Source organism: Rhinoderma darwinii, chromosome 5, assembly GCF_050947455.1.
Source record: "Rhinoderma darwinii isolate aRhiDar2 chromosome 5, aRhiDar2.hap1, whole genome shotgun sequence".
NCBI lineage: Eukaryota > Metazoa > Chordata > Amphibia > Anura > Rhinodermatidae > Rhinoderma > Rhinoderma darwinii.
The window spans coordinates 301,920,178-301,992,266 of NC_134691.1; the positions used below are offsets into that span (position 1 = coordinate 301,920,178).

A 72,089-nucleotide genomic window follows, 5' to 3' on the forward strand; every position below is an offset into this window, starting at 1 on the left:
TTGCCCTGTTATACTATGAGTCTTTTATATATGAAATGTTTTGATGGGGGAAGCAGCTTCATCATTAATAAAGTTCTAATGTACACATGCAAAAGTTCTTAGGGAAATTGTGTCACACTTTCCGATTCAAAATGACTTGGCCCGAAAATGGGACTGAAAATGGTTGCAGTAAAATACTGACTCCAGTAGAGTTATGCCAACAACGACTGAGGGGAAAATGACACTTTGTTTGTCTAATGGTGTGCCAATTTATATAAAACGTTATTAAACCATTGTCATTTCCTTCTCCAAGTCATTAACTCTTTTAGGTCCCAAACGAAGGACGTTTTCCTATAAAAAGATTACTAACAGCTCCATATTAATAAAAAAAACTAATTAAAAGGAAAAAGAAAATACTTTTCATTCCTGAAAACGGAACAGGCGAGTCTTAAAAGTCAACAGTAATTATTAGTGAAACTCTACATAGCTGAGAGCCACTCGGTGACAAGGAAGTAATTCGAAGCAGGATTAAACAGGTTTAACATGTTTTCCTAAAATTAAGTGGTATTAAAAACTGTGGTATTCTAACTAAAGGATAATAATTCCATTGAAATTAATAAAATGATGTAGTGGTTGAACGGATGCCGGACTCCCTTTCATTGCCTTGTTTGACTTGGCTTTGGTGAGTCTATGTTTCAATGATTAATGGAATATTAGAACGAGGAACATTTTGTCTTCTGTATATTTTTCATCTTCAGCCATAAACTGGGTGGTCATGATTTGTTCTGGATTGACCAGTCAATTTCTGTGTTGCTCTCAGGCACTGTGTACATTTTTCCCAGTTGCAGAAGGGGTTCTGATACTTGTAACACCTTGACCTTTTTTTTAAAATTTCATTTAGGACAGTGGTGAGGTTGTGGGAAAGGGAAGCCCAGTGGTGGATTATCATATTGGCGGTTCGGGCGGCCTCCCGGGGCCCAAGGCGGCCCATGGCCACACGAACCGCACATAATTTAAAAAATCACTTAAAGAGGCTCTGTCACCACATTATAAGTGCCCTATCTCTTACTTAATGAGAGCTAATGGCCGCTGATGAGAGGGAGGGAGGGGCAGACTGGAACGGAATAGAGCCACCAGCGCAATGCTGATAGGGTGGAGGGGAAGGAAAGTAATAGCAGGGCCTGGATAGCACACGCCCCTCTTTGACGCTGCACGTACCACCAGTGAGGAACAGAAGAGAAGGGCGGTTGTGGAGCGGTGACGAAGAAGGTTAGTCTGCTGTTCGCCTCCTGCCCCAAGCAACAATTGGCAGACGCTAAGGGGGCATTAATTGTACAGCAAGGGGGGAGATTTCCATCTAACTCACTGCAGAGGACTCTATAAAGGGGTGAATAATCCAACCCATCCCCCATATAGCCCTCAGTATTTCAGTATTTATTATACAGCAGGGGAGAGATTTCATAATTTCCTCCCATAGACACTCAGCAGTCAGTTACACGCTCAACCCCCCCCCCCCCGCTGTATAATAAATACTGAAATACTGAGAGCTCTATGGGGGATTATTCCCCCCTTTATAGAGTCCTCCGAAGCAACTTAGAAGGTTAGACCCCCCCATTCAGTATAATCCCCCTCTTCCCATAGAGCCCTCACTAGTTACTAATATATTGCAAGGGGAAGTCAAATTGTCTGACTGCTGGGGGCTCTATAGGGGTGTTTGAGCGACTAACTGCTGGGGGGTCTGAGCGGCGAGCTCTATGGGGGGGGGCTATCCCCCCCACAGAGATGTCAGAATCAGACACTGACATGTCAGAAGTTTGTTGAACATTTACTTACCCTTTAACCGGTTAAAGAGGCTCTGTCACCAGATTTTCAAACCCCTATCTCCTATTGCAGCAGATCGGCGCTGCAATGTAGATAACAGTAAAGTTTTGTTTTTTTTCAAAAACAAGCATTTTTGGCCAAGTTATGACCATTTTTATATTTATGCAAATGAGCCTTTCTTAAAGAGGCTCTGTCACCAGATTTTGCAACCCCTATCTGCTATTGCAGCAGATCGGCGCTGCAATGTAGATTACAGTAACGTTTTTATTTTTAAAAAACGAGCATTTTTGGCCAAGTTATGGCCATTTTTGTATTTATGCAAATGAGGCTTGCAAAAGTACAACTGGGCGTGTTGAAAAGTAAAAGTCCAACTGGGCGTGTATTATGTGCGTACATCGGGGCGTGTTTACTACTTTTACTAGCTGGGCGTTCTGATGAGAAGTATCATCCACTTCTCTTCAGAACGCCCAGCTTCTGGCAGTGCAGATCTGTGACGTCACTCACAGGTCCTGCATCGTGTCGGCACCAGAGGCTACAGATGATTCTGCAGCAGCATCAGCGTTTGCAGGTAAGTAGCTACATCGATTTACCTGCAAACGCCGATGCTGCTGCAGAATCATCTGTAGCCTCTGGTGCCGACACGATGCAGGACCTGTGAGTGACGACACAGCGTGATCTCTCGAGAACACGCTGTGTCTGCACTGCCAGAAGCTGGGCGTTCTGAAGAGAAGTGGATGATACTTCTCGTCAGAACGCCCAGCTAGTAAAAGTAGTAAACACGCCCCGATGTACGCACATAATACACGCCCACTTGGACTTCTACTTTTAAACACGCCCACTTGTACTTTTGCAAGCCTCATTTGCATAAATACAAAAATGGCCATAACTTGGCCAAAAATGCTCGTTTTTTAAAAATAAAAACGTTACTGTAATCTACATTGCAGCGCCTATCTGCTGCAATAGCAGATAGGGGTTGCAAAATCTGGTGACAGAGCCTCTTTAAGTACAACTGGGCATGTTTAAAGTTAAGTCCAAGTGGGCGTGTATTGTGTGTGTACATCTGGGCGTTTTTACTTGTTTTACTAGCTGGGCGTTGTGAATAGAAGTGTATGATGCTGACGAATCAGCATCATCCACTTCTCTTCGTTAACACCCAGCTTCTGGCAGTGCACAGACACACAGCGTGTCCTCGCGAGATCACGCTGTGACGTCACTTCCTGCCCCAGGTCCTGCATCGTGTCGGACGAGCGAGGACACATCGGCACCAAGCGACAGAGGCTACATCGACTTACCTGCAAACGCCGATGCTGCTGCAGAATCAACTGTAGCCTCTGTCGCCTGGTGCCGATGTGTCCTCGCTCGTCCGACACGATGCAGGACCTGGGGCAGGAAGTGACGTCACAGCGTGATCTCTGGAGAACACGCTGTGTGTCTGTGCACTGCCAGAAGCTGGGTGGTAACGAAGAGAAGTGGATGATGCTGATTCGTCAGCATCATACACTTCTATTCACAACGCCCAGCTAGTAAAACAAGTAAACACACCCAGATGTTACACACACAATACACGCCCACTTGGACATAACTTTAAACACGCCCAGTTGTACTTAAGAAAGGCTCATTTGCATAAATATAAAAATGGTCATAACTTGGCCAAAAATGCTCATTTAAAAAACAAAACAAAACGTTACTGTAATCTACGTTGCAGCGCCGATCTGCTGCAATACGAGATAGGGGTTTGAAAATCTGGTGACAGAGCCTCTTTAAGGACTAGGCTGTTTTACAGCTAAATGACCAGAGCAAATTTCACAATTTTGCTATGCGCTTCTTTAGATGACTATAACTCTGCAGGTGAATAAAGTTCATCTTTGAATTTTACACTCTTTTTAAAGGACAGATAGGGTTTTGTTTTAGTGGCATTTGTCAGTATATATCATTTTTTTTCTTTTCTCTAAAGTGGGCAAAATTGGAAAAAAATGCAAGAATTTAGCAATTGCGTCAGTTTATGCTAGCATTTTTCACACACAGTATGGACCACGGACAAAATTAATCTCCTTTCACATTCTTCCACTTCTCCCGTGCATGAGGATACCAAATATATGTGCCTTATTCACTGTGCGGGCATGTGCCAGGGCTTGGCATAAAAGGAGGCTTTTTGTCCTTTTCGGTCCAGGAATTTTGCATTTGATTTTATAGCACCATACTGTTTTCTGGGGGGCCTAATGCTGCTGAAACATTAGAAACACCCCATAAATGACTTCATTCACACAAGTAGACCCCACAAGGTTTCCTTCAAGGGGTTTATCATATTTTTAGACAGTCCAGTTTTATTCTGAAAGTTTCTTGAATAAGATGGAACAAAATAAAACCAGCGCTTTTTTAGCAAATGCGTCAGTTTAGGCTAGCATTTTTCACACACGGTATAGACCACAGACAAAATTCATCTCCTTTCACATTTTTCCACTTCTCCCGTGAATGGGGATACCAAATATGTGTGCCTTATTCACTGTGCGGGCATGTGCCAGGGCTTGGCATAAAAGGAGGCTTTTTGTCCTTTTCGGTCCAGGAATTTTGCATTTGATTTTATAGCACCATACTGTTTTCTGGGGGGCCTAATGCTGCTGAAACATTAGAAACACCCCATAAATGACTTCATTCACACAAGTAGACCCCACAAGGTTTCCTTCAAGGGGTTTATCATATTTTTAGACAGTCCAGTTTTCTTCTGAAAGTTTCTTGAATAAGATGGAACAAAATAAAATTAGCTTTTTTTTAGCAAATGCGTCAGTTTATGCTAGTATTTTTCACACACGGTATAGACCACGGACAAAATTCATCCAATTTCACATTCTTCCACTTCTCCTGTGCATGGGGATACCAAATATGTGGGCCTTATTATCACATAGAGAAGTAGGAGGGCGGACGATAGAAGAAGCTTATTTCACAAATTGCTTTTTTTCAAAGCTGGTTTTACAAAACTCAACAGAGTTTCTATAACACTTCCAAAATATCTGCTCTTGAAGCAGAAATCCCAAAATATTCATCTAGGGGTATAATGGGAATTTATTTTTTTGGGTTTTCTAAAATAAGAAATTGCAGGTTTATGCAAATGGAGCTCTCCAGCAGATGAACTTTAGAGAATATGCAAACATCCACCCCCCACCCATTCCCTCCCTCACCCTTGGAGTAAAATCATTGGAAAAATAAAAAAGTAATGTAGGGCAAATATATTTTCAACGAATGAACTAAAATCTAATAATGCAGAACAGTGTGGTATTTTTTAAAACATGGCTCAATGCACAGGCCTGGTTGTGAGGGACATGAGGGACAGAAATATCGGGAATCTTTGCGGTGCCCGTCTTTTCTGCAGACGCTGCACTTTTTCTGGGGGTTGCTTCTGGTTGCTGTTGGGGGAATCCGACTGATGAAGTGTCTTTCAGTCAGTCGCGTGACATCCTCAGACTGGGGGCATTCTCGGGTGTCCTGAACATCAAATATGAGGCCTTCAATAATTTTCTCCTGGAAATCCAGGTATGTGTCTCTGCCTCTGTTTTTTTTGTAGAGCACAAATGAATTGTGGATGGCCACCTGTAACAAATAAATGGCCACTTTTTTGTACCAGGTTTTTGTTTTTCGCTTTACTAAATAGGGCTGTAAAACCTGGTCGCCTAAATCCACCCCCCCCCCATGTACTTGTTATATTCGGACACGCTCACTGGTTTATGCTTGTCCGATGTTGACCCTCTTTCCCTCACTGCCACTGTTCCTGCGGTATGAATGCTGCTTAGCACATGCACGTCTTTGCGATCCCTGAACTTGACCGCCAGCAATTCCTCAGATGCGTAAGCACAGGAGTCCCCCTTTACCATGCGCTTCCCCACTAATTGCTGTGGAAAACCAATTCGATTTTTGCGCATGGTACCACATGCCCCAGTCCTTGCAGCATGCAAATGCCTAAACAGGGGCACACTAGAATAAAAATTGTTGCAGTACAGGTGGTACCCCTTGTGAAGCAGAGGCTGCATTATCTCCCACACAATTTTGCTGCTGGTGGAAAGATCAGGGGGGCATCCAGGAACATTTATTGTGCGGTCCCGCCCTTCATAAATCCTGAAGGCGGTGGTATATCCTGACCCACTTTCACACAGTCTATAGAGCTTAACGCCATATCTTGCCCTTTTGGAAGGTAGATATTGGCGAAAGCTAAGTCTGCCATGAAAGTTGAGGAGGGATTCGTCCACACTTACATTCTGCTCAGGGGTGTAGAGTTGCAGAAATAAATTATTCAGGGAATTTATCAGTGGTCTAATTTTGAACAACCGATCCCGGTTTGCATCGGTACTTGGGGGGGCCTGTGCGTTGTCGTTGAATTGGAGGAACCTCATTATTGTCTCATAACGAGACCTGGGCATTACTGCAGAATATACTGGGGTGGCTTGGGCGGGTCTTGTTGACCAGTAAGACCTAATGGAGGGCTTTTTGACAATACCCATATTTAGAGTGAGCCCCAAAAAAAAATTTAATTCCTGCAAATTGGTGGGCATCCAATCTCTGGCATGGGTGGATGAAGGTTTCTGCCTTATATACTGAGTGGCATATAAATTTGTTTCGTGGACAATCAGATTTAGGATGTCGTCCGTTATAAATAAATGGAAGTAATCCATTTGGACAAAATTTGTATTGTCCACGGTTATGCTAGGAGTGGCAGTAAATCCGTGGATTCTAGGCCCAAAAGATGGGGCAGGTGCCCATACAAGAGCCTGGACTGGAGGGACCAGGCTGTCCCGTGCTACAGCGCTACTTGGCCCTGCGCTTTCATGTTCTGCAGTTTCAACTGCATCAGGGACAACGTCCCCTGAAGATGAACCTGAAGTGACGCTGTCATCGTCACTGCCCAAAACAGGTTCCATCTCTGACGCCATCTCTGATGCGGTTTCCGACTCAGACCACAGCATGGCGTATGCCTCCTCGGCACTAAACAACTTCCTCGCCATAACGTCACTAACACTAACACTAACTAAACAATTTTTATTTTTTTTATAAAACACACAAACTAACTGGTATATATATCTACACTACCGCTAACAAAAAAATAAACCGCTATTGCTATATATATGTGGATATATATATAATTATATACTCCCTACCTGCCTATTCTAATAGAATAAAAGAAAGAAAGGTAGATAGAAAAAAAGATAGATGGATAGATAGATTGTATAGATAGATAGAAATCTATCTATACAGAGAATGTTTTAGAGTGTAACTGTATTTTTGTGTAACTGTAACTGTAATCTTCTGGCAGCAATTCTCTCGAGTCTCTTCTTCTCCTCAAACTGAAACAATGTTTGAGGAGAAGAAAAGAGGCAGGAGATTTGCTGCCAGAAAAGTCAAAATAAAACAAATATGGTCGCTGTGATAGGTTTTCACAGCGACCACATGTTCAGGGACCATCAGATTGGTCCCTGATACTTTGCCCAGTGCCCAGAGCTGTTGGTAACAGCGTGGGCACAGGGCTGTGAGCACGCGATCGCGTGCACACTGTTTTATACGTACAAATGCATGTGATCGCTGTGATTGGTTGTCACAGCGATCACATGTTCAGGGGCCAAAAGATTGGCCCCTGACATTCTGCCCAGTGCCCATGGCTGTTAGCAACAGCCAGGGCATAGAGCTGTGTGCACGCGATCGCGCGTGCACAGTCTCTGAAGTGCCGCCGTAATTAGTCTATACGGCGGACTTCAGAGACCCTGACCGGGAACCTGTTAAAAAGAGGTGTTACAATTTGTTTTTATTTAATGTGTTAAAGGCTATGTAAAACTTTCAAAAAGTTTTTTGTTTTTTTAAATAAAATAGTGTATGGTCTTTGGTGCAACCTTTCTAAATACTTATTCAAAATTCTTTGTACTTTTTGAGATACAGCTGCTTTATATCCTGAATACAGAGCAGCTGTATCTAGTGCTAAAACCTGTATCCGTCAGGTCAGTGGCACTGACGGGTACAGTGTCAGCGGGTTGGGGGGGGGGGGTTGAATTGCGTGTGAGGTGGAAGGAGGGGGCCCAAGTTGTGTCAACAGCCCAGGGCACACTTAATTCGCCACTGGGGAAGCCCATCAGTCTTTAATTAAACGGCATGTTTTAATTCATGAAAATATCAAATATTTTGCCTTATTGGCTCAGATTTGATACTTGTATAGCTTACATTTAAAATGGCTATACGCAGGCTTTCCTGGAAAAGTGATCTATTAACCCCTTATTGGCCAAGAATTATTTTTTGTTTTTTTCATCTTCGCGTTCCAAGAATCATAACTTTTTAATTTTCCCGTCCACATAGCCAAATGAGGGCTTGTTTTTTTCGGGACAAGTTGTGTTTTTCAATGGCACCACTTTTTAATGCATTTAGTATATTTATTAACTTTTTTTTGGGGAGGGTATTGAAAAAAAGATATTCCAGCCTTGTTTTTGCGTTTTATATTTATGGCGTTCACTATGCGGCATGAATAACGTTACCTTTATGCTATAGGTCAGGACGATTATGGCAATACCAAATATTTGGAGTTTTTTTTTTAACGTTTTACTATGTTTGCACAATAAAATCACTTTTAAACAAACATAATTAGTTTCTGCATTGCTGCTTTCCAAGAGCTGTAACTTTTTTATTTTTCCGTTGATGTAGCCATATGTGGGCTTGTTTTTGGCGGGACGAGGTATAGTTTTCATTGGTGTTATTTTGGAGTACATGGGACTTATTGATTAAACGCTATTATTTTTTTGGGGGGGGGGGGGGTTGAGAAAAAAAACAATTTCAGCGCTTTTTTTGTACAGCATTCACCATGCAGTTTAATTAATGTGTTAACTTTATTGTTTGGGTCGTTATGACTGCAGAGATACCATATATGTGTAGTTTGTTTGCATTTCTACTTCTACTAAATAAAACCACCTTTTATTGAAAAAAAATTGTTTTATATTTACTGTGCATTTTTTTTATTTGTTATTTTCTTAATAAACTTTGTTTACCATTTTATTTTTTTAGTCCCACTAGGGGACTTTACAATGCGATGTTTTTTGTAAATATCGTTTTATATAAAAAAAAATGAAAAATACAAAACACATCTTCTGAAACAACTTGAGCACAAGTCACGTAATCAGATGCAAATACATAATGAATGCATATAAAAATGACTAACAGAGAATTCCAATAACACATTTCTGAGACAGGATAGCAGAACATTGGAAAATGCAGGTGAAAAGCACACCTAATACAAAACAAGAACAGGTCATGAACCTAGTACTAGGGAGAACTCGAGGAGGAGACAGACGGTCTCTAATCTCAAGGTGAATCAGCCCAAAGAGAGTTGTTAGAGTCATCTTTACAGAAGTCGTACCATGGTTCCCAAAGGAGCATAAATTTGGGGTGGGAATGCAACTAAGTGCGACAGTTCCTCCATTCTTGCCAATTAGGAGATTTTTTTGTCAACCAATGACTAATGGAGGTGTTAAGGCTTAATATAGAGAGATGATGAATTTAGCCATGCTTAGGTGTGACAATAGTATTTTAGGAAAGCCCCGGGGAGTGGCGGTTAAAAAAATATAAAAAAGTATACTCTGAGTAAGTGGGACAGTACAGTATGTCTCGAAGAGAGATTGAATTTGTGGGCAAAAGGGAGCAATCTTCGCACAATCCCACCATATGTGGGATGTTTCCTAGTGAGCAATTGATGCCTGTTGAAAATCCAGGCTCTGGTAAGCATGTTATTATGGAGGAATGGTTTAGAACGTCACTGATCCAACCACAGCAAAGGGGTCATCGGGAGATCCACCATTGCCTCCTCCACAGGCACATAGAGCTTGGGGGATGAGATATCTAGCCAACCCAGAAGACAAGACAGCTGTATCGCCTGATAGTATGTCTGGGAGTCCCATCCCGCTATCCCCTTAAGTAATATTAGTGTGCTATAAGCTATCCTTGGTCTAGAGCTATTCCAAATAAATATAGTGAACATACATCTCAGAGACTAGAAGAAAATTTGTGGGAGCGAGATTGGAGAAGGTATAGAATTTACAATGGGATGTTCTGCCGTTTGCTCTATAATACAGCAATATTATTTTATTTAATTAGCAAACATAATTTTAACTGATTAATACTATTGGTGTTTATGGGAAAACAGATTAGGGCAATATATGGACACTATTATTACTATTATCTATTTATCTTTTTCTACAAAGTCTACAGGAACAGTAATAAGATATCCTTTATTCACCTGTATATTGACAATACAATGGGTACATTATCAGAAGCGAAATCTTTTAACTGAATGCTTCATTCATGCATAAGTACACATTATCGCCAAGCGGTTAATTTATTTTAATAATATTGATATTCTGTATGCCTGAACATTTTTAAAGGATAACTAAACATTCGACAAACTTTTGATTGGTGGGGGTCCGAGCACTGAGACCCCCACCAATCGCTAAAACGAAGCGGCAGAAGCGCTCGTGTGTACAGGCTCAATAGAAAGTCTATGAGTCCGTACTCCAATACATCGATTTCCGGAAAAAGCTGAACAGAAACTACGCTGCTGAGCGCACACACGAGCGCTTCTGCCACTTCATTTTAGCGTTTGGTGGAGATCTCCGTGCTCGGATTCCCACCAAAGCTTCTGACATGTCACTAACTATAACTTGTCAGAAGTTTGTCAAACGTTTATTTACCCTTTAACATCGGCCTTTATTCTATTGAATGTATACGGGAAATATCTACCTGCAAATAACTTGCTTACGCACTAATTGCTGTGAATGCTTTCGGCAGTGATGGTGCTACAGTGCCCCCTGTAGATAATGCCAGTGACCTTGTGGATAATGCCACAGATGTAGATAGTGCCCCATGCCACAACTAGCACACTCAAATCTCCCTGTTCTTACACCGTTCTCCAGCGATGCAAACCTAATCTCGTCTGACCAGGCCTGCACTAGCAGAATGATGCAGGCGGTGTGATGACGTCATTGCGCCGCCTGAATCACAAGAAAAGTGCTGAATGGCAAGGAAGGGAACTTATGGTTCACTTGCCTCGCCAGCGCTGTCAATTCTTTCCATGTCCTAAGGACGTATATACAAGAGTCCAGTTGTATGTGAGGGCCTCCCTCAGCAAACTGGAATCACCGGGTGACCCCCTTAACCAAGGAGATAGCAGGCCCTGGAGCTCCAATGATAATCCGGCCTTAATCACAGGGGGGTTTCCGGGCATCTGACCACGCGGCACATTCTATACTTTTTCTCCTTAATTTTTTCCACTTGTCAGTGCCATCTTCATCAAGGCCTATTAAGAAAACAACAGAGCTATCATCTGTCATTCCAATCCTTCACCTACTATTATGAGGTTATCTTGCAGCAGGTTTTACACTGATAATACAAACCTATTGGTACATTCAGGAAAGACCTGTCAAAATACATGTGAGATCAATATGTGGATCATGTATAGACAGGACAATGTGTACGCCAAGTAACCTTGGTGCATTGACCCTATGAGTAAACACAAAAACCTATAGGGTTGAGGGTTCAATTAACACATAACAATATGATGTAGAGAAAAGTACAAACTTTATTCACAAAAATTATAACACTGTAGATTAAAAGATGAGTCATGCAGAGCATAGACAAGGCGTCGCTCATTGCAGGAATGATATATACACAAACTATGTGAAGCATGGGTATAGATAAATAAATAAATAAATAAAGTAAATGATGCAAACTGTTCTATATCGGCAGTTGATCCCAGACTGAAGCGATTGCTGGTGACACATAAAATAAGGTAGCCGTGCCTGGAAACATTGTGCCTGGGAACATGAAAAATAGCTGTTTACATACCCATGTGGTAAAGCCTGCTGGAGAGAGACGCCAGACCCGACGCGCGTTTCGGCGGAAATGCCTTCGTCCGGGGGTGGCGTCTCTCCAATGGGAATCGACATTAAAAGAAACAAGCAGCCAATCGGATGTTAAAAGGGCGTTACCATCCATGGTCATGTGTGTACTGATAACAGCGTCACACGACAGGTGTGGATGTGGCCAGAGGCGTGTCTCCGGCCGAGCGTCATCGAGGAGGGCGGGGGTCAACGACGTCTGACATCGTCAACACACGCCCACCGAGATACAGACGCCCGAACCGCAACACAATCCAGCCACTCCCCCCGGCGTGAGCGCACAGTCACCATGCCTGAATATAAGGTACGCAAAGATGGAAATATGTCCGACAAATTGAATAGTGAGGAGAACTGTTTGGACCGAATGATATTCAAATACATATATATCTCGTAACAAATGCCATAGTTTTCTTTACATTCGTGTGCATATAAAAATATAATAAAAATAAAAATAATAATAAAAGTAAAAAATGAGAATCAATATAAAAGTAAAGGTAACAATGACGTGGCAAATAAATACATCAAATAAATATTAATAAATACAGTGATAAACTTATCCTGTGTGTGAAAAATGTAATATATTTAAAAAGAAATAAGTGAACAACACAATAGTGGAAGATATATGTATGCAAGTAATTCATGAATAAACGATGAAATAAAATAAATAGATAAATAGTTTCAAGTGACAAGTATGTGTGTGATGAACTAAGAGGCCAGCTCATGTGTGAATGAAAATAATAAAAAAGTGTATGTGAAACACAAAACAAATATGCCGTGACTTTCTTTTCAATGTGAGCATATAAAAATGTATAAAAAATATATAAAAAATAAAAAATAAATAAAAGATATATACGTGGTGTGTATATGCAAGTAAACATAAATGAGTGATAAAATAAATAAATAATTGATTTATGTGTATGTACTACTATGAGTACCAGCTCATGTGTGAATGGAAATGATGAAAAAATGTGTGTGTGACAATATATGTGATATAATAAATGGACCCGTATTAATAAATCCAAAATAAATCAAACCACGTGAAAAGTCATATTGATTCATCCCACCAAGATATCAACAAATAAATAATGAAAATAATAAATATAAAAAATACAATATAATGAAAAAGTGATGAAAATTGTATATAATCATATAACTAAATATGTGTATACAGAAGAAAATACATATAATATCTGGATCTCCATATGAAATGACGAACACATATAATATCTAGCAAGTCTCTCAGTATAAGTGCATATAATATGAAACAAAAACAAAAATAATACACATGTATATATACGAACACGATATACAGATCATAAACATGTGCGTCATGTACATACATCAAAAAATGTATATATGCCGCGAGTGCATGAATACACATGGCATAAATCTGAAAAATAATAAAAAGATGAAAAAAGAATAAAAAAATTTTTTTTTTATAACAAAAATATATATGCGAAGATAATAAAGGATGAGAGTAAAGACGATGGGCTCCGGACATTCCATATATTTTTCTTCTGAAATGGGGTTTCCATGTATTTGTCCAGAGTCATCTCTCCTCTACCGTCCATCATCTCCAGAGTCTCCATGTAGTACAAACACTACCATCTCTATATGGCTGCAGACAAGATAAAAATCGTTAAAAAACATGATTAACAATACCGAAAGTCTTAATCACGTACTATTAAAAAATGGCCCACTGGAGGTCAATAGTCAGAGGAATGGAGCGAAGCTCAAATTTTCATTTAACCCGAGAGGACGCATGGTCCCCAGAGTCCAGATCCATTTGGATTCGTGTTGCGCCAATTTTTTGGAAATATCCCCCTTTCTAATGTTGGGTTCGATACAGTCGATACCTCTCACCTTTAGCTTAGTCGGATCACATGCATGATAAATTTTAAAATGTCTGGCTATGGGTTTCAAATTTTCCAATGTATCTACCTCTACTGCTCCCAAAATATCCCTCATGTGTTCTCTGACCCGAACTTTCAACTCCCTTGTTGTTAGGCCAATGTATATTTTGGAACAATGGCAGGTGGCGTAATAAATTACGGCTTTTGTGGAGCATGAGATGGAATGTGTGATTGTAAAGGTTTTCAACCCTGCTGAGTCCACGAAAGAGGTCGCTCTTTCAATATTAGGGCATGCGACACAATGTCCGCATGCCCTACAGCCCCACTTAGGACCCTTGGTACCAAACGGGAATTTTGAACTTTTGTGTTGGTAATGGCTTTTGACCAAGAAATCTTTAAGATTTCGTGATCTTCGAGCAGAGATACTGGGGTATTTGGTTATGTATTTTCCAATCGTAGGGTCTGTTAATAAAATTGGCCAGAATTGTTTCAATATTACCCTCATGTGAGACCAACGTGAATGATAGTCAGTCGTAAATCTAACCTGTGATTCAGATTTAACTTTAGGTTTGGGAAAAAGAAGCTGCTCTCTTGGGGTATATTTAGCACGATGGTAAGCTTTCTTAATGGATCTTCGACTGTAACCCCGGGCTAAAAAGCGATTTGTAAGGTCATAGGCCTGCTTTTCAAAGACCTCAACAGATGAACAGATCCTTCTCATTCTTAAGAACTGACCCGTTGGTACTGCACGTATTGTCTGCATAGGGTGGGAGGAGGAGGCATGGAGAAATGAATTGACCGAGGTGGCCTTCCGGAATACATCGGTTTGCAGAAGACCATTCGGGTCCCTGGACAATTTGACATCGAGAAACTCAGCTTTAAATTTATCAAAATGATATGTGAGTTTGATGTTAAGGTTATTATTGTTAAGATCACTCATGAAAGTCACAAGTGATGCCGATGAACCCTTCCAGATGAGCAGGATGTCGTCAATGTACCTGGCCCAGAAAATGACCTGGTCAACCGACACATCCTGCCCACCCTGAAACAGATCCCTCTCCCACAGCCCCAGGAACAAATTAGCGTATGAGGGTGCACAGGCAGCCCCCATCGCTGTTCCCTGGAGCTGCAGGTAGAAGGACCCATTGAAAAGGAAGAAATTATGAGTGAGGGTGAATTCCAGTAAGGTAAGTATAAAGTTGGAAAAAGGAATTTCCATATTCCCTGTGTTTAAGAAAAAAGCGGTGGCTTTAAGTCCATCGGTGTGGCGAATGCTGGTATACAATGACTCAACGTCACAGGTCACCAACAGCATATCATCCTCCATGCTTAATCCATCCACCCTCTGCAGAAGGTCCGCCGTGTCACGTATATACGATGGTAGGCATTCTACAAACCCCTTCAAATTGTGGTCAATGAATTTACATGTTTTTTCCATCAGATTTCCCCTACCTGATATAATTGGTCTGCCAGGTGGAATTTTTGGATCTTTATGGACCTTGGGCAGTAGATAAAATGTTGGAATAGTGGGTTCAATAGGTAGAAGTGCCTCGTATAGTTCCTTAGTGATGGTATTATCCGACAAAGTATTCATCAGTATTTTTTGTAATTCACATCTAAAAGCTGAAAGAGGGTTATAGGTCAGTTTTTTATAACAACTTATGTCATGGAGTTGTCTATATGCCTCAGCTTCATACATGCTACACGGCCAGACAACGACGTTGCCGCCCTTGTCGGCCGCTTTAAATATGACATCATCTATTTTCTTTAGATTATTAAGACTTTGCCTTTGAAGCTTTGTCAAATTATCACATGAGATATTGTTAGGCATTTTTGCGAATTCAGAACTGACAGATTTAACAAATAAATCTACCGCTGGGCATAAAGACATGGCAGGAAATCGTTTCGATTTAGGTCTAATGGATAAAGGTATTTTACCTGAGGGATCGTGTTCTTGTTCCTTTAGTAGGTCTTCTAAATCAGAAAGGGTTTGTTTTTCTATAGCAGTTGTAAAGTTTTCATCAAAATCTGGCCTATGGAAGAATTTTTTATAGATTAATGATCTACCAAAAATATGAAGATCTTTAATCGCTGAGAAACTATCAAAACGGGCACATGGAGAAAATGTAAGCCCTTTCTCCAATACCTCCATTTCTGGAGTTGAAAAAGTATGTGTCGAAAGGTTGATTACCTTCAGATGATTAGAGGATTCACCGAAATCAGCTTTCCTTTTATTTGAAGTTGGTTTTTGTGTCATTTTTCTTTTTTGTCTCGTGCCATAAGAATGGTAGGGCCGTGACCGGGTCCCACCCTCTGATTCACTTTGTGAAGATAAGGAAGTCGTAGAGATAGAGCGATTGAATTTAGACGGAAAATTGTTTTTCCTCCATTTGTACACTTTTTTCTCAGCATTTACTTTATTTATTTATTTATTTATCTATACCCATGCTTCACATAGTTTGTGTATATATCATTCCTGCAATGAGCGACGCCTTGTCTATGCTCTGCATGACTCATCTTTTAATCTACAGTGTTATAATTTTTGTGAATAAAGTTTGTACTTTGCTTTACACTGATAATAGCCTGATTGCTGACTGCTTAGAGAAGTACAATATTTAATTGCATAGTACTGCCGAAATAAAAAATAAAAAGTTTTCCATGTTCATCGAATTAAAAAAAACCTACCCCCTTTCGGACAGAAAATGCTATGCGAGATGAGGTCTTTTTTTTTATAGAATTTTCATTAAACACAAACTTTAAAAAAAATAAAATAATCACCTCTATTCCTTTTTTTCACGTGTATTTTTAACAAATTATTTTTATTGACCTTTATTTATATCCCAGAAGGGGACTTTGCATTGGATGTGATTGCGTGGGTCTAACTACTAGCTTCCCGCCAAGGGATTAAAGTTGTGGTGCAGATTTGGAGAAGAAGAGCCTGATTCCCCCCCCGCCTCTCAGAAATAGCGCTACTCTTGTCCAATGTCTGTATCTAGTATTGCAGTTTAGTCACTTGAATAGGAATGTCCTGCAATACAGTACACAGCCCATGGAAAAGAGAAGCGCTGTTTCTGTAAAAAAAAAAAAAAAGCAGTCCCTTTAATAGAAGTAAATTGGAAAACAGCTGTCACTCATATGCTGCACAACTTTTTCCAATTCAATAAAGTGTTGCCGAACTTAAGTTGCATAATACAATGTTAGGCCTTATTCACACGGACGTGTCCATTTCGCGCACGCTAAAAACGCTGCGTTTTGCACGCGCAAAAGGTCCGTGTGGCATCAGCATATGGTGCGTGGCTGTGTGATTTTCGCGCAGCCGCCATCATTATGACACTCTGGTTTTATGTTTACAAACAGAAAAGCACGTGGTGCTTTTCTGTATTCATTCATTTAATTACTGTAGCGCGCATTATGCGCGGCACCCAGAAGTGCTTCTGTGTGCCTTGCACGATTTGCACGCACCCATTGACTTCAATGGGTGCGTGCTGCGCGAAACACGGGCAAGTATAGGACATGTCGTGAGTTTCACGCAGCGGACATACGCTGCGTGAAATTCACTGACAGTCTGAACGGCCCCATTCACTAACATAGGTCCGTTCGACGCGCATGAAAATCACGCGCGTAGCACGGACGAATAACACGTTTGTGTGAATAAGGCCTTAATGTGTGAATTGCCTGCAACTGGTGGTGTGCAACTGAAGTCGTACTGTAACCCTTAGCGTAGTATTGCATAACACAAAGCAAAATCTCCTATGTGTCTATATCAAATGACAAATACCGAACGACCTAGGAAGGAAAGAAAACCAAACCCAACAACAAAACCTTTATTAAATCAGATCAATACATTGATCAATTCCAAGACTTGTTTGGCTACACTGTAGATATTTCTTTATTTTTGAACAAGAAAAAAACCTCACAGATACTGTGAATATTTTTGTACAGAGAAATTCTAATTAAAGAGGACGTGTCACCTCTCCCGATATGTCTGTATTAGTGAATCCTTATATTCCTCATAAAATAAAAATTTTGGAGGATCTTTTCCCAGAACTATTCGTTGTGCTATTCCTGGATAATTCCTCCTAGAAATGTATGAATAAATTGACAGCTGGGTGGTACAAGTTGGGGGCGTGTGCTCACACATATTGACATTGTCCAATCAGTGCTGGCAGTGAGACTATGTAGGAACACACCCCTCTGACAAGGGGAATGGAAACACCCAGTTGTCAATTTATTTTTTAAAATTCTAGGAGGAATAACAGAGGAATGGCACAAAGTTCTAAGAAAATTTGTTACAGAATTGTTTTTTCACGAGGAATACAAGTATTTACTAAAACATACATGTCAGGAGAAGTGACAGCTCCTCTTTAAATATAGACCGTTCTGAGGATCATGTGATAAACTTTGCTCCAGCTTCAGTTATCACAAATGAGCGCCTGATGACATTTTTGCTCCTCAGGTGACAGGATGTAACAGAAAACGTCTTGATCTTACTCTCCTGTTTTTGTTCTTTTGAGAAAAATATCCTGTTTGTAGCGACATGCTGCCACAGTTTACATAGATAGGGTTTAAAGTCTACAATGGAAGAAAATGGAGTCTCCGAATGAGAAGCTTCACTGTTGTCTTTGTACATCTTCTGCATTATAGTTTGTGTGGAAGCAAAAAGTACCAGCTTGTATTCCTTTATTAATTTATCAAGCAGTTCTACGCATTTCCTAATGTTCGACTCCTGTCTAGAAATGGTTTCTCCTCCATTATTCCGGTCAATCCAGTAAAACGACGACAGGCTATCTATGAGTAATAGACACAGAGAAGGACGACTGCAGAACATGGTCTCTAGAGAGTAAAGTGTAAGGAGCAGCTGTGCACTAGTACTGCAGTAGACCAGGAAGAACCGGCTTAGACATTGCTTCACCGTCTCTTCATCACTTTGTGACAATCGGTGTTCGAGTATAGTGACCAGACGAAGCATGTCAAAGTGATAGTCTGTGTCTATATAGACCACCTCAACTTGCAAACCACCTTCGGAAACTGGCAAGATACATCGGGAGATAAGATGGCAAAACATTTCTGTCTTTCCAGAGCCTTCTGCGCCATGGAATTCAATGATATCCCCTGTGTGTGAAGAACCAAAAGAGTTTATTCCCGTCTATTCTTCTGATAGGAAACATTCACACGTAATCTGACATAACAGGCAGAAATCAAAAGATGAATCAGACAGATTGGCAAATGGGTTGTGATTTTTATATTTGGCGTCAAAAGATCTGGAGACAAACTTTCTAGATCTGTCATAGTCCAGAGGGTAGACGTTATAGATTCAGACTTCAAATTTTGTTGTATATCTATACACATGACAGGGCTGGGCAATTAATCGAAAAAATAATCGGAATTGAATTTCAGCGCAATTAATCGATGTCATCCTGCGAATTTCGGTTAATCAATTATTTTCTACGGGTTTAAACTGTATCTGCATCTTCAGGTCCCTGCTCCACCATTCACTATGTATCGCTGGACGTGAGGCAGTGACGTTATCGCGCCTATTTGCGCCGAGCCGCTCAGACCAGAGGGATCTCCTCCACTCGTCATTGGAACAGGGTTCGGTGAGTATGTATATTATTATTTTTTATCAGCCACTATTGGGGACAGCTGTGGGGGCATTATACAGCATGGGGCCAGCTATGGGGGACTTTATACTGTGTGGGGTGCAGCTATGGGGGCATAATACTGTGTGAGGGCAGCTATAGGGGCATAATACTGTGTGAGGGCAGCTATAGGGGCATTATACTGCGTGAAAGTCAGTTATGGGGCATTATACTATGTAGAGGCAGCTATGGGGACATTATACTGTGGGGAGAACAGTTATGGGGGCATTATACGTGTGGATAGCAGTTATTGGGGCATTATATGGTGTGGAGTACAGTTATGGGGGGCATTATATGGTGTGGTGGCAGCTATGTGGGGCATTATATGGTGTGGGGGCAGCTATGGGGCATTGTACTGTGTGGAGGGCAACTATAGGGGCATTATACTGTGTGGGGGCAGTGTCAGGGGTTATATTATATACAGCAGGCTCAGGGGATAAATATTAATGCAATGCAGTAGAATCCAAATCGAAGGCGTGGCATGCAAAAAGGGGTGTGGCCTAAATGATCGTTCATTAATCCAGCCCTAATACATGACATTTTCAATTTACGTTTAGGAATATAGGACTATAACGATATATCCGTTGCATAAAGTCAAACGTGGTAGCTGTTATTGTAGCCATGATCAATAAATAAACAGTACACCTTCTAAAATGGAAGAGTTTCAAATGCAGCACAACCAGGTCAAACTTCTAAAACATGTAGATAAATAGAAGTGATCGGCGCAAAACTGAGCTTGAAAAACCCAAACTATCAATACAGGTTAGACAGTGAATCTTCCGCCACACCAGCATTTGTAGGTAAAAGATGTCAAGCATCGGCTATTTGGTGATGTATGCAATTACAACCTGAGGATATGAATTGTAAGGTGCTCTATTACCTTAAAATACTAGTGCGATTGGAAAATTTGCCGTCTACCCTGGATTGATCGTTTGGGATCTTCAAGTTAAATAGTAGCCATGATACTTAGGGTATGTTCACACGCAGTGTTTTTAGGCCTCGAAAAACTCCTGAAAAAACAGAAGCTGAACGCCTACAAACATCTGCCCATTGAAATCAATGGGAAAAACAGCATTTAGTTCATATGGGGCATCTTTTTACGTCGCGTAAAAAGAAGTAGCATGTCACTTCCTGAGGCTTTTTTGGAACTGATTTTCCATTGAACACTATGAAAAACGCCTCAAAGAAGCACCAAATTGCATTGTAAACAGGGAGATGTGCTGCCGACATGATAGAAAAGTATGGTAGTAACGATCGCTCGTCCTCATACATTGCTGATCAGAGCTCCTCGTGAAAGGAGCAGATGAGTGCCATTGATCGGCGCTATTTTCATGGCCCATATTGGGAGAAACATGGAGGTACAGTATGAGCCTATGGAATACTTGGAGTGCTGTAATACAAATCCATAACACAGTCATGTATGTACAAGAGGCCTAAATGAGCTTTTACATTGTTTTGCTGGAAGTCGCGCTACATGGCACTTAAATGATGAGAAGAATCTCAATTATATTCATAAGTTAGTTATGGTTTTCATGTTGGCATGAAGAGAACCACATAAGAGTGCGGCAAAAACACACAAAACGGCACCTAAACAGTTTCTTAAGGAAGTTTTGGGCTACAGAAAAGAAGGAAGAAAGAGTTAAAAGCCTCCGAGGCTTCAGGTTGACAACTCAGACTACAAAATAAAATTGTAAGTTTAAATTCTCAATTATTTACCGTGCAAAGGACAATCGCCGCTGGCAAAAAGTAAAGGCTCAAGTTCCTTCAGAGACGCGCGTCCCTCCAGTCTCGCAAGTAGCTTAAAAACATTACAAACAAACGCCATTAAATAACCGCTGGCTAAAATGCTCACATCCGACTGCTTACTGGACAAGTGCACGAGAACAACATTTAATAATAACACTTCAAAAATACATCCATTTTTGCACGCAAGGTGTTCCTATCCGGTGCAAATTACATTCAGACTCATTCTCCCGTCTGGTTTGAAACGACCGGTGTCACAAATGACAACGATTTATTTAATTCTTTGTCCTATTGTGTTCAAGTTAAAAAAACAGAATAAGGGCCTGTTCACATTCGCGTCGGGCTTCCATCATGTTTTCCGTTCGACCTTTCGGTCGGAGGAAGCGATGTAATCACGCTGTGCTGTGGATAAAGCTGGGCTGGAATGAAGAAAAGTGTATGACGCTGATTGGTCACTGATTGGTCAGCGTCATACACTTTTCTTTACTACGCCCACTTGGTGAAAAGTAAAAACACGCCCAGTTGGGCATTAAGAACAAATTTGCATAAATCTTAAAATGTTCGTAACTTTAATCCTTCACTCTTTCTCACATTCAATGCTCCATATCATCTATGACCATGTGTACAGCTGGTCCAGATGCTGTCACGTGGTATAGTCATGTGACCACATCCTACCTGGGTTCAGGCTCTATAAGTCTGCACAAGATTGCTAAGCACAGATGCATTACAGGACCGCATTATGTGACGTCATATGGACGAGGGTCACATGATTATATCACATGACCGCATTATGTGACATCATATGGACGAGGGTCACATGATTATATCACATGACCGCATTATTTGACATCATATGGACGAGGGTCACATTGAAATATAAGTCAAATCAACGCTTCGTTTTTTATCAATAACAAAAGAAAGCCTTAACCCGGTCATTGCTGGGAAACCTTTCTAAAGGGACCTTGTCATATACAGTGTAGTGTAGAACAGCCGTGTACACAGTGACGGGTCATGACGACCACCTCCTCTCCGCCCACGACAGGCTGCACTGGGGATGTGACTATTACTGGGGTCCGTAGCAGAGGTACCTGGGTGCCAGACTCCGCTCTCCGGAAGTCATCTGTCATTGTCACCTAACACGGAAACAGTATCCGGAGTACAAGCAGGATCCTACCGAGAAGGACCTTTGATGATGTCACGACCACGTGATCAGTCACATGTAGGGGGAGGAAGGCCTCCAGGCCTGTCATGTGACGTGTCAGTGAGTGGGAAGAAGCAGCAGCTGTTTTACTTCATGATGATCACTGGTTCCGTGCAGTGTGCATGGTGGAACTCAGTGTGAACATAGCCTAAAACCGGCTCGCGGGAGAAAGAAGCGACATGCCCTATCTTCGGGCGTTTCCGCCAATGACCTCCCATTGAAATTATGGGAGGCAGAGAAAGCGTATTTCGCGACGTTTTATGCCCGCAGCGCCCAATGGCCGCGGGCGAAAAACGCCGCAGAAAACGGCGTGCAGGGAGAGGAAAATCAAACTTTCAAACGGAAGTTGAGTATTTTGAATGCAGAATTTCTGCCTCAGGTATGTTCACACGGCTTATTTACAGACGGAATTCGGGCGTTTTACGCCTCGAATTACGTCCGAAAATGCGCCTCGATAGCGTTGACAAACATCTGCCCATTGAAAGCAATGGGCTGACGTTTGTCTGTTCACACGAGTCGTATATTTACGCATCGCTGTCAAAAGACGGCGCGTAAATAGACGCCCGCGTCAAAGAAGTGTCATGTCACTTCTTCAGACGTAAATGGAGCCGTTTTCCATGGAAAACCAGCTCCAGTTACGTCCGTAATGGACGCGGGGTTCAAGCGCCTGCACATGCCGTTACGGCTGAAATGACGGGGCTGTTTTCTCCTGGAAACAGCCCCGTAATTTCGGCCGTTACAGACGCTGCCGTGTGAACATACCCACGGCTATGTTCACACGGAGTATTTTGCAGGCAGAATTTCTACCTCAAAATTCCGTTTGGAAGTTTGAGGCAGATTTTCCTCTCCCTGCACGCCATTTTTCGCCCGCGGCCATTGGGCGCTGCGGGCATAAACCGTCGCAAAATACGCTTTCTCTGCCTCCCATTGAAGTCAATGGGAGGTCAGAGGCGGAAACGCCCGAAGATAGGGCATGTCGCTTCTTTCTCCGGAGAAAACCGCCCCCGCCTCCCATTGAAATCGACGGGAGGCATTTTCGGGCCGTTTTTGACGAGCTTTTTGGCGCGGTTTCCGCGTTAAAAAACTCGTCAAAATACTCTGTGTGAACTGGGTTCACATGACCTATTTTCAGATGTAATGGAGCCGTTTTATGCCTCGATTTACGTCTGAAAAAACGCCTCCAATACGTCGGCAAACATCTGCCCATTACTTTCAATGGGTCTTACGATGTTCTGTGCCGACGACCTGTCATTTTACGCGTCGCGTCGCTGTCTAAAGACGGCGCGTAAAATAAGGGTATGTGCACACGATAACTACAATTACGTCTGAAATTACGGAGCTGTTTTCAGGAGAAAACAGCTCCTGAATATCAGACGTAATTGCTCGTACTCGCGTTTTGCGGGGCGTCCATTACGGCCGGAATTTGGAGCTGTTCTTCATTGGATTCAATGAAAAACGGCTCCAATTACGTCCCAAGAAGTGTCCTGCACTTCTTTGACGAGGCTGTTATTTTACGCGCCGTCTTTTGACAGCGACACGTAAAATGACAGGTCGTCGGCACAGTACATCGTAAGACCCATTGAAAGTAATGGGCAGATGTTTGCCGACGTATTGGAGCCGTGTTTTCAGGCGTAATTCGAGGCGTAAAACGCCTCCATTACGCCTGAAAATAGGTAGTGTGAACCCAGCCTAACAGCCTCGTCAAAGAAGTGCAGGACACTTCTTGGGATGTAATTGGATCCGTTTTTCATTGACTTCAATGAAGAACAGCTCCAAATTACGTCCGTAAAAGACGCCCCGCAAAAACATTACGAAATACGCTTTCTCTGCCTCCCATTGATGTCAATGGGAGGTCAGAGACGGAAACGCCCGAAGATAGGGCATGTCCCTTCTTTCTCCCGCGAGACGGTTTTACCGCTCGCGGGAAAAATACGCCTCCGCCTCCCATTGAAATCAATGGGAGACATTTTCGGCTGTTTTTTTATGTTTTGCGGCGCGGTTTCCGCGTCAAAAAACTCAGTGTGAACATACCCTATGAAAAACAGCTCCAAAAACGTCCCAAGAAGTGACATGCACTTTTTTTACGCGGCCGTTTTTCATTAGGATATGTTCACACGCTAGACTAAAAACTTCTGAAAATACGGAGCTGTTTTCAAGGGAAAACCGCTCCTGATTTTCAGACGTTTTTGAAGCCACTCGTGATTTTCGCTGCGTTCTTTTATGGCCGTTTTTGGAGCTGTTTTCTATATGCGGTCCCTGCTACGGCTGCTACAGCGGTAGTTACGCCACTGGTTTAGCCCTTTCAGGACCAAGGGTCATCGATGCCTCAATGACTAGGCCTAAATGTAAAGTTTTGGCATACATTCTTTTACACTGTTAGGCTGGGTTCACACGACCTATTTTCAGACGTATACGAGGCGTTTTTTGCCTCGTTTTACGTCTGAAAATACGTCTCAAATACGTTGTCAAACATCTGCCCATTACTTTCTATGGGTATAACGCTGTATTCCCACGACGCGTAATTTTACGCGTCGTACGGCAATTACGACGCGTAAAATTACGCCTCGTAAAAAGAAGTGCAGGACACTTCTTTGGACGTTTTTGGAGCTGTTTTCTCATAGACTCCAATGAAAACAGCTCCAAAAATGGAAGTAAAAAACGCAGCGAAAACGCAGCGAAAAATGCAGCGAAAAACGCGAGTTGCTCAAAAAACGTCTGAAAAGCAGGGGCTGTTTTCCCTTGAAAACAGCTCTGTATTTTCAGACGTTTTTGGTCACTACGTGTGCACATACCCTTAGGGCTTATTCAGACAAACGGGATATACGTCCGTGCAACGCGCGTGATTTTCACGCACCTCGCACAGACCTATATTAGACTATGGGGCCGTGCAGACAGTTGCATGATTTTTACGCAGTGTGAGTCCTCTGCGAAAAACTCACGACATGGCCGTTCTTTGTGCGTTTTTCACGCATCATGCACCCATTGAAGTCAATGGGTGCGTTAAAATCACGCGTACCACACGGAAGCACTTCCGTGTGACGTGCGTGATTCGCGCAACAGCTGTCAAACTATGAATGTAAACAGAAAAGCACCACGTTCTTTTGTGTTTACAAACATCCAAACGGAGTGTCATAATGATGGCGGCTGACACACGGAGCTGTTAAGTGCCTTTTGCGCACGCAAAATGCCGCGTTTTTTGCGCGCGCAAAACGCACACGCTCATGTGAATCCGGCCTTATAACTTTTGTATGTTGAATAACTTAACCATTTATTTTTTTTCAGAGTTTTTCAGCTAACTAAGGCTCTATTCACATCTTCGTCAGAGGCTCCGTTCGGGGGCCTCAGTCACAGATCCGGCAGGGTTTACTGGAGAAAATAGCGCAGCATGCTGCGCTATTGTGTCTGGTAAAATCACGGACACCACAACGGAAAGCCGACGGAACCTAATAAAGTCAGTGGGTTCCATCGGCAACCGGCAGTGTCCGTTGGTTCCGTTATTCCCTTGTTCTGCTCCTCTGACGGAGCCAAACAACGGAATGACACAACGCAGGTGTGAAAATAGCCTTATCTACCATGCCTGCCTATTCCAACACTAAAAAGCACAGGGAATCCAAAGTATATACTTTCTATATACTTTGTAAATGTGTGTGTATATTTTTATATATATATTGTTGGCTGAATAAACCACTTATTTTTCACATTTTGGAGTGCTGCAAGATTTCTACTTTTATAAATATATATATATATAATGCACTTTTCTCTTGCTGTCTCTCAATCAGTCTCCTTCTCTCTGAAACAAACTTTTCAGAGATCACGATGATTCGTTAATCATGGTGATCAAATGCTCAGAGGCGGAACCGATTGGTTTGGCTCAGAAGAATTGTATTCAGCACACCTTAGTAGTATTCAACATAGATTTTATTTCTTTAGGTATATGCCAGTGGCTACAAGTGCAACGTTTCGGTCGTGAGACCTTCGTCGGGCACTGAGCCGTACTTGGGACTGATTCAGTGTTACTCTTGGCGCTGCTATAATCGTAAGCCGCCATATTCGATTATAGCAGAGCCAAGAGTAACACTGAATCAGTCCCCAGTACGGCTCAGTGCCCGACGAAGGTCTCACGACCGAAACGTTGCACTTGTAGCCACTGGCATATACCTAAAGAAATAAAATCTATGTTGAATACTACTAAGGTGTGCTGAATACAATTCTTCTGACCTACAACTGGGTTGGGACCCTATTTCGAGCACCCGAAGAAACTGGTGCTGTCTGAACAAAACCACGATTGGTTCGGCTATCAGGGAGCAGGTTGCTGGCGCGCTGGGGACACTCACACCGCCAGCGTCAGAGCGCTCCCCTCAGCCCTATGCTGTCAGAAGCAGAGGACTGTAGATTCACGCCCTGGCTGCACGGGGCATATGCGGCTAGGACGTGAATCTACAGATTGTCGGCATGAAAGGGTTAACCTAAATTCGGGCATGGAGAGATGATCCTGCACGCTGGGCAGAACAGTTGCCATGGACTAAAATATGTGGCATAATCTGCATGAGTTACACGTGGATTTTGCTGCATATTTTACGGCGGGATTCCTTTGAATTTCAAAGGGTGAAAAACTTGACCAATAGGGAAAATCCACAGCACGCACTCAATTTTTTTTGTTTCGTTATGACCCATTCACATGCATTGCAATTTCATGGCAAATTTTAAAGAGTTATTCGGAGAAAAAACACACTTCCCCGGTAAGCCATTAATAAAATGTAAAGTAGCTTACCAATATAGTTGTATTTTCATTTTTGCCCTGAAACGCCAAACGAAACGGCAGTCACGTGTTCCTGGAACCTCTGCAGTTTTCACCTACATGATGACGCACCAACACGGCCCCACGTGACTTCTTGCTTCTTCTTACTGACGTTGATGTCGGCGCGTCATCAAATGTGATCAAAAGCGGCTGGCACTGCGACTGATCCCTTCCGAAGCCAGCCCCTTTCTAAGTCTCGGCTCTCTAATGTTCGGGAGGCCGTACATAGGGAAGTTGTTGGCAGCGATTAGGCAGTAATGAATGACCCGCCTACAAACCGGAAGTATGGGAGCATTTTGGCCATGATATCGGGGGTAGGTTACAGACACAAAAATATACTTTTTCTTTAAATAAAGACCTATTAGCATTTGTTAGCTCTGACACTGTCCAATCAGCTACGGACGGTGTCAGGGCGGCTTGTGCTGTGTTCCCTCCTGCGAGAACACACAGACTGGTGGTTCTGCAGAGAGCGCTCCCTGTCTGTGTGTGTTCTAGCGGGAGGGAACACAGCGCAAGCTGCCCTGACACCGTCCGTAGCTGATTGGACGATGTTGGAGCGAAGACATCGCGCCTTCTTGCCATTTAGTTAGATAGAAACGCTCCATTGACAGTTCAGAGGCTTATTTACATATCGGGCGCCAAATATAACGGCACTGATATGTAAATAACGGTGGAAGATAGGAAAAAAATGTAAAGTGCGACAGTGTTTGAGAAGCCCTGACCATTACATGCTGCACTCAGCTGCACAAGTATGGGAAGGTAAAACGTTCTCTTTATGTTTGTAATCCGTATGGAAAATTTGCATCAACTATGCCACATGTGACCATGGCCAAGGGCAGCTATTCTCATAAGGGTATGTGCACACGCTAGCTACCTTTTACGTCTGAAAAGACAGACTGTTTTCAGGAGAAAACAGCTGCCTCGTTTCAGACGTAAAAGCTCCTCCTCGCATTATGCGAGGCATCTGTGACGCTCGTAAATCTTGAGCTGCTCTTCATTGACTTCAATGAAGAACGGCTCAAATTACGTTGCAAAGAAGTGTCCTGCACTTCTTTGCCGAGGCAGTCAATTTACGCTGTCAAACGACGACGCGTAAATGACTGGTCGTCTGCACAGTACGTCGGCAAACCCATTCAAATGAATGGGCAGATGTTTGCCGACGTATTATAGCCGTATTTTCAGACGTAAAACGAGGCATAATACGCCTCGTTTACGTCTGAAAATAGGTTGTGTGAACCCAGCCTTATACGATTAGAGAATTGTTGTCCATGTAATTCAATAAAATGTATACAGTATATGCCGCTACCCATTTCGCTGCACAAACATGAAGCAGCTTTAGGGCTCATGCACACATCTGTGGTCTTTTATACGCCCGCAAAACACGGACCGCACAAGGATGGTTTTCAACAGACCAATAAATAGAATGGCCGAGACTGATCCGCAAAAACAGACAGGAATAGGACCTGTTCTATAATTTGGGGAACGGACACACGGATATGCAAAAAAAAAACACCAATGTGTGCATGGCCCCATAAACATGAATGGATCAGTGTGCTATCCGTTAAAAAAACAGATAGCACACTGAAGAATGCACGAGCCCTTATACATTCCATATTTTATTATTTTTTCTGTCTGTGATACACCAAAAAGTTACTGGTCATATTCTCTAATCTAAAAGCACAGGAAATTAGGTTTCGTTCTTTCATCATCAGCTTTTTGACCGAAATTTGGTTCGTTAATGATAGTTTAGGGACAAGAAGGGGGGGGGGGGGATAGTTTTCTTGTGCACTTTTCAAAGATTTGAGAAGTCAATGATTTCATGGGTCTAGGTTTCTAAGCTTTAAATGCAGGTACAAAAGACAAAGAAACTGAATTGAAGATGAACCCCAATGGGTAAGAGTTGTGATTTAATTTTCATGAAATTTGGTCAGTAGCTGCGTAAGCTGCAGGGGCTATAAATATTTCAGCGGGGTTCTGGGATATAACTTCTGTATTTTATGGCAACACAACTGTAGAAATGCTTAATACTAAATACACGGATTCATCTATGCAGCCCTTTATCAGCTGTTTATTTTTAGAAAGTTGATAAATTATACAACAAAAAGTTCAGGGAGATACTTGAACTAAGTTTTTGAAAGTGTCTTTGTTGCAGAATTTTGTAAAAGTGTCTGTAACTCATAGAACATCCAGGTGTGAGTGGACAATACTTCTCTTTGACTTTGTACTCATACTGTGTACAACACTGTCAGGCTGCCATGTGTATAAATAGGATTTGTTTGGTGGATATAATGCTTTCCAAGAGACCGTAAACGTATTCCAGTGTCAGACTGTGTAAGGACACACCCTATTGACAAGGGTAATGGTAAAACTGATTTGTCACTTTATTCATTCATTTCCAGGAGGAATAACAGAGGAACAGCACAATGCAGAATTTTAGGAAATAATCACCAAAATTTAAATTTTATGAGGAATGCAAGTACTTACTAAACCAGTTATTTCAGGAGAGTTGACCGTTCCTCTTTAACCCTTTCCAGACATTTGATGTAACTCTACGGGTCCTGAACCCCATGTTCCTCCTCACTGCTCGATCGTAGTCAGGAAGACATTAAATGGAGCAGTAGACGAGCACCTGCACTGCAGCTCCATTCAAAGTCTATATGAATTACAGAAACAGTCAGTGGGGCCCCCAACGCTCAGACATTTTTTTTTTGTTTTTTTTATCATCGCATTCAAAGAGCAATAACTTTTAAGCTTTTTATTGACATAGTTGTGTGAGGCTTTTTTTTTTGCGTGATGATTTGTATTTTTCAATGGCACCATTTTGGGATATAAATAATTTACTGATTAACTTTTATGAAATTTTTTGGTGTGGGAATTGTCAGGAAACAGCAATTCCGCCATAGTTTTTTTTAAATAGGTCCGTACAATTACAGCGATACCAAATATGTAACATTTTTTTTTTATCTGTTACTTCTATTGGACAATAAAAACACTTTTACACAAAAATAGTTTGTTTTTGCATTGTTGCATTCCAAGAGCTATTGTACTATTGTATTTTTTCTGTCGATGTAGCCATATGTAGGCTTGCTGGAAGAGATGTCGTTTTCATTGGTACCATTTTGAGGGGCATTGGACTCGTTGATTAGCTTTTATTAAAAATTATTTTTTGGGAAATGGGAAAAAAAAAGCAATTCTGCTGTTATGTTTTGCAGCTGTTTTTTTTTACGCTGTTCACCATGTGGTTCAAATAAAGTGTTCATGCCAATACCATATATGTGTATTTTTTACACTTTTACAAAATAAAACAACTTTTTATGGAAAACATTTGTTTTTGTTTCTCTTTTCAATGTGCACTTTTTTTTTTGTAAACTTTTTTGTGCTTTTTTTTTCCCAACCCCTTAACCCCTTAAAGACGCAGCCACTTTTGGACCAAATGACACAGCCTCATTTTTTAAATCTGACATGTGTCACTTTATGTGGTAATAACTCTGGAATACTTTTACCTATACAAGTGATTCTGAGATTGTTTTCTCGTGACATATTGTACTTTATGTTAGTGAAAAAATGTGGTCGATAAATTCAATATTTTTTGTGAAAAACACCAAAATTTTTAGAAAATTAGCAAAAATTAGCATTTTTCTAAATTCAAATGTATCTGCTTGTAATACAGATAGTTATAGCACACAAAATAGTGACTAGTTAACATTTCCCATATGTCTACTTTATGTTTGCATCATTTTTTGAACATCCTTTTATTTTTCTAGGACGTTACAAGGCTTAGAACTTTTGCAGCAATTTCTCACATTTTCAAGAAAATTTCAAAAGCCTATTTGTTTAGGAAACAGTTCAGATCTGAAGTAGCTTTGAGGGCCTTATATATTAGGAACCCCCACAAATGACCCCATTTTAAAAACTGCACCCCTTAAAGTATTCAAAACAGCATTTAGAAAGTTGCTTAACCCTTTATGCGTTTCACAGGAATTGAAGCAAAGTGGAAGAGAAATTTGCCAATTTTTATTTTTTTTGCAGAAATTCCATTTTAATCCATTTTTCCTGTAATACTGAAGGTTTTTACCAGAGAAGCACAACTGAATATTTATTGCCCTGATTCTGCAGTTTTTAGAAATATCCCACATATGGCCCTAGTGTGCTACGGGTCTGAAACAAAGGCCCCAGTAGCAAAGGAGCACCTAGTGGATTTTTCAGCCTTGCTTTTCTTAAATTATATTTCAGGCACCATGTCACGTTAGAAGAGGTCTTGTGGTGGAAAAACAAAGGAAAACCCCCCAAAAGTGACTCCATTTGGGAAACTACACCCCTAGAGAAATTCATCTAGGGGTGTAGTGAGCATTTTGACCACACAGGTATTTCATAGATTTCATTAGAATTGGGCAGTGAAAATGAAAAATTACATTATTTTCCAATAAGATGTAGCTTTACCTCAGAATTTTAAATTTTTTCAACAAATAAATGAGGAAAAGCACCCCAACATTTATGTAAAGCAACTTCTCCAGAGTACGGAAATACCCAACATGTGGTCATAAACTGCTGTTTGGGCAAGCGGCAGGACTCAGAAGGGAAGGCACGCCATTTAGCTTTTGGAGTACAGATTTTGCTGGTTTGATTTCTCGGCACCATGTTGCATTTGTAAAGCTCCTAAGGTACCAGTACCATGAAAACCACCCAAAAGTGACTCCATTTGGGAAACTACACCCCTAGAGGAATTAAACTAGGGGTGTAGTGAGCATTTTGACCCCCGAGGTGTTTCATAGATTTCATTAGACTTGGGCAGTAAAAATGAAAAATTAAATTTTTTTCCACTGAGACGTAGCTTTAGGTCAAAATGTTTCATTTTCTCATCAAAATAAAGGAGAAAAAGCACCGTAATCTTTGTAAAGCACCTTCTCCAGAGAACGGAAATACCCCATATGTGGTAATAAACCACTGTATGAATACACATCAGAGCTCAGAAGGGAAGGAGCGCCATTTGGCTTTTGGAGAGCAGATTTTGCTGGATTGGTTTTTCTGCACCATGTTGCTTTTGCAAAGCCCCTTAGGTACCAGTACAGTGGAAACTACCCAAAAGTGAGTCCATTTGGCAAACTACACCCATTGAGGAATTCATCTAGGGGGGTAGTGAGCATTTTGACCCCACAGGTGTCTCATAGATTTTATTAGAAATGGGAAGTGAAAATGAAAAATTACATTAATTTGCAATGAGACGTAGAATTTGTTAAATTTTTCTAATTTTCTCAACAAATAAAGGAGAAAAAGCACCATAACATTTGTAAAGCAACTTCTTCAGAGTAGGGAAATACCCCGTATGTGGTCATAAACTGCTATTTGGACACACAGCAAGGCTCTAAAAGGAAGGAGCGCCATTTAGTATTTGGAGTGGAGATTTTACAAGATTCGTTTTTTGACACCATGTTGCATTGAGCTATAGTACCAGTACAGTGGTACCCCTGAAAAATTACCCCATTTTGAAAACTAGATCCCTCAAAGAATTTAGCATTTTGACCGCACAAGTGTTTTGGAAAAATGAGTAAACAATAGATGTTACAGATTGAAAATTGCAGTTTTCCACAGATATGCCATTTCAGTGCCCAATGTGTTGTGCCCAGCTTGTTCCACCGTAGACACACATCCCATAAATTGTTAAGAGGGTTCTCCAGAATACAGTAATACCCCATATGTGGTCATAAATTGCCGTTTGGGCACACTGCCAGGCTCAGTTGGTCCACCATTTGGCTTTTGAAGTGCAGATTTTGCTTGGTGTTTTACTGGTATTTCAGTTTATAATGTGGGGGCATATGTAAACTGGGCGGAGTATATCAGTGTATATGTAAGCTGGGCGGAGTACATCAGGGTATATGTAAGCTGGGCGGAGTATATCAGGGTATATGTAAGCTGTGCGGAGTACATCAGGGCATATATAAACTGGTCGGAGTATATCAGGGTATATGTAAGCTGGGCGGAGTATATCAGGGTATATGTAAGCTGGGCGGAGTACATCAGGGCATATATAAACTGGTCGGAGTATATCAGGGTATATGTAAGCTGGGCTGAGTGCATCAGGGCATAATAGGATGATGTAATAATGGGGTGAATGAATAATCCATGGATTGGTGTGGTACGCTTTGAACCAATCCTTTATGCACAGGCCGGGTTTTTGGGGTATTATACAAAATATCTGCGCACCAGTATTGCCTAATCTTTGACTTCTTCACTAGCTCTATAAGCAAAACAAGGCCCTAAAGTTTCCTCAGCTCTGCTGCATCTACAGGGTCCACCTGTGGGGTCCCTCAAATGACGATGTGGGGTATTTAGTGAAATTCTACTGGACCCCAAAAATTAGTCTGGGCCGTCATTTAGAATCATTTTGCATCATTGCGTTTTGAGAGTCATAACGTGTTATTTTTCCGTTGACGGAGCCTTGTGAGGGCTTGTTTTTTTATGGAACGGGCTGTAATTTTTATTGCTTCCATTTTGGGGTACATGCGATTTTTTTGATCACTATTTATTCAATTTTTTGGGAGATGAGGAAACCAAAAAACAGCAATTCTAGCACGGTTTTGTTTTTTTAAGTTTTTACAGTGTTCACCGTGCAGTATAAACAACATGTTAACTTTATTCTGCGGGTCGAGACGATTACAGCGACACCAAATTTATATTGTTTTTTTACGTTTCACTACGTTCCCACAATAAAAAGACTCTTTTCTAAAAAAAATCATGTTTTAGTATCGCCATTTTCTGACAGCCATACCGTTTTAATTTTTTAGTTGATATCGCTGCGGGACGGCTTGTTTTATGCGTGACGAACTGTAGTTTCTACTGGTACTAGTATTTTGCTTTACCTGCAACTTTTTGATCACTTTTTATTACATTTTTTTTTTAGATAAGATGACCAAAAAATAAAATGCTGTCATTGTTTTTTATTAACATTTTTTACGGTGTTCACCGTGCAGTAAAAATAATGTGATATATTTATAGATCAGGCCGTTCCAAACGCGGCGATACCTATTATGCACAGTTTTTTTTCATGTTTTAATTTTTTTTCTAATAATAAAGGAGTTGATCAGGGAAGCAGGGCGATTGTTGTTTTTATTAGTTAAAACTTTTATTTATTTATTTTTCTTTCTTTCTTTTTTTATTACACTGACCTGGGGACTTGAAGATCCGGTCTTCTGATCCCCGGTACAATACACTGCACTACTTATGTATCATACTTATGCACTACTTGTGTATCATAACTGTCATTCTTCATTTTACGTCATGCCTCGGGCAGGACCTAATAGACTACAATACCTGGGCAACCAGGAAGCCTAGCAACGGCTTCCTGGTTGCCATAGCAACCATCGCCACCCATCGCAGCCATTGCAGCGGGATGTCAGCTGTGTATGCAAGGCTCCTGTACTGGCTTTATCTACAGGTCGTGACTGTCCGTGTGCGGGAATGCACTTTGAATTTCGACGTACAGTCACGCCCAAAAGCGGGAAGGGGTTAAAGTCCAGGCAATTTTTTTGTTTTTGTTTTTGTTTTTGCTTTCAAAGAGCTGTAAATTTTTTTTATATTTCCATCAGTGGAGCGGTTTGAAGGTTTTTGTGGGAGGAGTTGTAGTTTTGTAGTTTTTAAAATATTATTTGATATACTAGGAAACGGAAATTGTTTTCTTTGCGAGGTGGAATTGGATTTTTTTTTTATTATTCTATTGTTTTTTGGGTTTTGGTTTTACAGCATTCACTGTGCAGTAAAAACGTCACCTTAACTTAATTCTAAGGGTCAATACGATTATGGTGATACTATATTTATATAGGTTTTATTTATCTTTTTCTACTTTTACAAAGAATAAACTATTTGTTAAAAAAAATGTGTTTTGTGTTGCCACATTCTGATAATTGTTTACATTTTCCGTTGATGTCGGTGTGAGGGCTTATTTACCCATTTTTGGTACATAAAAGGGTGGTCACATCAAGACAACCCCTGTACTTTGGATATCATAGAGATGGTCCCCCACTCAGGACCTCCCTCCTTGGGCCAGAACGTTCCCACTCTAGTTTTGTGGCCGCTGCATGGGAAATGTCTGGCTGTAATAATGCCAGCTGGACACAAGACGGCATGACCTGCCTAGGTAGAGTCGTGTGTTAACCTTAAACCATACTATCCCCCACCCCCATTTAGTAACGACACATGACACCGAGGTTGGATGTGAAATGGCCACAGCAGCCGTTTATTAATTTCACAGTTTTATAAAAACAATTTAAATCCGAAACATTCGGATAACTAGTTAGGAATCCACCAGAGAATTCCTCCTAATAATTCACATGACCCAACATGGGTCAGAATCATAAATAACAATTAAACGTTAACATTAACCCGAGCAGAGGAAGTCCTTGAAGCCCCTTCAGATGTTCCTTTCAAGAACACACCGAATTAGCCATCTGCAAACCACTAATTACCTCCAGCCGTAAACCAGCTCGGAAGCACCGTTCACCTCTGCAGATGGCTCCAACCACTAGAAGTCCACTTCAAGGGGATAACACCCGATGAAGCCCTCAAGTGATATACCGACCACTAGAAGTCCACTTCAAAGGGATAACACCCGATGAAGCCTTCAAGTGACATACCTTCTACCAGAAGACCACTTCAAAGGGATAACACCCGATGAAGTCTTCAACCATGTACCTTTTTTGGGGGACGCATACCCCCGATGCGACCCCCCCACCATTTTGTACTGACTGGCCTCAAGGACTCCCCCCGCCAGCTGCCATGACAACAGAACCTACTCCGGAAAAAAGAAAAACATGTTAAATAAGCACACAAAATAAAACAAAACGCTCATAGGCAGACGTACATAAGACCTAAGGAGTAACAAAACAAGGGTGGGAGGGTGGGAGCTTTGCTTAATGTGTGTTACTCCTCCCGCTGCTTCCGGCTCAATGCCGAGAAACAGCGGGAAGCGCAGTAACGGCCCCCCCCGCCCCCTTAACTCCTCCCCGTCCCTCCTTCAGCTCCTTCAACTTTCCCTGACCTCGTAACATTAACCCTTTCCCTACCAGGACGGTCATGTCGGCTTCCCTTAAGCCTGCAGCTGCGTCCAGCCTCTTCTTGACCTGCCTAGGTAGAGTCGTGTGTTAACCTTAAACCATACTATCCCCCACCCCCATTTAGTAACGACACATGACACCGAGGTTGGATGTGAAATGGCCACAGCAGCCGTTTATTAATTTCACAGTTTTATAAAAACAATTTAAATCCGAAACATTCGGATAACTAGTTAGGAATCCACCAGAGAATTCCTCCTAATAATTCACATGACCCAACATGGGTCAGAATCATAAATAACAATTAAACGTTAACATTAACCCGAGCAGAGGAAGTCCTTGAAGCCCCTTCAGATGTTCCTTTCAAGAACACACCGAATTAGCCATCTGCAAACCACTAATTACCTCCAGCCGTAAACCAGCTCGGAAGCACCGTTCACCTCTGCAGATGGCTCCAACCACTAGAAGTCCACTTCAAGGGGATAACACCCGATGAAGCCCTCAAGTGATATACCGACCACTAGAAGTCCACTTCAAAGGGATAACACCCGATGAAGCCTTCAAGTGACATACCTTCTACCAGAAGACCACTTCAAAGGGATAACACCCGATGAAGTCTTCAACCATGTACCTTTTTTGGGGGACGCATACCCCCGATGCGACCCCCCCACCATTTTGTACTGACTGGCCTCAAGGACTCCCCCCGCCACCGCGAAACAGGCCTTGACCACCTTAAGCCTGTGAGTTCCTCCACACCACCACCGCCCTTTCTATGCCTTCTGCTATAGCCAAGCTCCAAATATCAATGCCAACCTCGGTCAGATGAACCCCGTCACTCCTCCAGAAATTCCCCAATCCTGACTCCAAATCCCTATGCCTCACGCAAATGCCCCCGTTCTTTGCCACAAAACGGGACACCGCCCGGTTAACTTTTATCCGAGCCTTATTGACTCTCTCCACCGATCTAGCTAACCGCCAATGCTTCCTTGGGACTATGTCCGACCACACTACCACCAACTTGGGATAAGATACCCACAAACACAACAAATCATGTTTGATATCCCGCACCAACTCACGAAAAGGGCGGACTCCTAAGTCATTCCCACCCACGTGCAACACTAAAACCTCCGGAACCCTATCAAGCCGCACATATGTCTGGAATTCCGCCAACACCCTGTTCCACGACATACCTCTAAACCCCAGCCAATGCACAACCGCATCCTGTCGCGGAATGCGCAACTGGCGACCATCCGGGCGGACGTCCGCCCTCAAAGCCCCCCAGTGCACGTACGAATGACCCATCAACCACACCAGACAAGGAGGCGAATCTGAAACGGAAAACACAGTTAGGCACCACCATATAACATTTGCAAGCATAAACAACAAAATTACAACATATGGGGGCGGACATAGGACTTAAACCTTTTAGACTCCCAACGACCAATACGCCTCACCCCCTCATCATCCAACCCCCAGCGCCCTGCTTCCGTTGCTGCGCCAATCCGGAAGGAATGAGATGAATATGAGCCTGCTGCAACCCCAACCGCCGTCAAACATTTTTTAAAAACAGCTCCAAACTGAAACCTGGACAAGAACGACCCGTCCACATGACGTAACAAAGGCAAATCTGGAGACCCCCTGTTTTTTGTAAAACCCCGCATGCACTCTACTGGGCACATGACCGACCCCGGGAGAGCGAACAAAACTATCAGTTTTCCCTTCCCTAATTGGTCAGTTTTTGATCTACGCAACCATACCTCCAACCGATCTGCAAAAAGGCTCACCTCCCCAGATCTCAGCCCCCCTGCCTGTTTAGTACTTGGCGACACCAACTCACCTACTCTAAATGCTCCGAAGAACGCCAACGAGAAAGCCAACCGAAACAAATCCATTTCATCTGAAGAACGACATACCGATGCCAATGAACCGCCCAACAAGCCCAGCAAAGCAAACGACACCGGCCTTCTACTATCCGCCTCCACCCTACCTCTGCGCAACCCCTTCAAAGCCTGCGATACCAGAAATTCCTTCGATACATCCCGCAAGCCCCGCAACTTAAGCCCAAACGCCACCGCGGATATAAACCGGTTCACCTTCGCTACTGAAAACCCCCCCTCCCAGGCATCCCCTAACCAATACAAAAGTGCCACCAACCTGTCTCTATCCGTATTGACATCACCCAACTCTCTTACCCACTCCTCCCACTGCCTCCAACAAGCAGCATAAGCCCTCCACGTCATGCGCGCCAAAGACCTTTGTAACAGCTGCTCTACGGGACCGATACCAGATCCCATAGATGATCCGGACACGCCAAACCGAGACGTTCCGCTCCCGGGGCCAATTCCCGAAACCGGTCCCACTGCGAGCGAGAAAGAGCATCAGCAACACAATTCCGTACACCCGGGACATGCACCGCCACCACCCACGCGTTCAGCGACAAACACACCAACACTAAATGTCGCAACAATTGAACTACCGGAGGAGAGGACGCCGTGATGTTATTAATGGCAAGCACCACCCCCATGTTGTCGCAGTAAAAACGGACCTTCTTATCCCTGAGCCTGTCCCCCCAAATGGTAGCCGCCACCACGATGGGAAACAGCTCGAGCAGGGCCAGATTCCGCGTCAATCCACTGGACACCCAGCTAGCCGGCCATTGACCTGCGCACCACGGACCTCCCCCGTAAGCTCCAAAGCCACCCGCCCCAGCCGCATCCGTGAAAATATTCAGATCACTCGTATCCTGCGCTGGGGCCATCCATAGCGAGCGACCATTGTACTGGCCCAAGAAGTCATCCCAAACCTGAAGATCAGCTCGGTGCTCCTCCTTGAGCCTCACAAAATGATGCGGCGCCCGCACTCCCGCCGTTGCCGCCGCCAACCTTCTACCAAACACCCTCCCCATCGGCATAATCCGGCAGGCGAAATTCAACTTCCCCAGCAGCGACTGAAGCTCCCTCAGCGACATTTTCTTCCTTCTACAAGCCCGTCGCACCTCCAGCCTCAAAGCACCCAACTTATCCGCCGGGAGCCGACACTCCATCGCCACCGAGTCAATTTCGATTCCCAAGAAAGAAATCGTCGCTACCGGGCCCTCCGTTTTTTCCGGCGCCAAAGGGATCCCAAAATCCCTCGCCACCTTCTGCAGGGCATGAAGCAAGTTACCGCAAACCGGCGAACCCCCCGGGCCAACGCGCAAAAAATCATCTAAGTAATGGATCAACGAATCGACCCCGGATACTCCCCTCGTTACCCACTCCACGAAGCTACTAAACGCCTCGAAGTATGCACAAGAAAGAGAACACCCCATCGGAAGGCACCGATCCACGTAAAAGGCCCCATTCCAAAAACAACCCAACAGCCGTTGGCTTTCTGGATGGACCGGCAACAACCTGAACGCCGCCTCGATGTCGGTTTTTGCTAGCAGCGCCCCCGGACCCGCAGCCCGCACTAACCCCACCGCCTTATCGAATGAGGTATAAACTACGGAACACAACTCGTGATCAATCCCGTCATTTACCGACGAACCTTTGGGATACGATAAATGTTGAATCAAACGAAACTTTCCGGGCTCGCGTTTAGGGACAATACCCAAAGGGGACACAACTAAATCTTTTACCGGCGACTCCACAAATGGCCCCGACATGCGCCCCAACGAAACTTCTTTTAACAACTTTTCCGACACGACTTCCGCATGCAAGTAAGCCGATTTTAAATTCCTCCGCGTAACCGGAACCTCATAAGGAGGCGGAGGAATAACAAAACCAACACTAAACCCTTCATAAAGCAACTTAGCTGCCGCCCTATCCGGATACTCATTTAGATAAGGGGCCATCCTTTCCACCCTCACCGGCGACACCCCCTTGACCAGCCCCGTGCTGGTTCCCGGACCTCTTTTTCCGCAGACATTTTGCCGCCCCGTGTGATGCACCATTACACTCGGAGCACACGTGCTTGAACTTGCACGTGGCCCCAAACTTGCACTGGCCTTCATTGAATTGCCAGCAAAACCCCGCCTTTCCCCCGCCGCTTGGTCCACTCTGACTAGTCTGGCCTCCCTGGCCACCGCTCCCGGGAAAGGGCTGCCTAACCGGAGCCGTAACCCGTAACCAGAGAGCAATATCCTTCTGGTCCCACCGAATCGCCGGCCGAACCGCCTTCCGCTGACGGAATTGCTCATCATATCGCAGCCACGCCTGACCCCCATACGCCCTATGAGCCTCCCCAATAGCATCAAAATAACAAAATAACGCCGAACAATTTTCCGGCGCCTTTTTCCCTATCACACTAGCCAATATGGCGAACGCCTGCGACCAATTAACGAACGTCTGCGGGATAAGCCTATACCGCCGCCGTTCCTCCTCGTCCTTTTTACTCTCATCCCGCTTGCTCTTATCCAAATTGAATTTAGCCAGCGGCAAGAGAGAAAAAATTTCAACGTATTCATCTTTCCAGATCCGATCACGCACCTCCTGCTTTAAATGCGCCCCCAACGGACCCTCAAAACAAACATACACCTCCCCCCGAGCACGATCGTCCATGCGCACTCGATCGCCGTCCTTCTGTGCCTCAGTCTGCACCGACACCGCGACCGCCTCTTTAACCGCCACCACAGGACGCGCCTGCAACGATCCCACGTCCCTGGGGCCTTCCCAAACTACCGCAGGGGACACTTCCGTTACAACCGGCGCCGCGGCCCTATCAAGGCGCCCCACCAGCTCCCGTAAGCAACCCACTAAATCTGCCAAACCCGCTCCGTCGCGTCCGCCCGCGCCACTACCGGCCCCCGATGCTATGCTAGCAGCCCCCCCGCCGACACCCGACATAAAAATCGCTGGATAAGACAATAATGGAGTTATACACTCACCGGGCTGCACAGGCGCTGTGTTCCCGTCAGCCGGACCATCCTGACCTCGACGATAGACGTCCAGTTCACCTTCCTCCAGTTCTTCTCTCGCCGACGACTGTCCCTCCCAACGACATCCTCGGAAAGGGGATGAGGACGCGCTGACCGATGGGCCGGCAACCTGCCGCCCGACCGCCGGGACCCAGACTTCCGACCGGACCTGTTGCCTCGACGTCGCTGCAGATCTAGTCGTCCGTCTAGACGATCCTGACGAAGCCTGCCCCCTGGCCGGAACATCACCATGCGGGGCGGCCGTACCTTGCTCTCGACATCTTCCATCTGATGGGGGAGGGGTGACAGGGAGCCCGGCCTGCGACTCCCTGCTTACCGCCGGACCCCGTCGCGGCCTGGGATTCCTGCCAGGACGCAGGGCCTGGGAAGGGGCGGTCCTCCCAGCTGCCTGGCCTGCAGCGTCCGGGATCGGGCTCCCTCTGCGACGCCGTGTCCGCGGGACTACCTCCGGACTAAGGCGCTCTGGAGGTCGGGACCGCCGAGAGGGACGGGTCGACACAGCCTGCATCACCGTCACCCCTGCCACCGCTCTCTGCCTGCCCAGCGCAGGAGCGGTTGTTGCCGACTCCCCCCCCGCCGCCATAGCCATGCTCGTAGGGGGGCCGGGGGAGGGGAGCCTGTCCCTTACAACAGACCCCGAACGCCGTGCCCGACGTGGCGAAACGGCGTCCGGGATCCGCGTTAATGCAGCCACGGTCTCCTCCAGCCATCCGGGACCGTGGTGCACAGCAGCGGCGCGCAGCCGCTCTAAAATCAAGGCCTCTGCCATTACTAAAAAACCGGGCAACGGGGAGCTTTGCTTAATGTGTGTTACTCCTCCCGCTGCTTCCGGCTCAATGCCGAGAAACAGCGGGAAGCGCAGTAACGGCCCCCCCGCCCCCCTTAACTCCTCCCCGTCCCTCCTTCAGCTCCTTCAACTTTCCCTGACCTCGTAACATTAACCCTTTCCCTACCAGGACGGTCATGTCGGCTTCCCTTAAGCCTGCAGCTGCGTCCAGCCTCTTCTGGATTACAGTAGAGCCGCATTGTGAATCAAACTGACAGTCTAAGGGGAGGAATTTATGGAGTCCCTAATCTGCAGCCACAGTCCCTAACACAGCCCCTAGGAAAACACTAGAAAACAAAGGAAATAAAACAGCACAAACCGATCGCAAACTCAGGGAAACTAGGTTAGCAGAAAGGAACACAATAAAACAGGATAAAACCAACTGTAGCGTCCATGGCCGCGGACCGTCGGGATTACTCACCCACCGACGGCCGCAGCCATGGATCTGTGAGTGCTGGTGCGCATCTCCTCCCCAGGAGACGCCAGCGCTCACTTCCGCTCCGTTCTGCTGTGTCCTGTAGGGTGCACATGAAAATAATCATCAATTAACCCATGATCACCCTGGACTATAAAAAGGGCTCTGCCCTTTCACTCATTGCCTGAGCGTTGTTGTGTTTACCCGTGTTAGTCTGGCAAATGGTCCCTTAGTGTTATCCTGTTCACAGTGTTCACAGTGTTCCCGAACCTGCTACCTGTATCCCGTGCTACCATTGTTCGTGTGCCTTAGAAAGTTTAGACTCATTTTTGGCCTGATGAAGACGCAGGTTCTGCGTTGAAACGTGTTGCCCTTCTTTTCAAAATAAATCCACCCATTATTATTAGGGTATGTTCACACGCACTGTTTTCAGACTTAATTCGGGCATTTTTCGCCTCGAATTATGCCTGAAAAAACGGCTTCTTTACGCCTACAAACATCTGCCCATTGCTTTCAATGGGAATTATGATGTACTGTTCCCACGAGCCTTTATTTTACGCGTCGCTGTCAAAATACGGCGCGTAAAATGACGGCTCGTCAAAACAAGTGCAGGACACTTCTTGTGACGTTTTTGGAGCAGTTTTTCATAGACCCTATTGAAAACAGCTCCAAAAAGGGCCGTAAAAGACACCGCGAAAACGCCGCGAAAAACGCGAGTGTCTGAAAATCAGGAGCTGTTTTCCCTTGAAAACAGTTCTGTATTTTCAGACGTTTTTTGTTAAGCGTGTGAACATACCCTTACTCTGCCGATCCTTCCTTTTGTGTAGCGCTTTCTTATATCCATTTTTAATATATTTTTTCCAAAAATATATACCTTTTTTAAATGGATGCTACTTTGATACCTACCTAAATATTGTTGTAGACCAAATACAGCCCTTCATGGCAGCAGTATTTCCTAATTGATGTGACCTCGTTCAGCAGGATAATGCACCTGCCACACTGTAAAAGTTATTCAGGAATAGATTGAGGAATATGACAAAGAGTTCAAGGCGTAGACTCGGCCTCCAAATTCCCCAGATCTCAAACTGATCGAGCATCTGAAAAAACAAGTCATATTCATGGAGGCCCCACCTCGTAACTTACAGGACTGAAAGGAACTGCTACTAACCTTTTAGAGGTCTTGTGGAGTCCATGCCTCTACGGGTCAGAGTTGTTGTGGCGGCACCAGAGGAATCTACACAATATGAGGCAGGTGGATTTAATGTTACAGCCGATCAGTGTATATTGAATAGATGAGCTTTTAAATTAGTTATAAGGGATTTGTACTATACGGTATAATCTTTATTTATTTAAAAAAAAATCAGAAATCTCATTTAATTTATCGGTTTTTATACTGTTCTACTTTTCCAATACTCCAATCTAAGATGTTGAGTTGGTTATTCTCAATAGGACAAGTTCTTGCAAGTACAGAAAATTTAATATTTTGTTGTTTTATGATAAAGTAACAGCTCAACAGCATAAGCTGCTTTTTTGTTCTGCACATACAGTAGTCAATTATTCTGAAGGAATACACTTAATGTTGTACATATCCCAGCTACAGATGCCACTGTTGTATCCGCTCAATTCCAGGAGGAAATGTGGGAAAATGCATATGTTTCAGTCTTGTTAGCCTATGTCAGGGGAACAGATGATGCATTTCTAAGTGAAGTATACTGATGTTATTAACAAAATTCATGAAACCTGTTCAGAACTTCCAATCCACTCTGGTATCTTGAGATGTTATCTTTTTACAGTGAGTCATATCTATATGTCATTTTAAAGTTATGTAGTGACACGGGATGAGGGATATATTGATAATGCGGCATATTGATTTTCACCCAGCTTTCTCAGAAACTATATGACTCACGAAGGTCTGAATAGAAAATGTATCTGTGTTTTAGGTGGAAATGCTCCTTACTGCTACTTATTTGACCATTTAAAAAGATTGTCTACTTTGGACAAACCCTTCTTGTTAGTAGGGCCCGTTGAAAATAATCTGATCACAAAAGGTTCCCTTACCTTTACCCAAAATCATTCCATGTTTAAAGTTTCTGAGATCATGTCATTTACCCATCATGTCTTGACCTAAACACTCTGGTAGTTGCTGATTGAATACGTGTTCTCCGTGATCGAATGTGAGCAATATCTGCATTATAACCACTTTGTATACTGTAATCTAATGTCCTACTGGTCATATAAAAACTCGTTGTCACTATCTCCTTCTCTCTCTCTCTCTGTCTCTCTCTCTAGAGTACACAACCAGAGAACTTAACAGTATCTCTGCTATCTGCCAGAAAGTGACATGCAAGCAGCCAAAAAGCAGGCAATTCTGCATGTCACTTCCTTTCCTTGTGCTCTCAATTAGCAGAGAATATATCTGGAGAGGGCTAATGGTGGGAATGGTCAGTGCCTGACCACTTCTCTCGGACAGATATCTGGCTTTATGTGAGACTTGGCTGCTTTACTGCCTTAAAAGAGACAAGTTGCTGTATATTGTGATGTATTATAATGATATTTATAATGCTACAGACATGGTATTTATGCTATAGCTAAAGTTCCCAGTCTTAAGCCCTGGTCATACGGTGGATTTTGTGTGGTGGGTCGTGCCGCAAAATCCGCTGCAGAATTATTTCTGCCATTTTGGCGGACACTTCTTTTTCCTGCTAGCTAAAAAAATCATCTAGCGGGAAAAAGAAGCGTCCGACTCCCATTGAAATCTGCGTCAAAATTTCTACCATTTGGACAGGGCCATAGAAATCAATGGGAAGAGTAATGTTCCTGCCGATTACAGGGATAATTCCATGGCAAATTTTGCGGCTGGACCCGCCGAGCAAAATCCGCCGTGTGATCAAAGCCTTACTATTGGAGTATTCAGTATATGGATTTGTCTAAATATGCAGAGAATAAACAGAAGTTAATACCTCATGTAGAAATGTCTAGTTTTCTCTACAGGATAACATTCAGACATGTGTTCTACCTTTATGTCGCCAGTGTGCAGATTAATTCTAATACAATTTGCAGGAAGCATGACAATGCCGTCAATCTGTCATAGATTTTGAAGAATATGTGAAATGATTTCAAGCAAAATTGATCCAAAACCATTTGCAATATGGAGTACTCATTCCACACATTTGTCTTGCAATATTTGGTGAGACACTAAAATGTGTAAACTATTTCCCATCTGGAGTGTACATTTCTCGTTTAGTTTTTCCCTCGAATACTAGAACCATCGCTGCCAAGTTCTGCTAGGATCTTGGCTCCAATACCCACGTGGGACATGTAATAACATTTTCCGTAATGCTCTCAATTAGAAATTGATCTGTTTGATGACAAATATCCGAAATGACATTTCAAGGGCAGGAAATATTTTTCTTCTTTTCCCTCCAATTTTATTCGAAATATTACAATGTAGTTATGCAGATTTGACATTTGCATCTAGAAATGATTGAGCACTGAACCTAAAGTAGAAAGTTTAGAAAAATAAAACTCATGAAAAGAGCTGTGAGTACCATGCATATCTATGTGTAAAGGCTTTTGGCAGCTACTCAGAACTGGATACAATTGAGATTAAAGTGGTTTTCTAGGATTTGAAAAAAAGATGTGTTATTCACTTTATAGGGGCTGAGCTGCAATACCAAATACCACCCATAGACTTGTGTGAAAAGAAAGAAAAACAGACCATTTTTCTTATCCTTGAAAACCCCTTTAAGTAGGGTCATCGTTCAGACATTTTTATCACTTTCCTTGAAAAACAGTAGAGTCCGTTTTTTCCAAGTCTGAATTGGATGATTACACACAACAAATTACATTTGGCTGCATGGTAGTTTAAGATGACATGGTGTATTTTTTCCCTTAACAGATAATCCTGAATTTCAAAGGGATTTCCCATATTTATAGAATGTCCATAGTATATGCCATACATTTCTGATATGTGGGTGGCTCAAAACTGAACCCCATTATTAGGCCCTGGTTATCTTCCTCTTCTGGTTGGGTTTTGACAGGCTCAAAGGCACCGCAGGGAATGTAGGATCCCCATTCTCCTTATTGCATTGAGACCTCTACCTGTTAGACATTAGGATTTTTAATTGCTATGTGTGAAGCTTGCTCATTTGACGTCAAGTAAATGACCACTTCTTCTATGGCCTCGGGCTCTATGTGCACATAGAGTCCGGATGCAGATCATAGCACGTGATGGATGTTACATTACCATCACATGGACGTGCCTTCCGCAGGCCTGTACTTTCTGCAAAAGCAATGTATTGCCCCCCCCCCCATTAGGCCTTGATGGCATATACTAGCAATATGCCATCAATGTTTGTCCTGCCTTTATATTGGTTTTAGGCATCTATTGTCCTAGGCATCTAGTAGTGGGAAACATTGGAGTCAGGATAGGGTAGCTTATTTTTAAGGATATACTAAGTAGCAAATTACATGACTGTTTTCTTAGATTATTTTCTAAATTCTGTCAAACCCTTTAACGCTTTTGAATTCATTTAAGCAGATCCAGTAAAGCATTATTCACATGAATTATGTGCAACTGAATGAAATTGTCAGTGTGTACAATAAGCATTACAATAAGTCAGATCACATTATGTCAAATCGGGTACAGGTACAGAAAGTGGCAACAGACAATGTCCTCTGGTTTTCTATTTGCCCTGTAAAACACATCTGTCACTTTCATAATTATTGAAATAATTACAATGCTATTATTGTGACAGCAGTGTCTATAACATTGTGCTTTCCTAATTGGATTTGTCTTCAAGAGTCAAGGGCATGACGTCTCCCATGTTGGTGGTGAAAAGTCAAATTTATTTTTTACATCCGTCAAGAAGAGAGACTGCAAGAAAGAGCTCCAGGAATCCGGTAAATTTTAGGGACATCAAAATATGTTTATGTAAACACTTGTGTTATTCAGGCTGTTCTGCTTTCTACTATGTTCCAATCCATTAAAATATAATGGAAGGGAGATCAGTGGGATTTTTAAGATGTCACAGACTTTTATTGCAATTCCTTAATATGTAGAGACAACTGCTTTGATTTTCTGGACATAGCGCTCAACACTTTCCTTACTTTGAGCGCTCTGTTTAGTAGCTTTGGTGACAGGGAACTGGTTATTTCAGTTCCCTGTCATTTAAAAGCATTGTGTTGTCACAGTGACAGTCTAATCTGTATAGTGACAGCACGTTATACAAAGCGATTTGCCATTAAACTGTATATTCATGTCAAGGCGGCATGTAGCATTTGCTACCTGGACATCAATATATAATAATAGTTGCAGGAAGAGCTGAATACTTCACACAGATGCACAGATACAGTTAGATAAAAATAAAACAATAGAATAATTTTCCATTTTCTTGTGGAGTTAACATTTTTATCATTTCAAATTCTGTTGCTTTAGAATTGCTGCTTAATTTAGAGGGAAACACCATATAGAACTGTCTATATATGGTTCATTACAAGCTTTTGATCCATCCCGACTTCCGTACTTGTTACGGTCCGTGGTAACCAGGGACGCTTCCGATTCAGCAGCCCCTGGAGTGTTACATCGCTACACTATCAAATGACCAAAACTTCAATTTATTTCTAACCCGATGACTGTTGTTTAACCACAACTAGTTGTACAAATAAAAGTCAGCATTTTGGCCCGAAAAGTCCCTCTTATGTGGAACCCTGTTAATGACGTGTCAGTTTGTGTGCTGGCATAAACAATATATGGTTTTAAAAATCTAAAACTCAAAAATTTCTTAAAATCCTTTTAAAATTTGCAATTCTTTTGACTGATATATACCCAATCGTTGTGCAAAAGTGTTTTTTAAATGTATCATGTTGATGTTTTCTTTTGTTTTCTTGTTTCTGTTTATATGACCTTTGACCCTTTTGCTTTCTGGCGGTCTTTCTTCCTCGCCTTAGTGTATAAATAAGGCTGGAACCGCACAGTCTGCATTGGCCTGAGGAAGACGCCGGTGCGGCGTCGAAACGCGTAGCCTGTTACCAATAAATCCTTTTATTTCTTTACCCACTTAAATGGTTGTGGATTATCTTTAAACCAAGCAGCGCCGTTGGTACCGTTTTTCTCAACCTAATCGCACTATCAATATATAATAATAGTTGCAGGAAGAGCTGAATACTTCACACAGATGCACAGATACAGTTAGATAAAAATAAAACAATAGAATAATTTTCCATTTTCTTGTGGAGTTAACATTTTTATCATTTCAAATTCTGTTGCTTTAGAATTGCTGCTTAATTTAGAGGGAAACACCATATAGAACTGTCACTTTCCATTGTACTAATTCATTAGAGAGTTCTTCCTGCTCACTAATAAATAATTATTTGTTCATTTTGTTTTCATTTGCTCCAACATGTTTTGGTTATAGCTTGGAGACACTAGCCATGGCCTATGGAAGTTACATGCAGATCTCCCTGCTCTTGGTAAGATCTAAAGGTGTTATCCCTATTTACTGGAAATTTCTCTCCACTGCTAGAATAAGATTAAGATGGCCCACTGCTCCCAAATTTGGTGTTTATTAAGGGGGCAAGGTTGGAATCTCGAAGGGGGCATTTGTGACTGGCACTATAGGGGTATTTGTGACTGAAATAGGGGCATCGGTAGCTGGCACTGTAGAGGGTATCTGTGGCTAGAATGGGGTAGTCTGTGACAGCCACTCTGGGAGAACTGTGGCTGCAATAATGGCATCTGTGACTTGCACTATAGGTGGCATTTGCGGCTGGAATGGGGTCATCTGTTAGAGGCATTCTGGGAGGGAATCTGTGTCAGATCCTTAGTGCACTGCATTGGCTTTTCCTTTTTCCAACTCTCTGGGAATTAAAGTAAGAAAAAGTAAGTGAACCCTTTGAAATTACCTGTGCCTTTGCACTGATTACTAATAACATTTGGTTTGATTGTTAACTAAGGCAGAATTATAAACAAATACAATATAACTTAACCCCTTGAGTACCCAGCTCATTTTGGCCTTGAGGACCAGACCCATTTTTTCAAATCTGACATGTGTCACTTTATGTGGTAATAACTCCGGAATGCTTTTACCTATCCAATTGATTCTGAGATTGTTTTCTCGTGACATATTGTACTTTAGGTTAGTGAAAAAATTTTGTCGATAAATTTATTGCTTATTTGTGAAAAACACCAAAATTTAGAGAAAATATGAAGAAATTATGATTTTTCACATTTTAAATCTATCTGCTTGTAAAACAGATAGTAATACCACACAAAATAGTTACTATTTCACATTTCCCATATGTCTACTTTATGTTTGCATCGTTTTTTGAACATCCTTTTATTTTTCTACGACGTTACAAGGCTTAGAACTTTAGCAGCAATTTCTCAAATTTTCAATAAAATTTCAAAAGACTATTTTTACAGGGGCCAGTTCAGTTCTGAAGTGGTTTTGAGTGCCCTATATATTAGAAACCCCCATAAAACACCCCATTTTGAAAACTGCACCCCTCAAAGTATTCAAAACAGCATTCAGAAAGTGTTTCAACCCTTTAGGCGTCTTACAGGAATTGAAGGAAAGTAGAGCTGAAATTTGAAAATTTCATTTTTTTTTACAAAATTAATTTGTAATACATTTTTTTCTGTACCACAGAAGGTTTTACCTGAAAAACGCAACTCAATATTTATTGCCCAGATTCTGCAGTTTTTAGAAATATCCCACATGTGGCCCTAGTGTGATAATGGACTGAAACACAGGCCTCAGAAGCAAAGGAGCACCTAGTGGATTTTGGGGCCTGCTTTTTTTAGAATATATTTTAGGCACTATGTCCGGTTTGAAAAGGTCTTGTGGTGTCAAAACAGTGGAAACACCCAAAAGTGACCCTATTTTTTAAACTACACCCCTCAGGGAATTTATCTAGGGGTATAGTTAGCATTTTGACCCCACAGGTATTTTGCTATGTTTATTGGAGTTAGTCTGTGAAAATGAAAATCTACTTTTTTTCTGGAAAAACGTAGAAATTTCGAATTTTTTCAAGGAATAAAGGACAAAAAGCACCCTAACATTTGTAAAGCAATTTCTCCCGATTACGGCAATACCCAATATGTGGTAATAAACTGTTGTTTGGACCCACAGCAGGGCTCAGAAGGGAAGGAACGCCATTTGGATTTTGGAGTGCTGATTTTACTGGAATGGTTTTCGGTGCCGTGTTATGTTTGCAATGCCCTGGAGGGACCTAAACAGTGGAAACCCCCCAAAAGTGACCCCATTTTGGAAACTATACCCCTCAAGGAATTTTTCTAGTGGTATAGTTAGCATTTTGACCCCACAGGTTTTTCGCTGCATTTATTGGAATTAGTCTGTGAAGATGAAAATATACTTTTTTTTCTGAAAAACGTAGAAATTTCGACTTTTTGCAAGGAATAAAGGACAAAAAGCACCCCAACATTTGTAAAGCAATTTCTCCCGATTACGGCAATACCCCATATGTGGTCATAAACTGTTGTTTGGACCCACAGCAGGGCTCAGCAGGGAAGGAAGGCCATTTGGATTTTGGAGTGCTGATTTTACTGGAATGGTTTTCGGTGCCGTGTTATGTTTGCAATGCCCTGGAGGGACCTAAACAGTGGAAACCCCCCAAAAGTGACCCCATTTTGGAAACTATACCCCTCAAGGAATTTTTCTAGCGGTATAGTTAGCATTTTGACCCCACAGGTTTTTTGCTGCATTTATTGGAATTAGTCTGTGAAGATGAAAATATACTTTTTTTTCTGAAAAACGTAGAAATTTCGAATTTTTGCAAGGAATAAAGGACAAAAAGCACCCCAACATTTGTAAAGCAATTTCTCCCGATTACGGCAATACCCCATATGTGGTCATAAACTGTTGTTTGGACCCACAGCAGGGCTCAGAAGGGAAGGAACGCCATTTGGATTTTGGAGTGCTGATTTTACTGGAATGGTTTTCGGTGCCGTGTTATGTTTGCAATGCCCTGGAGGGACCTAAACAGTGGAAACCCCCCAAAAGTGACCCCATTTTGGAAACTATACCCCTCAAGGAATTTTTCTAGCGGTATAGTTAGCATTTTGACCCCACAGGTATTTTGCTATGTTTATTGGAGTTAGTCTGTGAAAATGAAAATCTACTTTTTTTCTGGAAAAACGTAGAAATTTCGAATTTTTTCAAGGAATAAAGGACAAAAAGCACCCTAACATTTGTAAAGCAATTTCTCCCGATTACGGCAATACCCAATATGTGGTAATAAACTGTTGTTTGGACCCACAGCAGGGCTCAGAAGGGAAGGAACGCCATTTGGATTTTGGAGTGCTGATTTTACTGGAATGGTTTTCGGTGCCGTGTTATGTTTGCAATGCCCTGGAGGGACCTAAACAGTGGAAACCCCCCAAAAGTGACCCCATTTTGGAAACTATACCCCTCAAGGAATTTTTCTAGTGGTATAGTTAGCATTTTGACCCCACAGGTTTTTCGCTGCATTTATTGGAATTAGTCTGTGAAGATGAAAATATACTTTTTTTTCTGAAAAACGTAGAAATTTCGAATTTTTGCAAGGAATAAAGGACAAAAAGCACCCCAACATTTGTAAAGCAATTTCTCCCGATTACGGCAATACCCAATATGTGGTCATAAACTGTTGTTTGGACCCACAGCAGGGCTCAGAAGGGAAGGAACGCCATTTGGATTTTGGAGTGCTGATTTTACTGGAATGGTTTTCGGTGCCGTGTTATGTTTGCAATGCCCTGGAGGGACCTAAACAGTGGAAACCCCCCAAAAGTGACCCCATTTTGGAAACTATACCCCTCAAGGAATTTTTCTAGCGGTATAGTTAGCATTTTGACCCCACAGGTTTTTCGCTGCATTTATTGAAATTAGTCTGTGAAGATGAAAATATACTTTTTTTCTGAAAAAACATAGAATTTTCACATTTTTACAAGGAAAAAGGGAGAAAAAGCACCCCAACATGTGTAAAGCAATTTCTCCTGATTACGGAAATACCCCATATGTGGTCATAAACTTCTGCTCAGAAGGGAAGGAGCACCATTTGGATTTTGGAGCGCAGATTTTGCTGGAATGGTTTTCAGGCGCCATGTTGCATTTGAAGAGCCCCTGAGGTATTAGTACAGTGGAAACCCCCAAGAAGTGACCCCATTTTGGAAACTACACCCATTGAGGATTTTGTTTTAGGGGTGTAGTGAGCATTTGGACTCCACAGATGTTTCATAGAAGTCATAAACATTGGGCAGTGAAAGTGAAAATTTGTATTTTTTCCAATAAAAAGTTGATTAAGCCCCAAACTTTTCATTTATACAAGGGGCAATAGGAGAAAGAGCACTGCTCAATTTGTTACCCATTTTCTCTTGATTACAGCAATATCCCATATGTGGCTGTAAACTGCTATATGTGCACATGGCAAGGGTCAGAAAGGAGGGAGCACCATTTGGTTTTTGATCACAGATTCTGCTGGAATATTTTTCAGGCATCATATTGTGTTTTCAGAGCCCATGAGGTACCAATATAGAGGAAACTCACAAGATGTGACACAATTAAGAAAACGACACCGCTCAAGGTATTCATCTAGTGGTATAGTGAGAAATTTTACTTTTCAGATTAGGAATTAAAACAAAATTGGTAGAATTTTAATTTTTATTTATTTTACAAACGCGTGGGTTTGATGAAACATTTTGGGGATGTATCAAGCACCAATGAGAAAAAAAAGAACTCACAATTCATTCATTTTTTTTTCCTGTGTTCATTGATACCCTATATAGGACCTTTTTGTATTGAGGCACACGGTGAGGCCCGGAAGTGAAGGTGTACCATGAGGCTCTTCAAGGCCTAGTTTTTGCTTGTGTGATTTTGGGCCACCATGGTGGTATTCATCTAGGGGTATAATGATTTTTTGTTTTGTTTTATATATCCAATTGGTGCACAAGTGGACAATTTTTAAATGAAGGTGACATAAAATTTAAGATGAAGTTTATATGGACATCCTGAAAATGGCATGAAAAAAATTAGTAGTCCACTGAAGAATGGTAAATTCTGAAACATTCTTTCATGCAAAGCCCTGGTTTGGAGGGGCAAGTGCTGCATTGATATATTGTATCCTTTCGGATACCCCTCTTCGCGCACACGCGACATCGTTTTTGTGGATGGCTCTTTTTTTCGGTTGGGGGGACTTCACTGGGGAAGTGCTGGCCAGGGACAATTCTATTTGCCTCACTTCCTGAAGCCCTGCTACTCGCTCCTTCCTCTTGGTCTTTAAAAATTAATTTTTTAATTACTTTTTCAAGGTACTCGAGGTACCTAGAACGATTGCCAGCACTTCGGTACAAAATAAAAGAATTGAGGAGGGCCATTTCAATTAAATATACGGACAGTTTTTTGTACCATACTTTCGTCTTTCGCATGGCACAGTATGGCTTCATTAGTTGATCTCCCAAATCCACCCCTCCCATATGCTTGTTGTAGGCCTGTATGCATACAGGCTTTGAAACAGTGGTGCTTGTTCCACGCACTGAAACTGGGCATGTGGTGTTGCCATGCATGGTGGAGAGCATGAGGACCTCTTTTTTGTCCCTGAATTTTACCAGGAGCACATTTTCATCATATCGTGCCCTGGTTTCGCCAACTGACAGTTTCTCAGCAAGAAAAGGCTTTGGGAGGTATTTTAGATTCCTGCGAGCAGTGCCACAGGCCATTGTTTTCCTTTCAACAAGGCACTTAAAAAGCGGAACGCTGGTATAAAAGTTGTCGAGGTATAGGTGGTACCCCTTATCCATCAGAGGATGCAGCAGGTCCCACACTATTTTACCGTTTGTGCCAAGAACTGGGGGGCACTCTGGGGGACTAATCTGTTTGTCTTTCCCCTCGTACACACGAAAGGAGTGTGTGTATCCAGACTGGCTCTCGGACAGTTTATATATTTTTATGCCATATCTGGCTCTTTTGTTTGGCAAGTATTGTCGGAAATGAAGCCGTCCTTTGAAATGGACTAACGATTCATCAATGGCTATGTTTTTTTCAGGAACATAAACTTCTGCAAAAACCAAATTAAAATATGTGATGATGGGCCTAATTTTGAACAGCCTATCAAAATTTGGATGATCCGGGGGGGGGGGGGCACTGCTCATTGTCAGCAAAGTGCAAAAACTTTAAAAGGGCCTCAAAACGTTTTCGCGGCATCACAGCACGGAATACAGGTGTATCGTACAAAATATCTGTGGACCAATACGATTTGATGGTGGGCTTTTTTACAAGGCCCATGTGGAGCAAGAGCCCCCAGAAGGTTGCAATTTCATTTGCATTGGTTGGGTGCCAAGCTTGGGTTCTGGCATAATGGGATGTCGGATTTTTGCCTAAGAATTGTTGTGCATATAAATTTGTTTGCACAACCATTAGGTCAACTAAAGTATCCGAAAAAAAACATTTAAAAAAATCTATTTCCTGAAAGTCAGTTGGATTTATTTTTATGCCAGGGGCAGAGGTAAACGCAGGAATTTCAGGTGTGTAAGAGGTAGGCGGTAGCCATATGGGGTCACTGGTGCTGGGGTCACTGGTGCTGGGGTCACTTGTGCTGGGCTCATTCGGATCACTAGCCCTGCTTCGTTTCTGAGGGGGTTCCTCATCACTGGAGGAGGATAACACAAACTCAGATCCACCCTCACTGGCGCTATCTGTATCTGAACATAAAATGGCATATGCCTCCTCCACGCTAAATAGACGAGACATTACGAGTGTGTAATAACACTGCACTAACCCTGACGTGCAAAACTAAATTCCTGAACAGTATTGGCAAGGAAACTGTGACGTGCAAAAGTAGCACACAAAATTACTACTAAATTACTAAAACTTTTTTTTTATTTTTTTTTTTTGTTTTTTTTTGTTTTTTTATTTTTTTTTTATGAAGAACTAAAGGATAGGGCAGTAAAGAGGGCTGATGGGCACTAAAGGGGGCTAATATACTGATGGGCACTAAAGAAAAGTATTATATAGGTTTGATTGTTACTAGGGAGGACTGATGGGCACTATAATGAGCAGCAAAGGGGGCTGGTGGGCACTAAAGATTGCTGGTGGGCACTAAAATGGCTGGTGGGTACTAAAGATGGCTGGTGGGCACTGGAGAGGGCTGCTGGGCACTAAAGGGGGCTAATATACTGATGGGCACTAAAGAAGAGTATTATATAGGTTTGATTGTTACTAGGGAGGACTGATGGGCACTATAATGAGCAGCAAAGGGGGCTGGTGGGCACTAAAGATTGCTGGTGGGCACTAAAATGGCTGGTGGGTACTAAAGATGGCTGGTGGGCACTGGAGAGGGCTGCTGGGCCCTAATGGGCACTAAAGAATATTATTAGTTATATTCTGAGGGATGATGGGCACTATAAAGGGCAGATGGGAACTATAAAGGGCAGATGGGCACTATAAAGGGCAGATGGGCACTAAAAACGCTGTTTTTCCACTGTTTTCAACTGTAGTTCTGTCACTCTCCGATCTCCTCACAGTTCTCACAGAAATGAGGAGATCAGAGACGCTGACAGGAGCTTTCTCCGGTTTCCTACGTCATAGATAGCTGTCATTGGTCAGTCTCTAAAGACTGACCAATCACAGCAATCGCCGACATCGGGGCATGCAGATCTGTCCCCAGCACGGCAACAGAGGCGGTCAGCTATCACTGACAGCTGCCGCCATGTCGCTATCACTTTGTGATTTCACAGAGTGACAGTTTGATCCTTCGACGTAATAGTACGGCGAAGGTACGCTGGCATATGCGGCCAGCGACGTACTATTACGGCGAAGGTACGCAAGGGGTTAACTAATAACACACAAACAGCTATATTGCTTATTTCTTTTAACCCCTTAGTGACCAGCCTATTTTATGACCTATTTAATGACCAAGCAATTTTTTTTTGTTTTTCTATTGTCGCATTCAAAGAGCTATAACTTTTTGATTTTTCCGTCGACATAGCTGTCTGAGGACTTGCTTTTTACGGAATTACTTGTACTTTTTAATGGCACCATTTTGGGGTACATATAATTTTTTTATTAACTTTTTTTGGGGGGGGGGGGGGAATAGAAAAAAAACATGAAATTCCACCATAGTTCTATGCATTTTAAATTGACGCCGTTCACTGTGCAGTGTAAATAACACGTTACTTTTATTCTATGCGTTGGTACGATTACAACGATACCACATATGTCAAAATTTTTTATGTTTTACGATTTTTGCACAAAAAAAACTCTTTTGAACTAAAATGATTTGTTTTTGCATTGTCGCATTCCAAGAGCCGTAATTTTTTTATTTTCCGTCAATGTAGTGATTTTTTGGGCTAGTCTTTTGCGGGACGAGACGTAGTTTTGATTGATACTGTTTTGAGGTACATGGGACTTATTGATTAACTTTTATTATGACTTTTTTTGGGGGGAATAGAAAAAAACCCTGAAATTCCACCCTTGTTCTATGCTTTTTAAATTAACGCCGTTCACTGTGCAGTGTAAATAAGACATTATCTTTATTATATGGGTCGGTGCGATTACGACGATACCACATATGTAAAGGTTTTTTTATGCTTTACGACTTTTGCACAATAAAAACTCTTTTGAACTAAAATTATTTGTTTTTGCATTGTCGCTTTCAATGTAGTGATTTTTTTGGCTAGTCTTTTGCGGAACAAGACATAGTTTTGATTGGTACTGTTTTGGGGTACATGGGACTTATTGATTAACTTTTATTATGACTTTTTTGGGGGGGCAATGGAAAAAAATGTCGCCATTGTTCTTTGCGTTCTTTTTTACGGTGTTCACCTTGCGGTTTAAATGACATATTAAAGAGGCTCTGTCACCAGATTTTGCAACCCCTATCTGCTATTGCAGCAGATCGGCGCTGCAATGTAGATTACAGTAACGTTTTTATTTTTAAAAAACGAGCATTTTTGGCCAAGTTATGACCATTTTTGTAGTTATGCAAATGAGGCTAGCAAAAGTCCAAGTGGGTGTGTTTAAAAGTAAAAGTCCAAGTGGGCGTGTATTAGGTGCGTACATCGGGGCGTTTTTAATACTTTTTCTAGCTGGGCGCTCTGATGAGAAGTATCATCCACTTCTCTTCAGAACGCCCAGCTTCTGGCAGTGCAGACACAGCCGTGTTCTCGAGAGATCACGCTGTGTCGTCACTCACAGGTCCTGCATCGTGTCAGACGAGCGAGGACACCGGCACCAGAGGCTACAGTTGATTCTGCAGCAGCATCAGCGTTTGCAGGTAAGTCGATGTAGCTACTTACCTGCAAACGCTGATGCTGCTGCAGAATCAACTGTAGCCTCTGGTGCCGGTGTCCTCGCTCGTCTGACACGATGCAGGACCTGTGAGTGACGACACTGCGTGATCTCTCGAGAACACGGCTGTGTCTGCACTGCCAGAAGCTGGGCGTTCTGAAGAGAAGTGGATGATACTTCTCATCAGAGCGCCCAGCTAGTAAAAGTATTAAAAACGCCCCGATGTACGCACATAATACACGCCCACTTGGACTTTTACTTTTAAACACACCCACTTGGACTTTTGCAAGCCTCATTTGCATAACTACAAAAATGGTCATAACTTGGCCAAAAATGCTCGTTTTTTAAAAATAAAAACGTTACTGTAATCTACATTGCAGCGCCGATCTGCTGCAATAGCAGATAGGGGCTGCAAAATCTGGTGACAGAGCCTCTTTAACTTTATTGTTTGAGTCATTACAGGCATGGCGATACCATATATGTGAACTTTTATTTATTTTTTACACTTTTACTAAATAAAACCCCTTTTAATGGAAAAAAATGGTTTTATTTATTTTTTTACTGTAATTTTTATTAATAATTTTTATTTCACATTTATTACTTATTTTATTAGTCCCACTAGGGGACTTTACTATGAGATCTGTAGATCACTGCTATAATGCTTTGGTATACTTAGCATACCAAAGCATTATTGCCTGTCAGTGTGAATCTGACAGGCAATCTATTAGGACGTGCCTCTGGCATTTGCCCAGGGCAGACCTGGGGGCTTTTATGAGGCTCCTGGCTGCCATGACACCCCATCGGAGGCCCGCGATTGCATTTGCGGGCGGCCGATAGGTGACAGAGGGAGCTTACTGTGTAAATAAGTTAAATGCCGCGGTAGCTATTGACCGCGGCATTTAACGGGTTAAACGGCCGCAATCGAAGTAAACTTCGATCGAGGATGTTGGAGCAGGAGCCCGGCTGTCATCAGACAGCCGAGCCCTGGCTCCAGCCTGCATGGGACACCCGTGCAGGACTTAGACTGGGCCGTCGTGAAAAGGCAGCGGCCTAGCCTAAGGCCCCTTAGTGACCACCGTGAAAAGGCGTATTGGTGGTCCCTAAGGGGTTAATGAGCACATTGAGTAAACATCCACAGGAAATGAACTTTAGCTTATTGACAAAAGATATTTCAATTAAGGAGATGAGATTGGAAATGTGGGTTTTACAGGTGCTTGGCCCATGTATAAAGGCACACAAAGCCTGGTTACTGACAAATCTGTTCTTTTTAAGTAAGATTGGATAGTTTGAACCATGTCTCGAGGCAAAAAACTTTCAAAAGACTACAGAAAAGGTGTTATAGAGATGCATGAAGCTTGAAAAGGGCACAAAGCATTGCTGAAGACCCGGGTGTACATCAATACAGGGTTAGACAAATTTTCAACAAATGGAAAAAATTCAGGACTGTTGCAACTCTACGTAGCAGTGGGCGTCCTGTTAAGATCATTCCAAGGACACTACAGGCAATCCTGAAAGAGGCGAGAAAGAACCCAAGGGTAACCGCAAAAGACCAAATGCAGGCTCTACAAACTTCAAAAACATCCGTTCATGTGTCCACTATTAGGGCATGGCCAGACGTGGCGTGTTTCTGCCAACACTGTCCGCATCAATGCCGCACATAATCTGCGTTGCAGATTTTGTTGCGGCTCTGCCTAAATTGGGCAGGAAATTGATGCGGACTAGCCGTTGCGTATTCAGGTGAAGAGTACTTCCCTTCTCTCTATCAGTGCAGGATAGAGAGAAGGGACAGCCCTTTCCCTAGTAAAAGTAAAAGAAATTCATACTTACCCGGCCGTTGTCTTGGTGACGCGTCCCTCTTTCGACATCCAGCCCGACCTCCCTGGATGACGTGGCAGTCCATGTGACCGCTGCAGCCTGTGATTGGCCTGTGAGTGGCTGCAGCCATCACATGGACTGAAACGTCATCCCGGGAGGCCGGACTGGAGGAAGAAGCAGGGAGTTCTCGGTAAGTAGGAACTTCTATTTTTTTAACACGTTGATCTATATTGTGATCGGAAGTCACTGTCCAGGGTGTTGAAACAGTTACTGCCGATCGTTTAACACTTTCAGCACCCTGGACAGTGACTATTTACGGACGTCGCCTAGCAACGCTCCCGTAATTACGGGTGCACACACGTAGTCACCTGTAATTACGGGAGCCCCATTGACTTCTATGGGCCTGCCCGTGCCGTAATAACGGTCCGTGATTATGGGCGTTTTTACGTTAGTGTGCATGGGGCCTCAGTCTAGCTATAGACCTAGAAATACATAGGTCCAGCCAGATTGAAGAAATATCATGTTCGTAAAAGCAATACGCTACGCAACACACATAAAGTCAATGGAGAAATTCCGCAATGAGTCCGCAAGTCCGCTACACATCTGCAACAGCCAGTGTATGCTGCGGACACCAAATTCCGCACCGCAGCCTATGCTCCGCCGCTGAGTTTTCTGCAACATGTGCACGAACCTAACTAAAAAAGCAATGGAAAGCAATGGAGAAAATGTCCGCTGTGGATTTCCGCAGCGGACTGGCCGCAGCGGAATTCCAGAGGAATTCCGCCACATCTGGCCATGCCCTTAGAAAAAAAATATTAACAAGAATGATGATGTTCATAAAAGAACACCACAAAGCAAGCCGCTGACAAAAAAAATAAAGATTGCAGCCCGTCTTTAGTTTGCCCAAGACCACTTGGATTTTGCACAATGCTGGAAAAATGTTCTATGGACAGATGAGGCAAAAGTATAACTTCTTAGCATGAATGCACAACGTTATGTTTGAAGGAAAACGAACAATGCACACCAACGTTTGGTGGAGGTGATTTCTGCTAAAGGGGGATCTACAGGTTATTAAATTCAAGGGTTCACTTACTTTTTCTCACTGCACTGTGGATGTTTACTCAATGTGCTTAATAAAAGACATGAACAGTACAACTGTGTGTTATTAGTTTAGTTAGATTGTGTTTGTCTATAGTTGTGACTTAGATAACAATCAGACCACATATTATTAGTAGTCAATGCAGAAATACAGGTAATTCTAAAAGATTGACTTACTTTTTCTTAGAACTGTATCTTGATTCATAAAATAGAATTTGCATTGGAAATGCATTTTTCACTGTAATGGCTGTCACTATGCTAGGGCTCCACGCTGATTTACGATAAAATTGCAGTATTACTGCGGGGGACATCACTGTTTCCCTATGGGAAAAAAACTTGCAAATATCTAAAAAAGTCCAACACGGTCAGATTTGTTTAGATGCTTATATGGTCTAGCAGTTGCAACAATAGAAATCCACCTCTCTTAAGCCGGCCATACACATGAGGCCATTTCGGTCAACGATCGTTTGCAAAATTAACTTGAACGATCGTTCTCAATAGCCGATGGCTGACTTTTGTCTGCTTAAAATATGATCCACCAGGTTGGAAAACTTTGGCTGTGGTTAGCCAAAACTTCCTGTGTATGGCATGATCTGCTGAATTTGACCGCTCATTTGCCACTTGTATTGACCCCAGGGAGTCCGCTTACTGTGTTGCTAGTGGGATTCGTACAAAGTATCCCACAAACGATTGATCGGCTGCATTCTTACCGATCAAAGTCTTATGTACATGTCAGCTTAAGGTTACTTACCCCTGCCATGTTTTTTTTATATATTTAGTTGTTCAAGCTGTTATTATGAAGTGTTATGACATATTAGATGCAAACATTCTGCAGGCTGAAGACTCTGAACTTTGTTTAGTACAACAGCGCCACCTACTGGGTTATAAACTAGTAAGGGATATAGTGGTGTGTACGTGATGTAGAATAAACTACACCACTACTGACCACACACACATTTTTTTATTATCAAAAGCTTTGCAAGATTGAGTTCACTATGTGAATATAACAGATATGTAATCTGCTGCTCGCCTTAGAATATAATTAGTATATAAAATACACAAATAAGTTTTAAATAAAAATGAAGATGCTGAAAACGAGTGTGCATGAGGGGCCATAGCAAGTATGGAATTCAGTGATTATATGTTATACACATATTCACAAGTGCACACACATACACATAAACACACACCAATGTACGTACTCATACATATACATACACAGGGATAGATACAATGTTCAGCCATAACTTTAAAACCACTGTCAAGTGAAGTGATCATTATTGGTATCTTGTTACAATGGCTCCGGTTAAGGAGTGGTATATATTAGTCAGCAAGTGAACAGTCTGTTCTTGGTTGATGTGTTGGAAAAATAGAGAAGCGTAAGGATCTGAGCAACTTTACAAGAGCAAAATTTTATTGGTGAGGGGAGCGAAGGCTAGCCCGTGCGGTCCTTTCCTACGGCAGACCTACTGTCGCACAAATTGCTGAAAAACGTAATGCTGGCTATGATAGAAAGGTGTCAGAACACACAGTACATCACATCTTGTGTTTTAGGCTGTGTAGCCACAGACCGGTCAGACTGCTCATGCTGACAACTGTCTGCTTCCGAAAGCGCCTACAATGAGCACATGAGCATCAGAACTGGACCATGAAGCCTCGGAAGAAGGTGGCCTGGTCTGATGAATCACATTTTCTTTTACATCATGTGGCACTTACCTTAGAAAGAGATGGTACCAGGATAGCCTATCAGAAGAAGTCAAAGCCAGTGAAGGCAGTGTGATGTTCTGTGCAATGTTTTCCTGAAAAACTTTGGGTCTTGGTATTCATGTGGATGTGACTTTGACACGTTCCACCTACCTAAACATTGCTGGAGACCAAGTACACCCCTTCATGGCAACGGTATTCCCTAATGGCAGTGGCCTGTTTCCGGACAATAATGCGCCCTACACTGCAAGAAAGGTTCAGGAATGTTTTGAGGAACATGACAAAGAGTTTAAAGAGGCTCTGTCACCATATTTTGCAACCCCTATCTGCTATTGCAGCAGATAGGCGCTGCAATGTAGATTACAGTAACGTTTTTATTTTTAAAAAACGAGCATTTTTGGCCAAGTTATGACCATTTTTGTAATTATGCAAATGAGGCTTGCAAAAGTCCAAGTGGGTGTGTTTAAAAGTACAAGTCCAAGTGGGCGTGTATTATGTGCGTACATCGGGGCGTTTTTAATACTTTCACTAGCTGGGCGCTCTGATGAGAAGTAACATCCTCTTCTCTTCAGAACGCCCAGCTTGTGACAGTGCAGATCTGTGACGTCACTCACAGGTCCTGCATCGTGACGGCCACATCGGCAGCAGAGGCTACAGTTGATTCTGCAGCAGCATCAGCGTTTGCAGGTAAGATCGACTTACCTGCAAACGCTGATGCTGCTGCAGAATCAACTGTAGCCTCTGGTGCCGATGTGGCCGTCACGATGCAGGACCTGTGAGTGACGTCACAGATCTGCACTGTCACAAGCTGGGCGTTCTGAAGAGAAGAGGATGTTACTTCTCATCAGAGCGCCCAGCTAGTGAAAGTATTAAAAACGCCCCGATGTACGCACATAATACACACCCACTTGGACTTGTACTTTTAAACACACCCACTTGGACTTTTGCAAGCCTCATTTGCATAACTACAAAAATGGTCATAACTTGGCCAAAAATGCTCGTTTTTTTAAAATAAAAACGTTACTGTAATCTACATTGCAGCGCCTATCTGCTGCAATAGCAGATAGGGGTTGCAAAATCTGGTGACAGAGCCTCTTTAAGATTTTGACTTGGCCTCCAAGTTCCCCAGATCTCAATCCAATTGACTATCTGTGGGTTGTGCTGGAAAGACAAGTCAGATCCTTGGAGGCCCCACCTCACAACTTATAGGTCAGATGTTAATGTCTCAGTGTGAGATACCTTAGTACATCTTCAGAGATCTTGTGGAGTCCATGTCTCAATGGTTCAGAGCTGTAATAAGGTGGATAAAAAACCTGTTCGGTTTTCAAGCTCTAACATAGCTTGGTCCTTAAGGGGTTAATAGTTGTGTTTAATTTCTACAGCTCTTATACAGGCCTATGCATCTCCATGGTAACAAAAAACAAACTCTGTGTAGTCTGAACCTGCATGCATAATGTCTTCCATCTGTCCCCTATATACAGTGCCCACCAAAAGTTCCAAAACACCCTTATAACTTTTGAACGGCTCAAGGTAGAGAGTTGAAATTTGTTGGGATTTAATGGGGTCATAAAATCTACCAGTTAACGCCAAAAAAACACCCCCACCCCCTTGGGGGTGGTAGGGTGGGCAGGGGCAGCAAAATCTTAAGTGGCATAGGGGGTCAAGTGGGGGCTCATTTGAAAGCTCTTTTCAATACAAAAACGATGCTGCAAACGATTTTGAGATAGGATTTTCGCTGAGATATTTAATGTCAAGGTTATCTTGTCGTCTTTAATTGAACCGTTTATGTCAAAACGATGAACAGTTCTTTCAACTGTTGACAATGAAATTGGATCACAGATAGGACAAGTGGCATTGAATAAAGCCACTACTTCTCGATAGGATCTTATATTTTCTTCGTCATACCCTCTCATCATCAATAAAGTGATCCATTCCATTTCGGTCAAATGCATTTTGTGATATGACAATAGAAATGTACAGAATTGAAAAGTACTCTCCGAATTAGCGCTCTCTGAAATTCACAAGCGACTACTAAAATGTGTACACATGAAATCATATTACAATCGTAGACATGGTCCATTTTGTATCACCGAGGCCGATTGTAATAATATGTAATTTAAAGTCACCTTGATGTGACATTCCCAAGCTCACACACACACACGCACACGTGTCCACACACATTTAGGATTTTAACCGCGCGGTACATTTTGGGCAATGCGAACACCGGCGGTAGCCGATAATGAAGATGATAACTTTAAAGTTAAATATCTCAGCAAAAAAAATCGATTGCAGCATTGTTTTCATATTGAAAAGAGCTTTCAAATGAGCCCCCACTCAACCCCCCGTGCCATTTAAATTTTTGCTGTCCCCGCCCACACCACCACCCCCGAGGGGGTGGGGGTCTTTTTTTTTGTGTTAACCGGTAGATTTTATGACCCCATTAAATCCCACCAAATTTCAACCCTCTACCTCGAGCCGTTCAAAAGTTATGAGGGAGTTCAGGAAATTTTGGTGGGCACTGTATATTCGTTAGGTTAGCAAGAAGTATGGGACAGATGGAAGGGAGTTTGACAGCAGGACCAGACTACCAGTCTGAAATACATAGGACATTTTTAATCAAGAACTATTGTAAAGTTGTTTCGATCGTGAACATTTTAGATTTTAGGGTAAGTTCACATGTGGCAGATTTGTCACACCTCCTAATCGTCCTGGATTCCGGGCGGTATCCCGCTGTCCCGGGTGGCCCTGTGGTATTTCCCGGTGTCAAATGTACAGTATGTGCATCCTCAGGATGCAGATACAGTTGAATCCAATGCTGAAGCAAGGAACCATCAGCTCCCTGCTTCAGTATTCACTATCCACTCGTCGAGGAATCCCTGGGCACAGCGCTACTTTAAGCGCTTAGCCCGGGCAATCCCTTGACGTTACAGTACTGTCCATATGTGGACAATGATCTCGAGCTTTCAACTATGGAATCCCCGGCCAGGGAAATGCAAGCTCCTCAGCCGGGGTGTGTGTGTGTTTGGTTTGGGACTCTTGTATTGGCAAAGCCCTTGACATCACTGTCACATATATGGACAGTGACGTCAGGGGCTCCTCCTAGAGCGGCTTTCCAAGCCAGAGCATTGCCGACGCTCTGGCTGGTGATTTCGCTCCTAGATGGAGCACCAATGGCGTTATCTACAGGGGGGTAGCGCTATCTACAGGGGGGGGGTGGCACTATCATTAAAGGGGGTGTGGCACTATCTACTTGGGCACTGTGGCACTATATGGGCACTGTCTACATTGGACACTGTGGCTCTATATACATGGGCACTGTGTGTGGCACTGTCTACATGGGCACTGTGGCACTATGTGGGCAATGGCACTAGGGGCAGCTAAGGGGGCATTATACTGTATGGGGCAGCTAAGGCAGCATTATACTGTATGGAGGCAGCTATGGGGAATTATACTGTATGGGGGCAGCTGAGGGGGCATTACATTGTATGTGGGCAGCTACGGAGACATTATACTGTGTGGTGGCAAGTAAGGGGGCATTTTACAGTATGGGGTCCGCTACGGGTGCATTATTCTGTTTGAGGGCAGCTATGGGGCATTACACTGTATGGGGACATCTGTGTTGGCATTATACTGTATGGGGGCATTATACTGTGTGGGGGCAGCTATTTAGCATTATACAGTATTTGAGGCACTATGGGGTATTATACTATGTGGGCTGAACCGGATGTGTATGTGGGGGGATTGGGCGGGGTTAAAGGCGTGGCCTAAAAAGGAAAAAAAATTGCGTGCTGCGCACGCCACGTTAGTGGTCAGTCTTTGTGATACTTGAAAGTTGGATTTGTTGCAAAAAATATTTGCAACTTTTACATACATCTTAATGGGATTTGAGAATTTCCACGTACATGCTGCAGAAATAACCCTATTCAGATGTATGGAACTGATTTTCAGTCGCAGAAATTTCTGAAACAAATCTGACACGTCGTAATATACCCTTAGGCTAGGGCTACACGGTGACTGGCCGCAACACAGGTCGCGCAGCCAAAGTTCGCTATGTCGCTCTTCCTGCATCGCAGGTAATGAAAGTCAACATGGCCCTGCAAATTACCGTGACACCACAGTCGCAAGAAGCCCAGCTGGTTTGAATTCCGTGCAATTGTGGTGTTGTGGAGGTGCAATATAGGCAGCGCAACAGCGATCTTATGCCACCTGGCCGAAGTTGCGGCCATATTTGCCGTGTAGTCGTAGGCTTGACCTGCTTGATGTTATGTTCAAACGATCTGCTGCATATCTTATTCCAATGGTAACAAACATTTATGCTCTGCTACTCTTCTTTTTAGTAGTATCAACAGGAGAATAATGCACAATCACATATTAAAACTTTTATATTGTGAGAGGTACACTTTAAATAATTGCAAAGTCCTATGTTGGGCTGGTGGGAACGTTGAGATTGTTTAATAGTGTTATAAAACATTGCACTACGGCACATGGTGTCTCTCATGTATAATGTGACTATGATAGGTGTAGCACAACTTTCATGTCTGCTGTGTTTTATGAACGAAACATTAGGGTGGATTCTTACGCGGCAGATTTTGTTGCAGAAATTTGTGCGACTGAAAATAAGTTCTATTCATCAGAATGCGGTTGTTTCTGCAGCAGATGCATGGATTTCTGCAAGTTTCATTCAGATGAATAGAACTGATTTTAAGTTGCAGAAATTTCTGCAACAAAATCTGCCACGTGTGACTGCAACCTCAGAGTTGTAGGCAGAGATGATAAAAATGGTGTCGCTTTATCATAAATATGATGTGAAACAAATTCTCTAGCTCACTTACACCATTATATGTGACACATTGATGCATTTGCTCCACTGACTTTGTTTTTGTAAAGTCCAGAAAATTAGAATTGTTCTGGGTTGAGACTGCGAGTGTAACTTCCACTTGTTTATTATGACTGTGAAATTCAGAACAGTGATATATTTTATAGCTCGGGATTCATGTGAAATACGCATGTTCCACTTTTGTGATTCCTTTTGTCTAAACTTCCATAAAATCGCCTTCAAAGACACATTTTATGAAGCTAAAGCAGCTCACTTCTTCTCACAGCTGTTCCTTGCGGCTTGTTCAGCTTTACAAACACTTGATGGCACTCTGAATCCATTTTTCTTGCCTTTTCGCTTTTACTTTCACTGTTTCACTCATTTTAAGATTTACATCTGTAATGCATTAGAAACATTATGGGTCATGGGTTCTCCGTAATATTAGTGATTTGTTGTCACCCTTCATGCAAATAAGGTAAAATCAATATATTAAATAAACCAAACATGCAATGAATATTTCAGGCATATAAAAACGGTAAGGCCGTGTTCACAGCTGCTTTGGAGACTGGGTTGGGAGCCTCCGTTGCAGATCCCATCAAAAATTTAGGACAAAACAGCGCAGCATGCAGCTCTTTTTTGTCTGGTAAAATTACGGAAACAAATGACGGAGATTCAATGGGTTCCGTCGAGCGCCGTTGGGGTCTTTCAGGTGACAGATCCAGCACTTTAGTTATTTTCATACCTGTGAAGGAGCAGAAAAACGGAAGTAACGACGCAGATATGAACAGTCTACATTTATTCTATTTATATTTACCAAAACATGCCTAATATTTTAAATATTTTAGTTGTTTGGAATTCTTAACAAGGTTGAAGAACACTTATTGAGGAATAATAAGACCGCTCCTCCGTGTATAATATTTCCATTTCCTTGATATTCTTCGGCTGTTGCTTGTGGACTGCCCTTTCCAGTACACACAACTAGTTCTCCATTGAGAATTGAGTTCAAATCTGGAGCTGAAAGGTCTTAACCAACATGAAAGCATTCATCAACTACTATAAGGCAAAAACTATGAATCATTGAAATGAGCATAAGGGTATGTTCACACGGCGGGGGTCCGTAACGGCTGAAATTACGGGGATGTTTCAGCCTGAAAACATCCCCGTAATTTCAGCCGTACCGACATGTGCAGGCGCTTGAACGCCGCGTCAATTACGGCCGTAATTAGCGCTGCTATTCATTGGAGTCAATGAATAGCGGCTCCAATTACGGCCAAAGAAGTGACAGGTCACTTCTTCTACGCGGGCGTCTATTTACGCGCCGTCATTTGACAGCGGCGCGTAAATATACGCCTCGTGTGAACAGACAAACGTCTGCCCATTGCTTTCAATGGGCAGATGTTTGTCAGCGCTATTGAGGCGCTATTTTCGGGCGTAATTTGGGGCAAAAACGCCCGATTTACGTCCGTAAATAGGCCCTGTGAACATACCCTTAGTGAAACCACTGCATTGTTTAATTGTTCGAGGGCAGAAAGTTTTCAGAGAGTGCAACCAGGACCCTAGCCAAAATGCAAAGAACAAACGACCCTGGCCAAAATCCTAAGCAGCAAGAAACCTGTCCGAAATGCTAAGCAGCCAGTTCCCTGGCCAAAATGCAGTAAGGACTCCGCATAAAGTGCAAAGCAGCAAGGACCCTGGCTGAAATGCTAAGTAGCTAGCATACCTTCCACAATGCAAAGTAGTAAGGACCACAGCCAAAATACTGGTAAAAATTCTAGATCTAAGCCAAAATGCTAAAAAGCAGAGACCCTGTACTAAATGAAAAACAGCCGAAACCCTAGCTACAATGCTAAGCAGCCGAGACCTTTGCCAAAATGCAAGCACCTAAGACCTCAGCCGAAATTCTTACCAGGTAGTCCCCTGGACTAAATGCTAAGTACCAAGGACCCCAGTAAAATCTTATGCATCAATGTCCACAGCCAACATTCTAAGCAGCCGAGATTTCTGCAGTGAAACTAAGCAGCAAAAACTGGAGATGAAAGGCCAAGCAACCAAGACCAACCAAAATTCAGGCTATTTATATTTATTTTTTAGCCAGCCTTTATACTAGAGTCTATTGCCAGGCTACAGAATGTAGTAAAAGAAGCCCACAGAGTGCAATTTTGAAAATTCCCACATCAATGCAGATTAATATAGAAACACTTCTATGGAACACAAGCGAGAGAAAATTTCTGCTAAAACATTACACTGTGAAATTGATATTTATGCAGTTGGCTTCATATATTTATTGGAGTTTCAGACTAGTAGTCCTCATGCCGTACGTTCATTCAAGTGCCCTGTTTGATGGCACTACTCCCTGTACTGTGATCTGAATATTATTACAGTTGCTATCCCTAAACAGAGCGCTCATAATGAGTGCTGTGCTCCCAAATACAGAAACCACAGCTTCTGAACTCGTGTGGTTGCCGGAAAACTTTTGATGACTTCACAAGGACCCCATGTGGCGTGAGAGGTTACAGGGCGTTCAAAGAAGATACTGTTTATGGTGACATGCAGGAAACACACAGATCATGTGTTTCCTGTAACCCTAAGCTCCATAGTAAAAAAAACAACAACAACAACAACCCCATACAAAGCAGCAGTACACATCCTGCAAGATATTAATGCATTGGGAATGGGCATCAGGTGCTCATGCATTAATAAATGTATACGCAGGATATATGTTACCCTAAAAATACAACATTTACTTCCAGACACCAATTTTTTCCGGTTCTACCTGGGCCCTATCTGCACTTTTGCGTTCACTATAAAATTTCTGTACCTAGATGATTATCACCCATGTGCAGAGGTGACATCTAAAGTGAAGAATTGCAGATACGATACATGTAAAACTAAGGTGTCTTCAATACCAAAGCAACATCATACGTTAGACAATGTACACATATGGCATTGCTATACAGGGGAAAATGAGTGGATTCATTTCTGGGATAAATATTTTTCCAGTGAATCATCTTCCTCAAAACTTACAAAATTAAAAAAGATATCAGCTTTAATTTAGAACAATAAGAAAGCCCTACTGTATTTGGGTAGACAGAGAAAAAACAAGAAATAAAACGACCAATTAGAATGCAGCGTGCTCTTACATAGGGCAGCATATTAACCTAATTAAGTATAAATTACAGCAATAAAAAAGACACAAGGATTATAAAATAAGAAGATGGTGAAGAGCAGAAATAGCATAAAAAAAACTATAAGATTACCAAGTAATGAGAATCCGTATTTAGTTGTGGAGACATGGTGGCTTGTTAGTCAGTAAAAACTTAAAGAAGCTTTCCCACTAAGAACATTTATCCCCTATCCACGGGATAGGGGATAAATGTTTGCTCACTGGGTGTCCCACCACAGGGACCAACACCAATCACTAGAATGGGGGTCCCAATTCCCGTTCCTCCTCACTGCACGATCGCAGTAACGAAGAACTTAAATGGAGCAGCTCTATAGTCTGCTGTTTCCATCAGCTCCATAGACATTAAATAGAGCGGCAGCGGATATGCATGACCGTCGCTCCATTTAAGCTCACTGCGATTGTGTATAGAGGATGTCACGAAGCGGGTTAGTGTACCCACTAGGCCGTACCGCCGTAGCGGGGAGGCAGCTGGCCAAACAAAAGGAAACCCCAGCAATACAATGTCCCGCACAAGGGTACCTGGATAGTCCGGACAGTGGCCGCAGCTCTGGCACTGATGTAGATGGGTGCAGCAGGTAACTCCAAATGTGGCGGATGACACAAGTGCCGCAGGTTGCGCCAGACGTGGCGGATTCCTCCGGACGTGGCAGATGACACAGGACGTGGCGGATTCCTCCGGACGTCGCAGATGACACAGGATGTGGCGGATTCCTCCGGATGTGGCAGATGACACAGGACGTGGCAGACTCAATACTAAAGGCACAACACAGGAAACAGGAACAGGAACAAGGCACGGGTAACAACTGGAACGGGAAACACTAAGGGACCATTTTCAAGACAGACTGGGAAAACTAACAATGCTCAGGCAAGGATCAGAAGGCCTGGGGCCTTCTTATAGACCAGGAAATCATGGCAGTTGATGATGATGACTATTTCCTAAGTGTGCGCACTGGCCCTTTAAGGCCGGGCACGAGCGTGCGCGTGCACCCTACGGGACACAGCAGAAGGGAGCGGAAGTGAGCGCTGACGTCTCCTAGGAAGGAGATGGGGACCAGCGCTCACGGATCCATGGCTGCGGGCGTCGCGAGGTGAGTAAACCCGACGGCTTGCGGCCATGGACGCTACAGAGGAACAGAGGTATGGACACCTGTTCTAGTGATCAGTGGGGTTCCAGTGATGGGACACCCAGCGATTTTACATTTATTACCCACCTGTGAGAAGGTGATAATTGTTCTTCAAGGGAAAACTTTAAGGCCTAGTTCACATCTGCGTTAGGGCTCCGTTCCGACGTTTTGTCAGAGCTTTCCATCGGAACGGAGCCCTGACTGACACCAAAGGTTTTTGACGGATCCGGTGCCAATGGTTTCACTTTGTCCCCGTTGTGCAAGGGTTCCGTCATTTTGACGGGCTGAATACCGTAGTCAACCTTTGGTTTCAGTTTGTGTCAGTCAGGGCTCCGTTCCGACGGAAGCTCAGACGGAGCATCGGAACAGAGCCCTGACGCAGATGTGAACATTGCCTAAGTAAACCAATTATGGTGTGTACTTCCAAATTCATCTTCAGTTCAGTATTTCTTAACATGGTTCCAAAGCAGGAATGTTAACCTAATCTATAACAGATCTTTCCGCAGCCTAGCGCTAATCTTGACATCCCTACTAGCTAATATCTAACTACATCCTACATACCAGACAGGCTATAGACTTGAAATCAGAGAATAATGTATATACAGATAGACAAGTTGTAACTAATGAGATTTTTCCTACAGAAATAATGTCTAGCCCTTGTTTGTTGTAATTATTCACACACACATATAAAACAAGTTCCTCTAGTTTCCCCCCCAAAAATATAATAATAATAATAATTGGATTGCAGGTCTCAAACCTTCACCCTCAGACTGATGTTAAAGATTAATATTTCTGTCAATGGGAAAACTGCAATGCTGTTACTAAAGTCCGTTTAAATATATATTTAGAGATCACTAAATCAATGTCAGGGAAGGAATATTCTCTCTCCATCTCACTCTCCATCTCACTCTTTTCAAAT

General features: G+C 42.7%; 1 protein-coding gene across 1 annotated transcript; it reads right to left on the reverse strand.

The window, feature by feature from the left end:
• Positions 1-17,379: 17,379 nt before the first annotated feature.
• On the reverse strand, positions 17,380-22,174 carry XRCC2 (X-ray repair cross complementing 2). The gene is made up of 3 exons (XM_075828696.1): positions 22,035-22,174; positions 20,920-21,001; positions 17,380-18,676 (listed from the first exon to the last, which is right to left on the reverse strand). The coding sequence occupies exons 1-3, from the start codon at positions 22,071-22,073 to the stop codon at positions 17,952-17,954; spliced, it is 846 nt and encodes a 281-aa protein (XP_075684811.1). The 5' UTR covers positions 22,074-22,174; the 3' UTR covers positions 17,380-17,951.
• Positions 22,175-72,089: the final 49,915 nt, after the last annotated feature.

Coding starts and splice junctions, on each gene's coding strand:
- XRCC2 (XM_075828696.1), bottom strand. CDS start 22,073: ATGACAGATGACTTCCGGAGAGCGGAGTCTGGCACCCAG. Junction 21,002..22,034: donor GAGCGGAGTCTGGCACCCAG/GTACCTCTGCTA, acceptor AATGTTTTTAAG/CTACTTGCGAGACTGGAGGG. Junction 18,677..20,919: donor CGGCGATTGTCCTTTGCACG/GTAAATAATTGA, acceptor CTTCACACACAG/GGGATATCATTGAATTCCAT.